This window comes from Typopeltis vanoorti, chromosome 18, assembly GCF_054136105.1.
Source record: "Typopeltis vanoorti isolate ZY-2024b chromosome 18, IOZ_Tvanoo_1.0, whole genome shotgun sequence".
Lineage (NCBI taxonomy): Eukaryota > Metazoa > Arthropoda > Arachnida > Uropygi > Thelyphonidae > Typopeltis > Typopeltis vanoorti.
Genome location: NC_143566.1, coordinates 88498245 through 88570333, shown reverse-complemented (window position 1 = coordinate 88570333; position 72089 = coordinate 88498245). Strand labels below are relative to the sequence as shown.

The 72089-nt window shown below is 35.7% G+C and overlaps 1 protein-coding gene across 1 annotated transcript; it reads left to right on the top strand.

Moving 5' to 3' along the window:
- The first annotated feature begins 20010 nt into the window (after positions 1-20010).
- Positions 20011-71536, top strand: PheRS-m (Phenylalanyl-tRNA synthetase, mitochondrial). Its single transcript, XM_090408299.1, has 5 exons — positions 20011-20857; positions 26752-26911; positions 42967-43098; positions 50696-50856; positions 70398-71536. The coding sequence occupies exons 1-5, from the start codon at positions 20243-20245 to the stop codon at positions 70680-70682; spliced, it is 1353 nt and encodes a 450-aa protein (XP_090264425.1). The 5' UTR covers positions 20011-20242; the 3' UTR covers positions 70683-71536.
- Positions 71537-72089: the final 553 nt, after the last annotated feature.

Genomic DNA, 72089 nt, shown 5'->3' with positions numbered 1-72089 from the left:
TACCTCTTTAGTAAGTATGTGTCACGACCATCATCACAAAAGACCGGATGTCAGACATTAAAGAAAATACAATAGTGTGAAATTCTAAATGATTGAAAGTTTGTAACTGGAAGTTAACATAAACTCTAATACCAGAGCTAATATTCACTGAAATAATAATAATAATAATAATAATAATAATAATAATAATAATAATAATAATAATAATAATAATAATAATAATAATAATAATAAATAATTTATTTATGCTGGCAAAAGAAGTAATGTAAGAAGTATGTAGAAAAGAAATGAAAATCTGCAGTGGTGGTGATAATTTTACTATAGAAAATAACTTAGTCACTGTGGGAACTGAAAGAGGACCGAAAACTAAGACCAGAAATTAATGAGTCACAGTGAAACTTTACTCAGTTATTCTGATTAAAAATAGATACATAAATTCTTAACATTATACTTTAATGCAATTTCTGATTAATTATTGTAAAAAATCGCATTTCTATGGTTCTAGAGATGCGAAATTGTCGGTTGCTGTCAGATCTTAGTCAGGAAAAGACGTTAAATTAATGGAAAATTATTGCCTCTACTGAAAAACCATAGTTCAACTCATGTGAGTGCTAAAATCACTTAGTCACCGTGGGAACTGAAAGATGAACTAAAACTAAGACTGGAAATTAATGACTAATCTTCAAGAAAAAAATAAATAAAAAATCAGCTAACAACTTTTTATTCCCGTATAGGGAGTAGGCTAAACCGTTTAGCCCTATCTAACTTTTGAAGACTGAGTGGGCAGTTCAATCTCCACTGGCAGCCAATCAGAGATAGTAATTAAGTGGCATGCAGTGAAGAGAGATGGCTCAACAAGTGCTGCCATCTCGTGGTCCCTAACCGTAATACAATATATTTTAATTTCTGAAATAATGTGGGTTCTATGGTCGATTTTCTTGAGATTATGGGACGAAAAACCCGAGTTTCCAGCTGTAAAAAACTCGCTTGCCCATACCAGAGATCGACTAACTCGGGATCTGGTTGAAAAAAGGCTTAGAAAAATTTCCTCTAGTCAACGATTAGATTCGAAACAAAGTCTTCCTTTGTGCAGTCAAGTGCCATGGTGTATAAACGCCACATCCACTGAGCTACACAGGCTATAAACCACTGTGGGGAGAAAAAAAATTCACGCACTGTTTATTTATTTATTTATTGCTCAGTCATTCTGATTAGAAAAATGTAGTGAACTGATTTTTAAAGTAAAATAGAGAAAAAAAAATTACGAGTCTTAATAACAAATCTACCACAATTCCAAAAACAGGAAGTCACTAGTAGGTTCAACACTATGATGTGATTGGGGATAGATAGGTTGGGAAAAACATGGCATGAGAACCGTGCGAAGGAATTAACGAACAGAACCAAATGGATGGAAATCTAAAGGATGTAGTCAACTAGATTTTCTGGTTATATACGGAAATAATGTTCTTTCAACTCATGTGTGAGTGTGTGTTGTGCTGTGGATGTAAAATTCAACTATTTTTGAATATTCACATTTAGAAGAGCCATTCTGGAAAGACTATAAGTAATTTAAATTAGCATTAGAATTTCTAGACTACATACAAAAGGTGTAGTAATCCATTTAACTGCCCGTTTATTTTAATTTATTTGTTAAATACCGTTTAGTTTTTCTCTTGATTTTTTAAGTAAAAAATACCAATAGCCAAACATTTTGTAAAAAAGATAACGTTAATTAGAAAAGTAATGAAGTTTAAGTTCTTAAATGTAGACAAATCAAAATATTCTGATGAGTTATGTATATGAGAAAAAAAGTCCGTGTTTGAAGGGACACTAGTATATAATTAAATTATTCTGAAAAGCTCGAAACGTTGCCGCCAGTTGGACTCTACTCTACACTAAGAATTCCCATAGCCTTTAACCACCTTACTGGCCATTATGGATCAAATACGCATCCTCATACGCTTCGAATCCATCACATATTTCAATTTAATATCAATGGTATTAAAATTTTAATATGGACTTCGTATCCATGATAATTTTGACGTCTATAGACTTCTTGGCCGGTAACTTGGTTTTAACAGGAAAGAAATACCCAAACTATATTAGAAAATTAGTACCGACATGTATAGACATCCAAAGACAAAACTTGATGACAATGATGGATGTTTGTCACGCTGGGAATATTTCAAGATATCTTATCTCAAAAACATTGCCCACAATTCCATAGGCAAATCGAAACAGCATGTGATATCACAGTGACATATGCTCCCCAGAAATTTCCAAACACATAACGTAACGATTCCTTATGTCTAAACATCATCCATAATGCTTTTCGCGAACCAAACACACCACGTGATGTCCCTGACAGATGAGGGGCCCACAGCGAAATTCCAAACTCTATGTTATCACTAGCCATCACCCATAATGCCATACGTAAACCATTTACTTATCTACAACTCATAACAACACACATCCACGACACGGACGTCGCTTCCCCTATTCACCCTACTCCTATTTTGTTCATAGTGTTGCACTAATCACGCCACGAATCCTTATCCACTAATATATATTCTTTTTCCATTCAAAACAATAACGTCACTTACTTATAACTAACAAATTACGTCACTTATCTTCATCTGATAATAACACACATCCACATCACGATTCCTTATCTTATCTTGATCTGGTTAAAAAGTATCCCACCAATCATGTCACGAATCCTAATCCACTAATATATCTTCCTTTTCCATTGTAACAATAACGTCACTTATTTACCACTAACAAATTACATCACTTATTTACAACTAACAAACGACGTCACTTATCTACATCTGATAACAACACACACCCATGACACGATTCCTTATCTTATCTTGATCTTGATCTGGTCAGAAGTATCCCACCAATCACGAATCCTTATCTCTACCATCACCCATAATTCCATATGTGAACCAAAACACAAGAACTGACGTCGATGACACATATTCCCCCAGGGAAATTCCAAACATTCCAAACTCATGACGTCACACACACAAAGATGTCATCTTCTCAACAACCAATCACGTCACGATTCTTTATCTTATCTTGATCTTGATATAGTCAGAAGTGACAGAAGTTAAAGAAAAAGGATGTGGCGTTTGCATACCACGGCGCTTGGCCGCACGAAGGAAGACTTAATTTCGAGTCTAGTCGGCGACTAGAGGAAATTTTTCTAAGCCTTTTTTAGACCGGTTCCCGAGTTAGTCGATCTCTGGCACGGGCAAGCGGGTTTTTCATCTCGGAAACTCTGGTTTTTCGTCCTGTAAACTCAAGAAAATCGAACGTAGATCCCACATTATGTCAGATATTAAATATATTGTGTTAGGGTTAGGGACCACGGGCAGCACATTTGAGCCATCTCTCTTCACTATGTACCGCTTAATTAGTGATAGCCTTGGGCCATCTATCTCTGATTGGTACCAGTGGAGATTGAACTGCCCACTCAGTCTCCAAACATTAGATAGGGCTAAATGGCCTAGCCTACTCCCTGTATACGGGAATAAAAAGGCGTTAGCTGATTTTTTTTTTATTTTTATTTTAAAAAAAGAGGGCAGCCTAAACATAAAACACGAGATATTTGGCCTTGTATGTGAAACCGATGCATCAATGTCTGGTTCTTTGGAAGTGATTGCAATTCGTAATGAGCCCTTAAAGCTTTTGTCAGAAATTTTTGAGCTAACTTTACTTTTCATATGCTTCGTTCTTGCAAATAGTTGTTCACAAATGTACATACTACTAAAAAGCGATGACATGAATAAAGCGTGATTGTTAAGCGAAGGATATTTATCTCTGGGAAGATAGGTCTTATAAAAATCTAGCAAAGAGACATGATAGAATTTTTCTTTCAGTTGAATATTTGATTGCAACCCTATAAAGAGAGATTCATGGCCATGGCTCCAAATCAGGAAAATGTCGTCAATATATCTTTTCCAAATTCTTGGATTTAAAGGATAGGAGGAAATGGCTTTAATTCCAGATCTAGATAGATGTTAGCAAGTACAGGAGAAAACGATTAAATTGCAAGACCATGTATATACAGTATATATATATATTGTATATTCGCTACTCCATTTTCAGTCTACATAAATACATTACCTTCGAATATTCAAATGGAATGTATAGGGTTGCAATTTGAAAATTCGAAGGTAATGTATTTATGTAGACTGAAAATGGAGTAGCGAATATACAATATATATATATATATATATATATATATATACATACATGGTCTTGCAATGTAATCCGTTTTCTTCTGAACTTGCTAACATCTATCTAGAAGATGTGGAAATAAAGCCATCTCCTCCTATCCTTTAAAACTAAGAATTTGGAAAAGATATATTGACGACATTTTCCTGATTTGGAGCCATGGCCATGAATCTCTCTTGAACTTCCTTGAACCAACCTTTGCCAGCAAAGGTTGGTCGATTGGTAAAGCCTCTGATACTAATGGCTCGCAACAAGTTAAGCAAGCTTGAGCACGGTTAGCAGTTGGAAGGAGAAATCATTCGATGCTGTTGGCAAACTCTCCCTCGATGAGCCTTTGGACTCCCTGGAGGTGTCACATAATAATAATAAAATAATAATAATAAATCTAAATAGTCAACACCAAAACATACAATTTACGGCTGAGATTGAAGCTAATGGTTCTCTTCCTTTTTTGGATGTCAAACTGACCCGTTCCTCAGAAAAACTTAAAATCTCGATTTACAGAAAACCTACACACACACACTAACAGATATTTACACGGTCATTCCCATCATTATCCTCCTCAGAAGTTTGGAATCATTTTTACTCTAGGACATCATGCTCGCTGTCTTCTTGATAATGAGATAGAATTTAATAAAGAATTCAATTTTCTCAAGTCTACTTTTCAATTAAATGGTTATTCTCAAATAACTGCTGATAAATTCCTATTTAATCAACCTGGTCGCCATAATGAAGAGACCAATAGTGTAAAAGGTAATATTTATACTCCATACATAAGCTTGTTCTCACCGAAATTAGCCAAGGTTCTTAGAAAATACAATATAAGAACTTCATTTACTCCTCATCCTAAAACCGCTCCCTAGTGAGCCATCAGAAACCTAAAAATCATAATCTTAACTATCCTGGTATTTACCAGATCTGGTGTAACAGTGACATACCCTGCTTTGGCCAAACAGAGAAGTCAATCGAGTTACGCATTGAATAGCACAAGAGAGACGTCACTTACAAGAGAACGCGAGCCAGTGCTTTGTCTAGTTATGTTCTATTCTCGGTCAATTCTAATGAAGAAAACCCAGCCATACAGTCGTATGGGACCAGTCTAATAACATTTTTCGTTGCCATGAAGAAGTAGAAAGGAAGATAATAGAATCAAAGGAAATCATTCTCATCCCCCTACATCTCAACAGCAACTTGAGCTACACCCTTTCAGACTGTCAACAAATACTAGCGTTCACGAGATGCTATACGCATGCATACGCCCAACAATGAAATCCAACCAGGGAACAATTTTGAGTGGACAGAATTCAACATTTCAACGTTGAAATATATATACACTAATGTGATTTTATTTTCTTGACTACTTGTATAATAAACTATAACTTTTTTTATGAATGTTAGTCAAGTGAGTTTTAATTTATCATTCTACTAGTCTCAACGAATTTTGCTATCGTCATCTTCAGGGATACAATTGGTAAGCGATATGAAGATAACAGACTAGGTTTCAACTGACAGTTCTAATTCATACAAAATTAGTATTGTGCAAGACAATGCACGTGTCTGGGGAACATGATTTATTTGTTACGAGACATAATGTAATTGGCGTGAAAGTTCATTCCTTTGATGTTTAGCGACCTAATTAAAGTTTTCCAAATTTCCGGTAGGATTGGACCTTGATTCTTATTTAGGTTTCCTGTTGAATGGGCGACCATATCAGCCTCCTTGAAGGTTCTGGAATGGTGGTTCTCTTCTATATAGGGCTTATGACTCTTATCCCACTCAATAAGATGGTTGGTAGAGGCAAAGTGGGAAGAAAGGTCGGAAATATCTTGTCTGTTGTTTCTGACATAGCATATGTGCTCCGTCTGTCTCGTTTTGAAGCTCCTAGAGGTCTGACCAACGTAACTAACACCACAGGAGCAAGATATATTATATACTCCAGAGTACTTGTAGAAAGGATGAGGGTCTTTTGGTGATCTTAAACATTTCTGAATAGTATTGACCGGCTTGAATGCTACTCTAATATTGTGTGGTTTAGAAGGGTAGCCAATTTTTTGGAAATGCTGCTGACAGATGGAATAGTTATAGTACTTATGTATTTGGTGTCCTCCCATTGTCTTTGTGGTATATCCGAAAAGAGAATCTTGTTGCAGAGTCTTTTAGGATAACCATTTAAGGATAGCTCTCTGGATATTGTAGTTAATTCTTTTTGTAAATCATCCTGGTCTGTGGTTTACTGTATAGCTCTTTTCTTAAGCATATGGAGAATGCTAAGTTTCTGGGATATGTGACAAGTTAAAATGGAGGTAACGTCCAGTATCCGTAAGTTTTCTATACACAGAGAGGTTGATACTGTTATTGGTTTGTTTCTTTATTAGGATGTCTAGGAATGAAAGTTTTTCATCTTTTTCAATTTCTAATGTGAATTTGATGGTATGGTGGAAACTATTGATTTGGTTGAGATAATCCATTAGTTCTTCTTTCGTATGACTCCAAATGATAAAGATGTCATCTGCATATCTGTACCAAGTTTTCAGTTTTGGGATAATTTGAGATAAGATTTTATCCGCTAGGTCTTCCATAAATAAGTCAGCCTAAGAAGGAGAGAGAGGGCTACCCATGGATCACAACATTTTATTGAAAAATTAAAAAACATCCCTATCTCTGAAGATGATATACTAGCAAGCCTTGATGTCACATCTCTCTTTACAAACCTTCCAGTTGTGGAATCATCAACATCTTAGACAATTTGTTCCCAAGAAACATCACTACTTTGTTCAATCATTGTTTAACTTCGAATTATTTCGTTTGGCAAAAAAGGTCTACAAACAACTTACTGGATTAGCCATGGGTAGCCTCGTCTATTCTTCTTGTGCTGACTTATTAATGGAAGACCTAAAGGATAAAATCTTATCTCAAATTACCCCAAAACTGAAAACTTGGTACAGATATGTAGATGACATCTTTATCATTTGGAATCATACGAAAGAAGAACTAATGGATTATCTCAACCAAATCAATAGTTTTCACCATACCATCAAATTCACATTAGAAATTGAAAAAGATGAAAAACTTTCATTCGTAGACATCCTAATAAAGAAACAAACCAATAACAACATCAACCTGTCTGTGTATAGAAAACTTACGAATACTGGACGTTACCTCCATTTCAACTCGTCACATCATCAACTCGTCACATCCATATGCTTAAGGAAAGAGCTATACAGTACACCGCAGACCAGGATGACTTATAAAAAGAATTAACTACAATATCCAGAGAGCTATCCTTAAATGGTTATCCTAAAAGACTCTGCAACAAGATTCTCTTTTCAGATATACCACAAAGACAACGTGATGACACCCAATACATCAGTACTATAACTATTCCATTTGTAAGCAGCATTTTCAAAAAAGTGGCTACCCTTCAATAGTTCGCCCACCGATTAGAGGTTCCTCGACACTTCTGCTCATGTCAGAAATAGAATATTCCATTCCGATACTAGCGTAATCAATCTGTCTTCTGGGATGTGTTTGTTTATTATTACAGGTCGGAAAATTTAGCATTTCTTTTACGAACATTGTAGTTTTTAAAGTGTAACTATTTTGCTTGTATAACAGTTAGAAAAATGTACGTAGAGTATTAACAAAATTAATAAAAGGTATAGCATAAAACAAAAATTTAACTAAGTTTATTTTTAAGAAAGTTTCCTATAAAATAAAAATAATTATAATGAAAAACAGAAATTTTTTCAAATGAACTTAGATATTCTAAACTTACAGTTGAGAGAACTGAGACACTTTAATGTCCTAAACCGATTAATTATTTATGACTTGTTGTGACTCTTTTAACAAACCCATGCAAAAAAAGGTTGGAAAAAATACCATTATCAAATCCTTTTAATCTTCATAGTCATCTGAATCTGTGTCCGAATCGCCATCACTTTCACTTAAACTGATCACCAAAGGTTCGCATAATTCTTCGATAATTCTGTCTCTGTCCCAATACATATTTTCCAATGAGGTGACATGAAAGATATTTTCCCAATTTTGAACTGTAATACTTTCAGTCGCCTGTTCTGAAAGCTTAAAAAGTTTCGACATGTCAATATCTCCGGTTACGTTGCGATGACAAATGAACCATTTCACTTCTGCCCAAACATACTCAATAACATTAATATCGCAATGATATGGTGGTAGCCTTAAAGCTAGAAATCCATGCTCATTGAGCATCGTGTCGAATTTAAATAGTTTAGTTGTGGGCGTGTTTCTTTTGACCAAATTAAGCAATTCAACTATTCGCATATCTGGCGAATGAGAAATGTTATTTGCAGAGAGCCAATCCATAAGAACTTGCTTCTTATTAGACCAATTTAGAAATTTGTTTAATCGAATTAAAGTGATATGAAGCGTTATCAATTATAACAACAGCATTTTTAGGAAGGTTTGGAATCAGTTTTTCTTCTGCCCACTTTTCGAAGATCGTAGAATTCATTTGCCTATAGTAATTGGCTTTGTATAGTAAGTTTGAATTCGGTAAAAAAAAAAAAAAAACCATTTCTCCACCAGCACACAAAATTATTATGCGCCGCGAGGCATTTCCGGTTTGTAGCACTCCACATTCCTCTTTAGACTGCAAAAATTTTCCATAAGTTAAATTACTATCAATCCAAGTTTCATCGAGATACACAATCGGTCTTTACTCCTCCCTGAAACGTCTTATTGGTCTCAAATAATGCGTTCTAGATAAAACAATGTCACTTCGCTCCATGATAAGTTTCCTTTTATTCTGGGACTTTTTAAAACAAAATCCGATTTCATGAAGTATTTTCCTTAAAGTTTCTCTTTTCCAAGGAAAATTAATTTTTTCTTTAAGCACAGGAATCAATTTCGAAACAGTTGGCACTCTTTTCTCGACCACGTAAAATTCGTGAATAGTTCTTCTTATAACGTCTACATCAAAATCATTCAAACCTACGGTTTCGATGGTTTTCTTCACTCTGGCGCTTTTTTTAGGAGATTTAAATTTTGGCTTACCTTCACCTTTTGATTCCCTACGAATTCTTTTATCAGTCGACCCCGATTCGCACGCAAATACACTTGCACGTTTTATGACTTGAGAAAGGGGAACAAGGAGAGGATTCTTTTTCGCAGAATGTCAGCACATTATTCAATATTCTTTTGCAAGAGCTACTGAAACTACAGTCAACAAGTTCTGTTGTTAAACAACAACAGAAATTGTTGATTGTACTGGATCCATCATACAAATTAATAATTAAAAAAATAATGCAAAAAAGCGACAACAAAAATCAAGCTAGTACTAGTACAGCGACAGACAAGAAAGCACGTGATTTCGCATGTTGGCGACCAATTCGTACATCCTTTATTTCTTTCTCCCCTTCAGCATGAATCGACTATTCTTGGCAAATTGCCAAGGAGAGATCTACAAACGGCGGGCGAACTATAAAACCACACAATATTAGAGTAGCATTCAAGCCGGTCAATACTATTCGGAAATTTTTAAGATCACCAAAAGACCCTCATCCTTTTTACAAGTACTGTGGAGTATATAATATACCTTGCTCCTGTGGTGTTAGTTACGTTGGTCAGACCTCTAGAAGCTTCGAAACGAGACAGAAGGAGCACATAGGCTATGTTAGAAACAACAGACAAGATATTTCAGCCCTTTCTTCCCACTTTGCCTTTACCAACCATTTTATTGAGTGGGATAAGAGTCATAAGCCCTATATAGAAGAGAACTACCATTCCAGAACCTTCAAGGAGGTTGCTATGGTCGCCCGTTCAACAGGAAACCTAAATAAGAATCAAACTCTAATCCTAACGGAAATTTGGAAAACTTTAATTAGATTTTTTTTTTAATTAGATCACTAAACATCAAAGAAATGAACTTTCACGCCAATTACATTATGTCTCGTAACAAATAAATCATGTTCCCGAGACACGCACATTGTCTCGCACAATACTAATTTTGTATGAATTAGAACTGTCAGTTAAAACCTAGTCTGTTACCTTTATATCGCTTACCAATTGTATCCCTGAAGATGCCGATAGCAAAATTCGGTGAGACTGGTAGAATGATAAATTAAAACTCACTTCACTAACATTCATAAAAAGTGTTATAGTTTATTATATATACACTAATTTTCCGTGTTGTTTACAGTTATTTCCTTCATGATTTTACTGGTTATTTCTTCTTTTTTTTAATGTGCACCTGACGAAAGCTGATACAAGCTGAAACTAGTTGCGTGGTACTAATAAACTTTGTTTTCATTTCTCTCGGTGTCAGTCATTCAATCTTTATATATATATATATATATATATATATATATATATATATATATGTGTGTGTGTGTGTGTGTGTGTGTGTGTGTGTGTTTAATATTTTTTTTTTCTGAAATCTTGAAACCTATTCTCAAATTCTTGTATCAAAACGGAAAGAAACACAATCGCTGTTCACAGGATCGTGTTTCTTCAGCGTATCGAAATGCATAAAATTATTTGCCACAATTTGAGCTTGCAATAATTTAAGTTTCATTTCAAACTGTTATCGTTTGAAACGTAGCACAGATAAGTTGATTTTCACCTTGAAAATTGTTTAACTCGTTTAAATTAATTGTAAAATCTACCAAAAATGCTAAATCTGCGAGCCATTCTTTATCTTGATGGTTATTCTCATGAATAACCATTCTCATGGTTATTCTCAAGTTCTGGTGCAAATTTTTTCTTTTGATTCCATAAATGATTTCATTTCATTTCTCAAATCATAAAAGCTCTTCAGCATTTTACCAAGACTTAGCCACCTTACTTCAGAAAAATTAATTATGTCCCCATAATCAGCTTCCATACCCGCTCTTGGAATTGACGATGATTCAATCCCTTGGACCTTATGAAATTCACAACTTTGATTATATGCATGACATTATTCATTTTTAAGGCTTTAGCGCATAAATTTTCTTTATGTACGATGCAGTGATATTTCATCAAATGTGAGTTTGGTGGCACTTGCATCATTTTCTATTAACTTTATAAGTCCAGATTTTTTACCAACAGTCGCCGGGACGCCATCAGTAGTTGTACCAATGATGTTGACAAAGGTTAATGACAACCGCTTCAATGTAATTTTTACTGCTTCAAACAAATCAAGAGATTTAGTTGTGTCTTTTAATGGCAACAAAGAAACCATTTCTTTAGTAACATTATATTCGCTATCAATACCTCTAATGAAAATGGCAATTGAGCAGTATCTGTAGCATCAGCACCTTCATCTATCGCCAAAGCATAAAATTTGAAATTGACAGCTTTACTCTTCAAATCTCTTTCGATAGATTTCCCTATTTCTTCAACTCTCAAAAAACGGATTTTCACATGTGTTTAAGAAGTGGGGACATTCTTATTTGGTATGAATTGAATGCATTCATGTTCGAGTACTCACCTTCACTGCAAGACATTCCACTAAATCACTACCCGCCAAGCAAAAAAAATCTACTTTTCACTTCATTATTCATATGATCTTCTTACAAATTTCAGAAATAACCTCTCGAATCATCCCTTATCTTATACAATAATTCTCTTGTGTCTATTTGATAAGCTCCTCTGACTATATACGTCACAATTATGCCACCTCTCATCTTCCTGTCAGCCAATCCCTGAAGATCACCCTCTTTAATCTGTCACCATACTCAATATTCTGGAGTCCTGAAATACGTTATTTCCTAACTCCAGTCAATGCTTCCATAGTCGATAGTTAGTCATTAATACTCCATAATTAGTTACGATTCGCCCTGGCTCGCAATTCATCCGAGTGTGTTCGATGGGGGGTTCAGAACAGGACTCTGTGAAGAAAAGTCATTCAACTCCCATCTCATCAAGCAATTCGTGCCCAGAATTCATTCATGAAAGTGCATATTTTCGTGTTAATACATGAAAGGGCATTTAACGATCTGTTGCCATGAAGTCGGAAGGATCGAATTGTCTAGAATGCCATTACACTTCGGAGTATCAAGAATCCCCGTCGCTGGAACTAGAGGGGGGAAGGGTAATCTTGAACCACAAAATCAGCCCCACCAATATGCCTTATCCAATAAAATTAAGAGTTACGCAACACACAGCACTTTTCCAGCATTCTCCAAACCCAGTCTCATCAGTCAGCCTACCAGATAGTGATACATGATTAATCATTACAGTGAACACGTTTCCACTGTTCCGGAGTGCAATGGCAAGTAGTTGAATGCTACTCCATCCACACTTGGCGTTTCGCTTATAATTGTGTGCAGCTGCGCAACCATGGAAACCAATGTTCTTCTGCTCGTGACGAAGGATTGTGGTACTGGCGTTATTTCCAAAGGCATTTCGGAACTTGATGGAGAGTATTTGAACAACAGACAGGCGAGGTTTTTTGCGCCGCATGCATCAGTACTCAATAGTCCCACGCTATGGTTTTATGTGATCTACTAGATGCAAGAGATCGCGATTGTGCTGTTGTTGCTCCTAGGAGTTTTCACTTCACAATAATATTACTTACAGTTATTTGAGGCAGTTGCAGCAGTGTACATATTTCCCCAAATGCGATACATTGGTGGTTTACTGTGACAGTGACGCATCCAATGTCACTGAAGATTTCTTGATAGGTAATTTCACTGTTAATGTTTGTTTATGAAGCATATTAAGACCATGTGCTTCCTTTAAATCTCTATGAGCTTTCTTTGTTATGTTTATACTGTCCGACCACAGATGCGAGAACCCTGCTGGCACAGTGCCAAGAAGAGTCAATTCCTGTTGAAGGGAGAAAGGAATAAGGCGATGTACGAACTCGCTACCAACATGCGAAATGAAGTATTTTATGTGTAAAATTTTCGAACTGTTGTGCAAGCAAAATAGTTACTACTTTAAAAACTATAATTTTCATAAAACAAAAGCTAATTTTCCGATGTATAATAATAAACACCCATTGATTATCCTATTATCGGAATGGATTCACCTTCTGCTATGCACAGAAGTGTCGAGGGGTTTCGCATCTATATCTGAGTGAGGCTATATCCACTACTGCGAATGGATTTCCAGATGTTTTTGATCAGATATTCTGTATAGAAACTATTACAACTTTTCCAAGCAACAAAACCAAAAAGGCAATTAATTAATGGTTCAATTACCACGACAGTTACTTATGGGAAATGAAGACTTGAAAATGAAGAAGATAAAGGAATGGACTTTATTACCATCGGCAAAACTATGCATGGCATATGAGGTTTAGCAAGAGAAGGGTGTTTACGTATATAAAGAGCTTTAATGTAAGTAAGCAGCATATGAACACCCCAGTATTAATAAAAAATCAGGAAGAAATCATTCACTATGATTCATAATGAATGGAGACGAGACTGGCTATCCATTTACAAAGAATCAAAAGTAGAAAAAAAGTGACAGTTTCTCTATGTTTTGGGATAAAGCCAAAAATATTGGCTACGAGGCCACTATAATTCGAGAGTCGCGAAAACAATCAAGTTCTCGCTGATTAATTGGTGGCCTCCAGATTGTTAGGCGATTGTTGATGAAACCAGGACGTCTTCTTAAACGATTCAACGATGACTTCTAAGGCCGGAACAGGCCATGCTAGGCCTAAATCCTTGATACGTATGATGATGATGATGAATCTCCATAACGTAGAAGAGAATTTCACTGAAGAGAATTGGAAATTAATTTAATGATCAAAATCTATTCTATTCCCATATCAGATATTTTATTATCAAAGGCGATTTGTGTTGTTCACGCACTCTAGAATTCGACAAACGAAGATGCAGGAGATCAGACTTATTAGGTTGATTTTCTGTGGATATTTGCTTCCACCTCTATCATTTCCAGGTGCTACCACCAGGAGATAAGGAAAGGCTGAAAGAAAATAGAGAGGAGAACACGCATGCGACTATGATCTAATTTACCAAGATGAAAACTATCAATCACAGTATTTTGAGTCGATTACTCAACTTATTCAGGAGTAGATTAAACATGCACGAAGAAAGAAGAGGGTTATCTAGTATTGTTATCGGTAGGGGAATCCGATTTTAAGTGACATCTAACAGTGTCTTAGTGTCTTTTCCAGCTTGAGTAGTGGAAATGGAAAGGAAAGGATAGTTTGAGTTTTGTGCATTGAAGTTCCAGAAGGAGAACGATCTTACTAATGTTTTGAAAAAAAGAAATTAGCTTTTAAGTTCAATGGCATTATTATTATTATTATTATTATATAACTATTATTATTAAACGTAATCTCCATGGAGTCCAGAGACTCATCGCGGGAGACCCAAATCAACCATCATACAATCAAATCCTGTCATACCTGTCCTTGAATCCAATAACCGTCAGGAACTCACAACGATTTCTGGCAATCCATTACACTCACTCACCACTCTCCACGCAAAAAATCTGGTCCGTACATCCCTACTAACCACCCTCTTACACAACGTCCATGGATGGCCACTAGTTTTCTGACTATTTGTCATATATTGCATCAATTTTATAAAACCCCATTAATATCTTAAAACTTTCCATCATGTCTTCTCTTTTCCGACAATCAACTGAACTTTGCAACCCACAAACTTTCAAACTATCCTCGTAGGGAGTTATCCACATGCCTGTCACCATCTTAGTCATTCGTCTGAGAATCCTTTTGACCACCTCCTAGTCTCCAAGACCCTTCCCCTAAGTGACCAAATCTGTGCGCAGTAGTCAAGATGTGGCCGAATCTTAGCCTTATAAAGCAGGGATAATAACTTCCTTATCTTTACTTGTTAGCATGTTTTCCAACATCCAACTAACTTTTGAAATATGCCCTTTGAACTTTAACTCTGTGTCCGCCATTGTTCCCAAGTCCCTAGCCTTATCAGGTTCCGCAAACCAATACCATCAATATGATATGCAATACACATGCAATCTTTTCAACCCAAAGATACACCACATGCAATCTTTTCAACCCAAAGTGCATAACCTTACAGTTTGCAACATTAAATTGACAATCTCTATCCTTTGCCCACAATAGCAATTTATTTAAATCATCCCACAGGATATCTACATCACCTTTATCAACTATTGCTCTTCCCAGTTTTGCATCATCAGCAAACAACTGAATGTCCCCCTCTTAAATCTTTCTGTTATTGATATACAGATTAAAGAGTAGTGACCCTGGTATCAAACCCTTAGGCACTCCACTAGCACCATCATTCTCCTAGACTCCACTCCATATACTACTCTCTATGGTCTGTCTGTCAGCCACCCCTCTGTCCATGCTACTAACCTAACGCCCAGTCCCATCCACTCCAGTTTTTGAAATAGTTTTCCATGTGGTATTCTGTTAAATGCCTTGGCAAAGTCGAGCAGTATCATGGTGTAGCTATTACCCCTATCCGATTCTGCTGTCACTTTATTATAAGATGTGAATAAATTACTAAGACAAAACCTACCCTTTACAAAGTCATGCTGTCCACTATAGAGTATCTCATCCCTGTCCACCCACTGTTGTATTTAACTTTCACCAACTTTTCCAATACTTTTGCAACCACTGCCGATATATTACTTAGTGTGTAGTTTGCTACCTCTGTCTTGGAACCACCTTTATACAATGGTATTATCTCACCCTCTTTCCATCCCCTTAGAATCCTGCCAGATATGAGACTTAGATTGAACAACTTCTCCCTGATTTGGAAAAGATAGTTATAATGAATATGGAGTTCCTAAAGGGAATTCCCATTTAAGGTGTGGAGCTTAAAAAGGCATTTTAACATTTATTTTATAGTAAAAATGTATCAAACTAAAATCATTGGAAACGGAAATTTAATAAAAGTCCAAAACAATAAGAATCCATTAAAAATCATTTCCCAATCGGTCTTTTCCAACATTCCCAACGATGGGGCAAGGTCTTTTTATTTTAGTAAATATTAGCAATTGTTAAATAAATGTAGATAAATAAATCTGCTATAGGCCTGTGTAGCTCAGTGGAAGTGACGCTTTCATCCACTTTCATCCACTAGGCCGCACGAAGATAGACATATTTTTTGAGTCTAGTCGCCGACTGGAGGAACTTTTTCTAAATATTTCTTCCACCGGTTCCCGATTTAGTCAATCTATGGCATGGGAAGAGGGTTTTATCTCCTGGAAACTCGGGTTTTTCATCCAGTAAACTCAAGAAAATCGACCGTAGAACTCACATTATTCAGACAGTAACATATCCTGTTAGGGTTAGCTACCAAGAGATGGCAGCACTTGTTTTCCGGGCTCTTCATCGGTGGCTGTCTATAATTAGTTATAGACACGGGCCAGCTATCTCTGATTGGCCACTTTTAGAGATTAAACTGCTCAGTCGATCCCCAAAAGTTAGATAGGGTTTACCTACCTCCTATAAGGGAATAAAAGGCGTTAGCTTGTTATTATTTTATTATAAATCTGCTGACCTATACACAGTAGGTGAAACCATTTCAGTCGAATCTAAGTTTTAGAGACTGAGGGGCTTTTTAATTCCACCAATATCTAATCAGAGATAGCTGGCTGAACTCTATCACTCTGCTGAAGAAAGGCAGACAAACATCTCATGGTCCATAACCCTAATCAAGTATATTAACGTCTGAAATAGTGCAGGTTCTAAAATGCTGGCCTGGTTGGCCGAGTAGTTGGTATATCTGCTCTCCAGCCAAGCGACTGCAGGTTGAAATCCCGCCTAGGGCATCGATGTTTGTGATTGTCTTTAACCTTCATACATTCATCAAACTAATATGGATACACTCTCCCAAGATGGAGTGGGTCACCATAGGAGAAGCAGATCCAACCCTCCTGCAATAGGAGAGGTCTTTACCCAGCAGTGGGGAAGTTACAGGCTAAAAGCAGACAGACAACAGGTTCTACAATCGACTTTCTTGTCTTTTACAGGACAAAAATCAGAGTTTGCGGTAGAAAAAACCTTATTTCACTGCTAGAGATAGACACATATCCTGGTCAAAGAATGGCTTATTAAAAGTTCCTCTAATCGACAACTAGAATCGACCTTAGTTTAATCCTCCTCTGGGAGGACTAGCGCTATGAATGCAAACGTCATTTCCACAAAAAAAAAAAAAAGGTACATAGATATATATTATTGGTAGTATTTTATTTATTTTAGATTGTATAGCGCTACCGGTAAGCGACATCGTTTAAAAAGCGTTTTACATGGCATCGATGTGAGGGATTTTGAACGCCCATTCAAAACACACTTACAGATGTGTATTTTGAATGGCGTTAAGAAGTAACATCTCACTATGTTTCCACGATACTTGAGGTGACTGGACTTAAAATACGATTTCGTTGAGAAAATGGTGCCTAGAAAGTCAGAAGCTTACTGATATATGTATTACCGTCAGAAAATATCTGTTGGCGAGAGCCAAGCTGACCATTTTTCTGAAACCTTCGAATGGGGAGGTGGGGTGATCATTTTTTGTCTTTGTTTGGCATATTAAGGATTCACCTGTCTTTTTGCACATACAGGGCTCAATTCGAATCTTCTAGAAGGTCAGGAATGTTTGATGAGAACTTTTTAGTTGAAGGTGTGTTATGCAAATAGGCATAATTAGTGGCGGCCGGTGAAAATTTTAAGTGGGGGTGCTGCATATACAAAAAAAAAAAAAACTTTTTTTCCTAATCAGTAACAAATTTATTAATAAATAAATTTACATATTAAAAATTGCTTTATTAAAAATATTTCATCCTCACCACGAACAAACACCAATAATAAAAGTTTCGTATCAATAGCAATGACAAGTGCAAACGAATATCGGCATTAGATTGCAGTGCATTTGTTTCGTGTAACGATAATTGAAAAAATATAATTATTTTCATATTTTCAACAGTGACACTCGTCATAATTCAGCCTTGTAGCTATAATAAATAAATAATTATATGTTATTTGAACAAAATAAAATAAGATTTACAAAAAAATAGTTCACCACGAACGACGTAACGTGCAACGACAGCTAACGAATATCGGCGTTATATCACAGTGCATTTGTTTCGTGTAACGAAAATTGAAAAAATATTATTCTTTTCATATTTTCAACAGTAACACTCGTCACAATTCAGTCTTGAATCTATAATAAATAAATAATTATATGTTATTTTAACAAAATAAAATCAGCAGTTACAAAAAAATAGTTCGCCACGAACACGCACCAATAATAAACGTTTCATATCTCATAGAAATAAGGCGCATAAGCATACTAAAAATACATTGCCGTTTATCTCAGACGTCCTAAGCACAGCATCAACCACCATGGCTTTCTATGCAGATGATATGGCGATACTGACCAGATCACTCAGACCATACCTAGCCACACAACGACTACAAAAAGCAGCAACGAATCTTGAAAATTGGTTTCAGAAATGGAGAATTGATGTCAATGCAGACAAAAGACGGCCATACTATTTACAAGGAAGAAAACAGACCATCATGGAGCAGTCACGATGTTCAATACTGATATCCCATGGCAAAAAGAAGTAAAATACATGGGAATCAAACTAGATAACCATCTCAGCTTCAACTCCCACATCTCTCATGCCTGCAACAAAGCAAACTCAGCAATAGCTCAACTCTGCCCTCTACTCAACCGTAGAAGTAAAGTCAGTCCAGAAAACAAACAAAGAATATACAAAGCAGTCATCAGACCCATACTAACTTATGGTTCACCAGCGTGGAGCCACACCTCCCCTAGTAACATCAAAATATTACAAATAATCCAAACCAAATGCCTCCGAATGATCTTCAATGCCCCGTGGTTTGTGAGGAACACTATCCTCCACCAAGACGGAAACCTGCCAGACATACCCACGTTTCTATTCCAGATAGCAACCAAGTACTTTGCTCAAGCATCACTCCATCCCAACCTACTCATTCGTGAGTCATAAAATTACAATGAAAAAGACAGATGGAAACATAAACGCCCAAAGGCAGGCCTGATCACAGATTGAAATATTTCTACACAGCCCAAATTAGGGCGAGCCAAGTGCTCAAAACTTTCTTTCTTTAAACAATTAAAAAATACCGATTACGGGATAAAAATCCAAGGGGTTGATGTCCATCCAGCCATGCAATGACAAGGGCAAACGAATATCGGCGTTAGATCGCAGTGCATTTGTTTCGTAATCTAAAGCGTTAATCGAACAATTCCAATTATTAACTATTCAATCAATGTCAAAACATAAGCTGTAACCTTTAACATGTTGTACTGCATTTATATAATGTTATAAGCATTGTATTAAGGGCAAGGGGCCACTACCCAGACAGGTTTCGACATTTATTGAAGTCTCGTCAGTGGGAGCTAGGCTAGAAATACCAAGATTTAGTAATTCAGAGCTTATAAGTATTTTACCAGAACAAGTTGCCATAAGGTGTTTTAACCTTATTAAATAAAAATCTCTGGAGGAGATATAAATGTAGAAGGTATTTTACCTTGGGTAGAATAAATGTTAAAAATACCAAGCAATTTTAAACCTGGTTTTACTCCATTTCCCAAGTAAGCAAACAGACAAATAAGTCAAGTTTGCGCCTGCAAGTGATGCAAGTGTAGCTGATCCTACAGGTTGTGCAAGACCAAGGCTGTAAGCATTGTTATTATTTATAAACACAAACAAAATTTAATTTTTTCCTTGGGGGTGCTGCAGTGTCGCAGTGCTTATGTACGGGCCGCCACTGGACCTTATACTGGTCTCATTATTTTAGTTGATTAGGACATTACTCCAGTTACTCCTCTCTTTTATCTGCTGCCCTCAATATGATCAATGATGGAAACTTGATGGATCACTGACAGAAACTTGATATGTTAGTGCCATCTATCGGGATTAATTCAATTTTCTACAGAATTGTGAAAATCGTTTGTTGTGGTTGTCCTGCATAATAAAATTCATGTGCGTTAGGAAGCACGTGGTATTCTGCGAGTAAAGTGGCAAATGTGATTTAATTTTGTGCTTTCCAGTGATAATGACCAGCTGTACTTTTCTTTCGCCTTTTGCAAACCAAATAACACGTGTCTACCGGTATGGTTCCCGTAAAATCAGACTACGAGTTAAACTCTTAAGACATTTTTCTGAAATAGGTGATCACGTTACACCTGTTGAAAACCATAATAATAATATAATAGTGCAAAATGTTGAGTACAAGCGAGATGACATATCTAATGTTACACCTCGTATTTTATCTTTCATCGGTCGTAACCTACATTTGCAAAAATACCATCCTCTTTGTTTAGTTAAGCAAAGAATTGTAAATTATATATACTCGAAGTACGTCAATAGGAGAGGTAATCCGTTGTTTTCCGTGTACGAACGTTTAGGACCCATTGTAACGCTGGAGCAAAATTTTGAGAGCCTTCTTGTACCACAAGATCATCCTAGTCGTAAACAGAGCGATACTTACTATCTTAACAGGCAGTTTATGCTTCGAGCCCATACATCAGCTCATCAGCACGAACTTATTTTGAGTGGTTTAGATAACTTTCTAGTTATTGGTGATGTATACCGGCGTGATGCTATAGATTCTACTCACTATCCTGTATTTCATCAGTTGGAAGGAGTAAGACTGCTCACTTCACATCAGGTGAGAGGCCAACCAAATAATTCTCATCTTATTTGTGCAATCCTAGGGTAATATTCGGCAACACAGTATGCTCATTTAGTGTGCCATGTATCATCATAATAAATTTGGCCAAAGGCATGCAGTCAATTCAGAATTTGAAAGCACAGCTTCAAGCAAGAAAAAAAAAAACCAACTTTGTGTCATTATTAAAACTGATAAGGAGAAAATTACTCATGTTTTTTTTTTTTTATTATTTAAGAAGGTAACATTCGTTTAAGAAATATTTAAATTAAATTTACTTTTAATATTCTTTAATCTCTGCTGACTCTAACTGTATCTCATTCATTTTGTGGAAGCAGATGATGAAATACTGCTAGAAGCTATCCTAAGTAGGAAGGCTACATCAGTATACCCTGCTAACATAGAGGCATAACCTGGTTGAGTTTGAAAGCTTGATTGGCTTTATCAGAATTGAACATGAATGGAGTAAATAAAATGCAATTCAAAAGTGAAATACTGAGAATCCAAGGTGACTGCCAGGTAAAGAATTAATTGGGAAGAAAAAAAAAAATTTAATTTGTACAGTATTAGAGAGAGAGAAAAAAAAAGGCAAAAGAATAATGCAAATTGGCATGTAAGATATAGTGGTTAAAATAAAAAAATGTGAAAGAGTACCTATATGTGTGTGTGTGTAGTCTAATGGAAGGAAAACTTGACATACATTAATGAGTGGCTAACTGACAGGTATCAGAAAGTAATGTGTGGAGATTGAGTCTGACAGACAGTGATCACTGGAGTACTACAGGGTTCTGTACTTGGGTTATTGTTGTTCATTAGTATAGTAGTGATATTAAGATTCATTTAGAGGTGATATCCAGTTATTTGTTAATAATGCTAAGTTGGGAGGGTGATAAGACACAGCTGAAATGGAATCACTGCAGGGTGATTTAAATAGGCTGGTTCTGTGATAATGAGTGTCAGTTCAATTCCTTGTTGCCAGTTGTCAAGTTATTAGCATTTTGGATTAAGGCCATTACAGGTAGAATATTATATTAATGAGAATTTTCTATAAGTGATCAGTGAATCCAGAGATGTGGGAGTGACAGAGTTTAAACTTAAGAGCCACATTGCTGAAATGACTACTTCATCACATTATGTAACTGCAATGTTGAAAAGAACATTAACTTGTAGGAATAAGAAGGTTTGCATTAAAAAAAAAAATATATATATATATATATATATATATACACAGCGGAAGACTTATGTTAGGAGATTTGCATTATAAAAATGACATTTTTGCATATGTTATTAAAAAAAAAGTTTTTTTTGGGGGGGGGGTAACAGGATAGGGCTATGTGAAGAAGAATTTCTCATAAAGGGAATAATTTAAGCTATTATATCTATTCAGTTTCACAAACTTTTTTTTTTATCCAGCTGCTCTATATGAACTGTATAAGACTAGTATTTTCTTTCTCCACAGAATTCTGTGTTTGGAGGAGATGGCCAGATCATTCAAGTTAGGTTAAGTTAATAAGATATTTGACTGTGGAATGCATGGAATCTAATATTATCTAGATGCTTGTGATGGACAGCTGCAGATCTGTTGCTTTGGCTAAAGAATGATAAACTAGAGATGAAGAGAATTGGATAGACTAGGCTAGGTCAAAGGAGATGGCAATATGATTGAAAATTTCTTGAGAGACTGGTGACAGAAAAACTCCATAACTGCTAATTGACCTTGTTTACAAAAGACTGAATGAAGCCATTTTTTGTTAGACGAGATGTTTTTTTTTTGATAAAATGTTATTATTATTATTATTATTATAATATTACAACCAGGTTGGCAGGAAAACAACCCAGAGGAAGTCCAAGATATAGGTGGATTGATACGGTACAAAGTGCCTTAGACGATAGAAATATAAGATCTGATAATGTTGGAGTCTTGACAAGTAACAGACTGATTTGGAGGAAAATTATAGATAGGAAGTTAGTAACGATATAATTTTTTCATGTAGTACTATCATATCCTGTACACCCCTTGTGGGTACATGGCAGGAATTTGATGATGATGACCTCCAGGGAGTCCAAAGACTCATCGAGGGAGAGCACCCACTCTACAACTCTGTCTCTACCCACTACAACGAACTGCAACTACACCAATGTATTGCACAGATAATCACAAACATCCATGCCCATGGTGAGATTCGAACCTGCAGCCTTTTGGCTGGAGAGTAGATACGCTAACCACTCGGCCAACCAAATTCTCCAAAACGGAAGAGTAGAATGAAAGATGCCCCTGGAAGACCTAGAAGGAAATAAATAGAAACATCAATGAGTATAAGCAGTCTATAGAAATTTGAATAACTTGGCTGCAAATAGATTGGACTAGAAAGCTATTGTTCATAGTAGCTTCAACCTGCCTTAGGCAAATGGGGTGAATGATGATGATTTCTGTTGTTAGTAACATTGCAGTCGAGTACAGTAAGTAAGCTCGACAAATAAGAGATTTAATGGTGCCTCTTTTTTTGACTGTGTTGTGACCAAGCATAGATATGAATTTTCTTTCTAAAACTAGAAAACTGATGTTGTCGTACAGAAGATGAAGCATAAACAGATCAAGGAAGGAAACACATTGAACCTTTTCAGTTTTGAGAGCAAATTGTATGCGACTTCTGCATTACTTCAACCTTGGTATCACCTCTGGGTCTGATTCCCAATGAGATCTCAAAGTCAGACCTCACTGTGTCTGACTTTATGAGACCTCAATAAAGGTCAAAACCAGTCTGGGTAGTGACCCTTTCCATAATGCATAGCATTATACATGTCCATAAGGATATGTGCGTTGCATTATGGGATACTAAGGCAAATGATGTGAAGCCATTAGCCTCTATATACGAGTTGCCCTGTCCTGAAGAAACTTTGTTTTCTTACACTTGGATAAAGGATTAAACCAAGAATTTATCACTCCATGCTATAGCCTCAAGCTGTCCCCTAAGAATTTCATAATCACCAGCCCTGTCATTCCACATGTATCCTTTCCTCAAAGAAGTTTTCATATGGCTAGCCACAACTTAGCTGGTCACTTCATGATCACTCTCACCAACTAGACGGAAGTGCTAAACCCCACTTACAATCACATCCTCTGATGAAATTATCTGATCTAAACTCTCGATCATTGTGTGCCCTCTTTCACATACTTGCTGAGATAGTTGTCTCTCGAATGCAAGAAATTCATTTTCCTTATTTCCAAATGCTATCGCTTCATTCTAAATTATACTGCTATAATTAAAATCACCCATAATAATCACCCTTTCTTTGTTCACTAACCCAATTTGCGTGTGTGTGTGTGTGTATATATATATATACACATTTCTTCATCATCACCCTTCACATTCCCTGCCTATTGCAGCATCCGACTAAATATGTCTTCTTGTCATCCTTCACATCACATCATGCTGACTCAAAACCTTTGCCAATATTTGCAGCACCCCTCCCTCCCCTCCCTTCTTGTCTTTTCTAACTTTGTGGAGAACATCATACCTTTCTATTGCCAGCCTAATTCCAAGTGGTTAGTGTATCTGCTCTTCAGCTGAAAGGCTGCGGGTTTGAATCCCACTGTGGGCATGGATGTTTATGATTGTCTGTGAAAATACTGGTGGTGGTCGGTGGTAGATGGCAGTGGTGTAGATGATGAAAGTAGTTGCGGTTGGTGGAGAAGGAGAGCTGTAGAGTAGGTGCCCTCCCTCGATGAGTCTTTGGACTCCACGGTGGTGTTGCATAATAATAATAATAATTTCTATTTCCATCAGGATATCATCCTTATCCAACCATGTTTTGTCTATTCCAACAATTTTCCAGGCGAATGAACTCAATTGACAAAACCATTTCATCCCTCTTATTTCTGATGCTTCTGGCATTTGTAAATAAACATAGCAGTTCACTTTTCGATCAATAAATGGTCCGAGCCATTCCACTTGTAGGTTGTGATTTCTCCATACCTAACCATTTGCAGTTGCCTTTATCATCACTTAACCTGTCTCTTCAGACTCTGCTACATCCCATTCCCTTAATAACCATCCCCGTATATACATTCACCACTACTTCAATGTCCTCTCTCATTATACTGTCACCCTGTTTCCCTGTCCATCTTGCATTCTATCATTATCACTCACATTACTACTATTTTCATTTACTATAATTTCAGTCTCCTCAGCTCCACTCTCCTGATTTCTTGCTTCACTTCTTACTTCTTCCGCTCTCTTGATAATATAATAGCTCTCTATATATCTCTCTCTTTTAATGTTTTGATGTTACCCTGGTTTTGCTGGGTGGTGGTGAGAAATAGTATGGAGATACTAACCTGTATTGAACATTTTTTTTCTGAATACTTCAAATGTAAGATTACTGTGATTTTCAATTGAGATAAGAGTATTCAAGAAGAAAATGGATGTATCTTTTTCTACCTGTGATGTAAATTGGATTTTTTTGATTTAAACCATTAAGGAAGTAGCAAAGTTTTGAAAAAATTCTGAGCTTGGCCAAATGATAAAAATATTGCGAACTTATTTCACCCATAATCTCGATTTTGTATAGTATTTATCAGTGCTGATTGTTCAAACTTTTCCATATATAAGTTCCTTATATTTGTGCTTAATTGTATCAATCTGAAGAAGTACACAATAATGTAGTATGAAACTATTCGTTGATTTATTAAATTATCTTACATGTTTACAGGTTTTTTTTTTTCCCCCATATTAATTTGATAATGAACTCTTTTACTTCCCTGAATAAAAAAAAAAAAAAAGTTTCCTTCATTTGGATTCAGACTACCAACCTTTTAGCTAACATCCAAACACACTAGCCATTTGTGCCATCTATATAATAGTACAATCAATTGGGTGACTATATAATGTTAAATCGGATAGGTAATCATATAATGGTTAGTCTGTACTGGAGATATCAATTTACTATTACATAGTTACCATATATCACTTATTCACTCCAAATTGGGATTTTTAGGTAAACTGTTGATTATACGTAAGGCTTAAGCAGTGGGAGGTTTAATGGAATATTTACAACACTAGGAAAGGATTAAAAACTAATTTTAATGCTTCCAATATTTCATCTCAGTCACTGAGATATCGTCAAGGATTACAAATAATTCTTGTAACACACACACACACACACACAACACAATACTAAATGAAACATGTGGGTGACTCTAAAGTCCTATCTATGGATGTTTGTAGGTGAGCTAGGATGTAAAGTGGGACCTTTGACAATTATTGTTTCCGAAATTTTGGGAAGTTTTATGCATCTGTATTTATTTAAGTTAGGTTGATTTTTGAGTGCTGCTGTGGATTCTAAAAATAGTCTTTCAGTTTTAAATTTACTGTGGTGGAGCATGGTGATTTTCTTCCAGGAGACCCTATGGATTGTGTCCAATACATGGTCTGCAAGGCCAGATTGACCATAGTCATTATTGCAGTTGTATAATTTGTGTTCTTCTAAATGGATAGTCACTGATCTGCCTGTCTGTCTGAAGCAAGTCGCCTTGTAGGAACAGGGTACTTTATAAACTCCAGCCAGTGAAAGAGGAGGGAGCTGATTCTTGGTTGAGCGGATAAGGATAGCAAAATTAGTTTTTAATCTTTTCCTAGTGCTGTAAATATACCCTTAAACCTCCAACATGTTGATTATACCCTAAGGTGAATGCCTTGTTAATGGATTAGATTTGTTGATAATGAATGTCCAATATATTTACCTCATGAAGATTGTTGAACAGTTTATTAACAGTCTCCATGTGGTAAGTATTCCAGGCATTAACTTCTTACATATTCCCCATCCATAAAAGTTTGATAGATAGAATAAATAGAATACATTATTTATTATTTTCTGTATTTTTGTATTTACAGTTATTTCAAGGTAATGAAGAAGGAGAAACTCTGAATCTATTTGAGTGTGGTGTTGGCGATTCTGATAAACAAAATTGTCACAGTCTTGAAGCAACAAAATTAGTAGAGTGGGATTTGAAAACATGCTTGGAAGAAATTGCTCAGTTACTGTTTGGAAAAAGTGAGTTTCAGTTTTAAAATGCAGTTCATAATATATTGTATTGTGTATCCTGTTCAAATTAGTTATTGTTCCTCTCTCTTTCTCCTGTGAATTCCATTCACAGAAGATTGAAAACATATTTTAATTTAGGACTGTAGGTAAGATGGCGGTCAGATAATCTGGAAACCCTGTTGTAGCAACTAAACCTGGAATTTTTTTTCAAGCTACTTCAGGCCTCCAATAAGCTCCAGTTAGTGGCAGTCTCACACTGGGCAACAAAAATCATCTCCCATATGAAGACTCATAAACATCCATACCACATTAGGATTCAAACTCCAACTCTTTGTTGGTGAGTACAAATACTACCTTCAGCCAGCCAGGCTGGCTTTATTTATTCTTTGCAATAATAAAGGTAATAGTATAAAATACTACACAGAAAGTAATGGCTAATCTGGAATCATATAAAAATTACAGTGTAGGGTTGAAATGGGATGCTTAAGGGTCAAAGCTGGATAAATGGTAGGCCTTCATATAGTCTTTTAAGGAATGCGCAGAGAACTGACCAGGGGTTTTGATCTAATGTCCAGTCCTCACCTTCTTGTGGTGCTCCCTGTTAGGTATATACCCAGGTAATGAATAAATGAGGATGAACTGAAAATTTAGGATTTAGCCAACCAAATTGCATTCTTCTAACTGATAAGCTTAGGCGTTGATGGTTATTCATGACTTATTTTTCATGGTATTAACAACACCACAAACACTTTTATCCACAAGGATGTTTTATTAACGCTAATATTTCTTCCGCCAGCAATGGCCAATAACATGCGACTAGACATAGCAAGTATTATAAACAAAGCTAAGCCTCCAAAAAGTAATATACCACATAAGCAAATAACTGCCCTAAAAAAGTTATATAATAATAAAAATATTATTATTACAAAAGCTGATAAAGGAAATGCAACAGTTATCATGAATAAAGAAGAATATAACAAAAAAATGCAAGATCTCATATGTGACAGTTCCACGTATCAAAGTATACATCGAGACCCTACAATGTCGCAAAAGAAAAAAGTCCGAAAATTACTGAAAAAAGTGACATCATGGCCCAAAGAAATCATCAGGAAAATAAAACCAATTCATGTTAAAACACCCCGTATTTATGGATTACCAAAAATCCACAAAACTAATGTTCCCCTACGCCCCATAGTTGATAGCATAGATAGTCCCACATATAAACTGGCCCGGCATTTAGCTAAGTCGCTTGCCCCTCTTACTGGCAACTCCTCTACTTTTGTAAAAAATTCAATCCATTTCAAAACACTGGTTAAAAATCTAATCCTAAAAAATTCAGACATAATGGTTAGTTTCGATGTCACCTCCCTATTTACCAGTGTACCACTTATAGACACTCTTGATTTAATCAAGTCTAAATTTCCCCCAGATATTTTTGAATTATTTCAATTTACCATGAATGCAGGTTACTTTACATGGGGGGGGGGGGAAATTCTACAAACAGATTAATGGTACTGCTATGGGTTCCCCCCTCTCCCCCCCGTTAGCAAATTTTTACATGGAACACTTTGAAAACAAAGTACTTACCACAGCTACATACAAGCCACAAGTTTGGTTGTGCTATGTAGATGATGTGTTTGCCATCTGGCCCCATGGACAAGACACTTTGGACGCTTTTGTCACCTACCTAAACAGCCAACACCCCAAAATTCACTTCACAGTAGAAAAAGAATCAAATAACTGTCTACCATTTCTTGACACATTAGTCACCCGCCTTTCAGATGGATCACTATCCTTTTCTATTTACAGGAAGCCTACACACACAGGAAGATACCTACATAAACAATCACATCATCATCCAGTCCAACAGTACGGCATTTTAAAAACACTTACACACAGAGCCAGAGCCATTTGTTCTAACGATACAGCTCTGACCACTGAACTCCAGTACCTGCGCCATACGTTCTTAGCCAACGGCTACAATCCCTACAAAATAGAAAAAATACTACATAGGCCCATTACTCTGCCCCCCTCTAATACACAAGAATACAACATGACCATTTCCATTCCCTATATCAGAGGTACATCGGAAAAGATAGCCAAAGTATTGTTGAAACATGGCCTTCACACCACCTTCAAGCCTCATGTCAAGCTGGCAACTCTGATCCACTCGCCAAAGGATAAACTTCACCCTTTAGCACACCCAGGAGTGTATGAAGTTCCATGTGACTGTGACTTGGCCTATTATGGGCAAACAGGAAGATCAGTGAACATCTGCCGGAAAGAACATGAAAGATACATTCGCTACTATTACTATGGCAAGTCGGGACTGGCAGACCACGCTTTGGACACTCCCTCACACAGGATTAGATGGAGGAAAACGAATGTGCTATTTAGGAGTCGTTAGAGATCTGAAAGATTATTTTTTGAGTCAGCAATGGCTTTGAAGAATTCTCCCAGCCTTAACAAATATGGTTGCATTAATTTGCCAAAAATTTGGGAGACGGTTATCCTAAGAAAAACTCCTGGATAACTGCTGCTTGTTTTTTTCTCTTTAGAGGGCGCCAAAAATAGGACTTTAGATCTTTTGTCTTTTGCAATTACATTGTTTCACTCACTCACTGTCGCGTTTACATGTGTGTTGTGCTCTGATGATGCTGAGTTGAAAATCAGCGAAATATTAGCGTTAATAAAACATCCTTGTGGATAAAAGTGTTTGTGGTGTTGTTAATACCGTGAAAAATAAGTCACAAATTGCATTCTTATCTACTGAAACTCATCCCAACTCAACATTGGCAGAGTTCAACATGTGCACCTTCAACATAAGAAGCATCAATGGAAAAGAAATGGAACTAGCAAAAGAACTGGATAAATACCAGATTGACATAATAGGTGTTACCAAAACAAGAAGACAAAAACAGGCGATATGTTCAAAGTGACAAATACAAGATGTTATATTCAGGCAATACCAATCAGGGAAAAGAAAGAGTAGCTATAGTATTCAACATTAAATATGAGGATAATTTTGAATGGCAGACAATATCAAATAGAGTGATGTGGGAAATAGCTGAATGGTGAACTGGACAATGAGACTTATTTGTGCCTATGGTTCTACAAAAGGTTCTGCTGAAGAAAAAGTTGGGAAAATTTTCAAGGCATTGTAGAAGATAGCTGACACAACAAAAAAAAGAAAAGTTGCTGTTTGTTGAAGACACCTAAACAGCACAGTGGGAATTGATTTACTATACTTGTAAAAATGTTCTGGGAAAGAGAAAAGAACAAAACTAATAATGGTAAGTAGTTGCTGGATTCCTGTTCAGGGCATACTAGTTATACTACAAGAAATAAAATAAAAAAAAATCATTGACTATGTTATTGTTCATAACAATATTCTCCTGCTGGTTCACAACACAAGAGTATACAGAGGATTTAAAATTGGAAGTAATCGCCATTTAGTGTTCAGCACAATGAAATTGAATTTCATATTGAAAAGAAAAGTGTGAAAGAAAGTTTTAAAATGAATCAAAATTGAGTAGCTTTCAGGGTAAACTATAGACTCAAATACACAAACAGCATTCAATAAAAAATGAAAGAGATTGAAAAAAAAAATCAAGCTTTGGAGATTCGGTGACAAACCCTGAAGAAAATATTGATTCAGTCAGAGAGGCATGTGGTGAGGTTGTCTGCAAGGACAAAGAAATCGGAACGCCATAATAAAGAGGAAGTCGAGGAAAATAAGAAGGCATATTGGAAGTTTCTGGCAAGTAAGTCAGCTTGTGATCTTAGAAAATACAGACAAAAATGTAAGAAAGCAGACTACTGTACAGAAACGTCATGGGAAAACTTTGGTAAGAAGATAGAAAATGAATATCAGAAAAGTGGCAAAATATTCTGGAGACTATTGGATTAGCTTAGAAATGGAGGAAAGAGTATTGTAAAAGGAATCAGATATGATAAAGGTGACACAAAAACTGCAGATAAAGATATTCTAGATGTCTGGAGTAAGTACTTTGAAAGACTGCTAAATGCAGTGCTTTTCTTGGGATGGTTTCCAGTACAGTGTATAGTTGCGCCTTTATTGACATGTGACATAGTGAAATGTAGATGTCACATTTAATCAGAAATGCTCAAATATTGAAGTATAAATTTTAATAATGGCCACAATGCATAATTCAAAAAGCCTTGTCAGAGGGTTGAATTCAAGATGATTGGAATAGAACTCTCATAGTACCAATCTATAACAGGGGAATTAAAACTGAATGTGAGAATAAGAGGAATTACTCTACTGATTGTTCCTAGTAAGATGTATGCAAGTGTACTTGAAAAATGGCTACTAAAAGTTGTGGAAGGCAAACTTGTAGAAGAATAATTTGGATTGCCCAAATAGTAATTGTTTGGATCAGAATTTTACTTTAAGAGAAATAGGGAAGAAGGCATGGGAATATAACAAGAATCTGTATTTAAGTTTTATAGATATAGAAAGTGAAAGTGCATATGAGATGCCAAGAAAAAAAAAAAAAGCTGTTCAAAATGCTGCAGTTAAATGATGTAAATTGGACATTATATCAATCAATACTTAGTCTATATTTGAGTAGTAAATCAGTAGTAAGAATTGAAGGCAGTAAAGGATGTTGGTTTCATGTTAAATCAGGAGACATGAGAGTACACTACCTCTACTGTCATTCATTATTTATAGGGATAAAATTATAAAGGCCAGTGGTATTAAACCTGATATCAGAATTGGGGATTTTATCCTCAGCTCTTTACTTTATGCAGATGATGTTATACTTTTAAATAATTCTGTACATGTCTGCAGGATTATGTGACTAAATTGAATAACCGTTGTGATAAATTTGGTACGAAAATCAGCAATAAAAAGACTAAAATAAGGAAAACTGGTAGAAACATTGAAAACATTAACTGCATTCTGAATGGAGAACCTATGAGATATTTCAGTTATTTAGGGACAATTTTTGGTGAAGATGGCAAATTAATATGGAAAATAGACAACAGAATTTGCAAAGCTGGTATGGTAGGAAGTCAATTGAATAAATTTATATGGAATAAGAGAGAAATGAGTCAAAACACTAAACTAGCTTTTCAAGACAGTGTTCAAACCATTTTTAACTTATGGATCGGAGAACTGGGTTAGAAATAGGACCCTTGATCAAAGACTGGAGACCACAGATATGAGAGTTCATATGGCATTAGCAGCAGTATTATAATAAAAATAAGGATATTAGGAAAGAACTTAATGTTGTTAGCATTCAGGAATGTGTTAGTAGATCTAATCTCAAGCAGTATGGTCATTTAAACAAAATGAGAGAGAAAAAGTTAGCAAATCAAGTTTGCTTTGCAAGGATGATAGATTCAGAGGAACACCAAGATCTAGGTGGTTGATACAGTAAAAATTGCCTTAGAGGAGAGAAATATAAGCTCTGATAATATTGGAGTCTTGACAGACAATAGGTTATTGAAAGTTTTTCACTTGGTTATATTATAAATTAAAGATACCAAGAAATTATATACTTGGTTTAATCCATTATCCAAGCATAAGCAAACAAAGTTTGCACCTGAAGTATCTTTCAGGACTGGGACAACTCATGACAAATGTGGTATAAGTTCTCATCACTTGCCTCAGTATCCCATAATGCAAAGCACATCTTGTGGACATGTATAATACTATGCATTAAGGGAAGGGTCACTACCCAGACCTTTTCGACCTTCATTGAGGTCTCATCAGTGGGAGCCAGACCCAGAAGTGGTAATCCTTAATTCAGAGTATTTTTAATAATAAGGTGTGACACCTTTTGGCAAATGATATATGGAAATATCACTTCTCCACTACTCTCAGTATCACCACTTCTGGGTCTAGTTCCCACTAATGAGACCTCAATAAAGGTCGAAATCAGTTTGGGTAGTGATCTTCCCTTAATGCATAGCATTATACATGTCCGCAAGGAGATATGCTTTGCATTATGGGATACTGAGGCAAGTGATGAGAACTTATACCACCTTTGCCACGAGTTGCCCCAGTCCTGAAAGATACTTCAGGTGCAAACTTTGTTTGCTTAGACTTGGATAATGGATTAACACGTTCATTGCCAATCACACGATATCGCGTGATGCGAGTTCTCACCAAACGGCCGATCATGCGTTATCGTGTGAGCATCACTATCAAGTAAAAAAAATTTGGCCACCACACGAAATTCCAATTTTCAGCTTGGCAATGAACGTGTTAAACCAAGTATATAATTTCTTGGTATCTTTAATTTATAATATAACCAAGTGAAAAACTTTCAACAATTATTTATCTCTAATCCAGAGTATTTTTAATAATAAGGTGTGACACCTTTTGGCAACTTGTATATGGAAATATGACTTCTCCATTACTTCCACCTCAGTATTACCACTTCTGGGTCTGGCTCCCACTAATGAGACCCCTAAGGGTTGAAACCGTTTGGAAGCTTGGGTAATGGATGGCAATGCTGTGGCCCATGAAGTTAACTGAGTCACGGCTGTTGCTGTTACCCCTCAGATGAAATATGAGTAGTTCTGCTCGGTGGTGGGATGAACCTGCCACTGGGTAGAGCCTAACGCTGAGAGTTCTCAGTGACAAGGTGAGCCTGTTACTGAGGGGAACAACACTGAGTTTTTGATTCTTTGGGTCACTCATTGATGGGTGATCTGGGGGAATCTCACGAGTTTTTAGAGAGGTAACCTCGCACTTAATACAGGGAAACTGGTCTGGGTAGTGACCTACCCTTAATGCATAGCATTATACATGTCCACAAGGGGATGTGCTTTGTATTATGGGATACTGAGGCAAGTGATGAGAACTTATACCACCTTTGCCAAGAGTTTCCCCAGTCCTGAAAGATACTTCAGGTGCAAACTTTGTTTGCTTACACTTGGATAATGGATTAAACCAAGCATATAATTTCTTGGTATCTTTAATTTAGACAATAAGTTAATTTAGAGGAAAATTTTCAATAGGAAGTTAGTAGTGATGTAACTTTTTCATGTAGTAGTATCATAATATCCTGTACACCCTCCTGAGGATATGTCAGGAATTTGATGATGGCGATATATGTTTAAGCCATTTAGATTACATTTGATGTTTTTTTAGTACAAATTAAAGATGTCAAACTTAGCTCTTTGCTTTATGCAGGTGATGTTGTAATTCTAAATTCATCTAATGCAAGTCTCTGGGATTCTCTGACTAAATTGAATAACAGCTGTAACAAATTTGGCAAATGTGGGTAGCTAGCTGAATAAATTTATATGGAATAAAGAGAGAAATTAGCCAAAACACCAAACTAGCAATATACAAGACAGTGTTCAAACCAGTTTTAAGTTATGGATCTGAGAGTTTGGTTAGAAATAAAACAGTTGATCAAAGACTAGAGACCACAGATATGAGGGTTGTGAGAAAAATTAGGGGAGTGAACAGATGGCATCAATGGCAGAATCATATTAAGAATAAAGATATTAGAAAAGAACTTGACATTATTAGCATTCAAGAATGTGTCAGCAGAGCTAATCTAAAGTGGTATGGTCACATAAATAGAATGAGTGAGGAAAAGTTAGCAAAACAGATGTTTGATGGCAAGATAGCAGGAAAGAGACCTAGAGGAAGACCAAGGTCTAGGTGGATTGATTCAGTCAGAAGTGCCTTAGAAGCACAAAATGTTAGATATGACAATATTGGAATGCCTACAAGTAATAGATTTATTTGGACGAAAATTGTTGATAGGAGAATAATAATGTAAACTTAATCATGTAGTGTTGTCATAGTAACCCAAACATCCCTTGGTGATATATATATCAGAAAATCGATGATGATTGATTTTGATGAAATATGTTTCAAGAAGATAATTTCCAAATTTTAGGAAAATTGCTCATGTACCTATTTAGCATTAAAAAGTAATGCCAGTATTACACAATAATATTTTTATTTTTGCCCGTTATTTTTTAGTACACAACAAAAATACTAGAATATTTTGATGTATTTTTGATGCATTCATTTATATTATTATTTTTATTATTAACATAGTTTCATGGAGTCAAAAAACTCAGTATGTGTGGTTCACCCTTATTTCCATACAGCTTGGCAATACAGTGTTTCCACCACTCTCCATGTAACAAAAATCTCTCTTTCATACTCTTACTTCACTTTTATACAATTTTTTTCAGGGATAGCCTGTCATTCTTTCCCCTCCCATCTTTGAAAACTCCAACTGATATTTATCTCATAAGCTCTTCTCCATAACTTGTAAATCTCAATTGTATCATCCTTTCTCTTATTTACCAAGCTTTGTAATTTCATCATCATCAACTAATCTTAATCCACTACTGGATGAAGGTCTTTTCCTGATTTCTCCACTTTGTCTTGTCCTAGACTGCTTGTTGCCAGGCCACTGCAATGTGTTTCCTAATTTCATCCATTTCCTGACTAAATGGTCCTTCTTTAGTCTTTTATGAGTTCTTGGACTCCAGTTCATTACCTATGTAGTCGAATGTTGGTCTGTTCTTCTAACAGTGTGGCCTACCCACTGCCATTTTAGGATTTTCACATGGATAGTGACATCTTCCACTTTGGCAATTCATGTTATCCATGATTCCATTTTCCATTTTGTTTGTTGTTAGTTTTTTTTCCTCCTCCATTAGTTTGTAATTCCCATAATACATCTCAAGAAGATAATTTGCAAATTTCTCATGCTACTCTTAGTGGTCTCCAGCCTTTGGATGTCTCTCTGAGTAAGTCTCTGATCTATAGGTAAGTATTACACCTCCAAATCAAAAAATTAGAATAATCAAAGAAAATGTGTTGAATGATTTGCAATTCTAATTTATTGCATAGAAAATAATTATTACCAAATATGAATTAGCATCATCTAAATCTATGGACTTTGTAGATTACATAAAACCATTTACATGGTTTTATGTAATCTACAAATACATAAAATTATAAGAAAACTGTTATTTGAAAACATTCACAAAATTAGAATAACTTTTAATGTAGTTCAAAATATTAGAATAATGCAAAAATAAATGCACAAAAATTAGTCAAAAGGAAACAACATGATAATTAGCACTTTGTTGCGTCCCCTATTAGCTTTTATGACCATTCATAAATGTTTGGACGTATTAATTTACTAGTTGTTCACAGTTTTTTTTTATCAAAACATGCATGTATGGTCTGTAGACTAGAAACAAATTCATTTGTGTCTCTTGGAGCAACTTCTTGAAGATGTTTCTTGATAATTCCCCACAAATTCTCAATGGGGTATAAATCTGGTAAGTTAGCCTTTCTTTGAGCCATCTAGTAGTGGTTTTGGAAGTGTGACAAGAATCTGAATCTTGCTAAAAAAGAAACTCATCATCACATGAATCTTGCCATGCTGGTAACATAAAGTACTCAAGAATTTCTTGGTACATTTTGAAATTGACTTTCATACACAGCCTACCTGGATCCTCTGCAGTCATACAAGCCCATACCATGAGAGAGGTTGCAGATTTCACCGAACATTTCTTGCATTTTTTGATCAAATTCTTTTTGCTTAAGATGCCAAACAAGTATCCCTTGATGACCATGGGACACACAAAACATGCTTTCATCACTAAAAAGTACCGTTTTCCAATCTTCTTGACCCCACAACAGTCTTTGCTTACACCATCGCACTCTAGCTGCCTTTTGCTTGGAAGTCATAAGCGGCTTCGTTTTAGGCACACATGATTTAAAACCCAATTTGTGAAGTCGTCTCAATGTCATAAATTTAGATATATTCACATGTAGTTCTTTCCATCTCCTGTGAAAATACTTTACACTTCGGAAGTGTTTTTTCTTCACGATATTCTTCAATTTCCTCTCATCTCTTGATGTAGTTGTTACCTTTTGACTGCTATTACAGTGATTATTTTGAAAACTCCAATTATTAGAATACTGTCTCAATACTTTACTCATGCTTGCTTGAGAACATTTCAGTTCCTTAGCTATAAACTGTTGAGTTAGGCCTTCTTTGTGTAGAGACACTGCATAAAACTTGTTAGCTTTCGATATGTCACCCGTTCAACCCATGTTTAGCAAATGATTAACTGAAATCAACCTGAAAGGACATCAAGGTGCATCTTACCACAAAGGGTAGTGGTGAGATTTCTTTTTCATTTCTTTACAAAATAAAACAAGTTATTGCAGTGAACTCTACCAGAAACCTAAACTTTCTTTGGTTACCTGATACATATTTTCAGTATATAGCGATTCTCAAAAATGCAACTCCTGCATATTAAAAGAGTTACTTGTACTGAGTGTAAAAAAAAAAAAAAGTGCCCCCTCCCCCAACTCTTCAAACAGATTGTGGTCCTCCTGGTTGTTCTGTTGAACTTCATCAAATGATGAAAATATCCATATAATGCAGCCATACTTTCGATTTTTGATGATACTTTTCCAGGGCTTTCTTTTCTAATCATTTCATAAATAAATTGGCTCAAAGCAAAGACAGAGGGTGAATCCATAGCATGATCCTCTTGTTTACTAAAATAAAGAGCCAAAGGACTTCATTTTGGCAATGCAAAATTATATATAGCTATATATGTATATATATATATAGATGAAAGAATGATCATTAACTCGGTTAACATACATATTTTTATGAAGAATTGAATGAATTTAATATAAAAACACTACTAGTTTTGGCCTGTAACAGCCTTCTTTAGGTGACATTATAAAAGAAAGAAAAAAGAAAAAACACTAAACAATGAAGGTTAAAAGACTATGAACAACATAGACAGGCTCTATACATAATTAGCATGAAAACGTTGTAGTTGTATTTAAAGCTGTTCTTTCGTTTGCTGCATTGTTGAGAGAGTGCTTGCAGCATCATGTGAACGCCAGTACAAGATTACAGCTGAATGACTATCTGGAAGGTTGTAGCTCAAGTTATTATTTAGATGAACAGGATCGAAGATGATTTCTCTAGATTCCACGATTTTTCTCTCTAGTTCATCATTGCAACGGAAGATGTTAGTAGTTTTTCCCAGCAGACTTTGTGACTTTGGTTTTCATCATTAGGATTAGCCGAGAAAAGGATATGATTTGATAATGCACTGGCTCGCTGTCTCTTGTAAGTAATGTCCCTCATGTGTTCTTCCATTATGCAATTCGACAGATTTGTCTGTCTGCCCAAAATAAGGAATATCACAATCACACAATATTTTATATACACCAGGGTATTTGAGTTGATGCTGACAAGGTTTTGGGTGGCTTATTAAGAAACGGATCTTTGTATCTTTGCCCACACATACCAACAGATATCTGCATAGTCAGTCCCATCATTTCTCTCCTCATAAGCTTGGAATAATTTCCACCTTGGGACATTTGGAGCCCGTTCTCTTTTTGATGACCCAAATGAACTTCTTACAGAAATAAATCATCTGAAAACTTCTTTCGATGGATATTCCAAGAGAATCATTGAAAAATTCCTTCTTAATCCTCCTAGACATCACTCATAAGAAACAAATAGATTCAAAGTCAATATATCTATTCCTTATATAAGTACGGTTTCACATAAATTAGCAAAAGTTCTAAGAAAATACAATATCAGAACCTTGTTCACTCCACTTCCAAAGATCCATTTCTTAATAAGTCACCCAAAACTTTGTCATCATCAACTCAAATACCCTGGTGTATATAAAATATTGTGTGATTGTGATATTCCTTATTTTGGGCAGACAGACAAATCTGTCGAATTGCGTATGGAAGAACACATGAGGGACATTACTTACAAGAGACAGCGAGCCAGTGCATTATCAAATCATATCCTTTTCTCGGCTAATCCTAATGATGAAAACCAAAGTCACAAAGTCTGCTGGGAAAAATCTACTAACATCTGCCGTTGCAATGATAAACTAGAGAGAAAAATCGTGGAATCTAGAGAAATCATCTTCAATCCTGTTCATCTAAATAATAACTTGAGCTACAACCTCCCAGATAGTCATTCAGCTGTAATCTTGTACTGGCGTTCACATGACTCCCAACAATGCAACAAGCGATTGTTGGGAGACTGTCTATGTTGTTCATAGTCTTTTAATCTTCAATGTTTAGTGTTTTTTTCTTTTTTCTTTCTTTTATAATGTCACCTGAAGAAGGCTGTTACAGGCCGAAACTAGTAGTGTTTTTATATTAAAACCTTAAATCTCAGTTCTAGTCATTCAATTCTTCATAAATATATATATATATATATATATATATACACAAAATTATATATCATGTTTTCTATAAAGTCCGTGCTAGAGCAACTCATAAATGCCAGTGAGTGTATTCTTGTAAGCTCTCTGGTCAAATTTCGCATGAAACTTTCATAGTTTCTGCATTCAGCTTTGAAATAATGCTGGATTTAATATCCACTTGATTTATATAAGATCCGCTTGTTTTTCAAAGTTATCTATCTTGAAACTGGGAAGTGTTTTGTATGCCATGTTTGAAAATATCTATAACAAAATTATGTTTTCTTTATACTAGAACACATGATCATGAATTGTCATATGCTTTATACTGTTTCTGAAATTTTTCATTAAGCTCTTCATTTATTGCTGATAAATATAATAGCATAGCTTATTGTGTTTAGAAACATCTCCTCTTTATCAAACTCATTTTGAATGTGGTTTCATTTTCAGAATACATGAAGATGCTCTCCTAACCAAAAAAAAGCTCACACAGTTTTTACAATAATTTTGTGACATCCATTTTATTATCTGTTTCAGGCCTGTGTAGCTCATTCACGTGTAGACATAAGTTTAGGTCTAGTGACTGATGGAGGAACTTTTTCTAAGCCTTTTTTCGACCAGTTCCCGAGTTAGTGGATCTCTTGCATGGTTAATCAGGTTTTTTTCCTCCCAGAAACTCTGGTTTTTCATCCCTTAAACACAAGAAAATCGACCATAGAGCCCACAGTATTTTTCAAACATTTTCTGTTAGGGTTACCAAGAGATGGCAGCACTTGTTTGCCCATCTCTTCATCAGTTGCCACTTATGATTAGTGATAGTCTTGGGCCAGCTATCTTTGATTGGCTACCAGTGGAGATGGAACTGCCCACTCAGTCTCCGAAAGCTAGATAGGGTTTAAAAGGTCTCACCTACTCCTATAAGGGAATAAAAGGTGTTAGCTGATTATTTCCTCTTTATGTTCTTATTCCATCTTTTATTCCACAGCAAAGTTTCCAGTCATGTAATCTTTCATGTTTTTAGTCATTCACAGGTTTTAATTCATACTTTACTTAGTCTTTTACATTGGTTGTTCATGTTCCTTTTTAAAATGTGCTTCTTTTATTTGCCTACTGCTTCAACATAGTTCGGTTCACTATCTGTACTACAAATTGTTAGTGAATGATAATTGAAGAACGAAGAATGTCCTAAGGTATATTTTGAATTCTAAAAATAAAATCTGGTCAATTTCTATTTTAATGTCTGGATTTATTTTTAGCATGAATTTTATTATTTTTATATTATAATATCTAAACTACAGGATTCAAGCAAATGAATTTCTTTATTGAAAAGAAAAATGGGTACTCCTAAACATAATAATCTATACCATAGTATATATGCACTTTCATTATCAGCTTCTGTTGTTACTTTGTTATAAAATATAACAAAATGACTAAAATATGACCATTCCTGCCCACAGTTGTGTATAAATGTGAGCTACACCAAAGCTATCACAATTCCATATATCTGAGGCAAATCTGAAAAATTATGAGAGGGGCTGGAAAGTTCTGATAAACACCTAGAACAAAAAAATACCTTCATAACTCTGGTACTAGTATGTTCTTTCTTGTGATTATACCAGCTGCTTTAGTATCATTTTTGTTCTAGATGTTTATCAGAACTTTCCAGCCCCCCCCCTCATAACAAAGATTCAAAAAAAAATTGAACTTTCCAACCACTTACAGACCATATAAAAAATTAGTATCCCTTATCCACTCCACCAAAGATGAAATAAGTCCCTAGCCCTGTCAGGTGTTTATCAGGTGTCTTTTGTAGTTGTAAACTGTCCTATTATGGCCAAACAGGCAGGACAGCCAACATTAAGGAAAAGTCTTTTATATTTATATTTGCTAAATTGGAGTAGAGTGCCCTTCTTAGAGTATATCCTATGGTTTTTGTCCAAAGCATGATTAGCAAGTCCTAAATGGTTGCAGTGGTGGAAACGGATATAGTCCTTATGTTCAGCCCCAAATTTGGGAAGCTCTCATCCTCCATATTTCAGCTCAACAGCTAGGAAGCCCAATTTAGCTGACGAGGACTCTATTTAATATTTTAGGCTTACTCTCGGTTGATTTGCTTCGGCCTCATTACTTAGTGTAGTGCCTGTGTGCACATCTTATTTATTTTGTTTCCTGATGATGTCAGTTTGACTTTGCCAAAATACTGGAAGTGTTAATGAAATTTATTTTAGTTAATATAATATATTTCTAGCCTTCCCCCTCATAACAAAGATTCAAAAAAAAAATTGAACTTTCCAGCTTGGGAACTTGGGCCAAAAATAGTCTTCGTTGTAATACAGTTATAAATAGCCAACATATAAGCCTTACCACCAGACGGACTATGCACTAATTACACAACCTCTGCAAAAATAAATAAATAATAATGATAATGATAAATTCCTAATTTCTTCAGAACTATTCTTAATTTCCTAATTTCTCCATAATGAACAGTCCAAAAATACAAATTAGTTCTATCATTCATTGTATCTGCATTTTACAGTTGTACAATGCCATTTTACAAATTAGACATTCTTTCTAATTTGCTCTAATTTTTTATATATGCTCTCAGGGAAGTGTACAGGATATTATGATTGTACTACATGAAAAGTTTACATTATTATTAACTTTCTGTTAATAGTTTTCCTCAAATTTAATTTGTTATCTGTCATAATGTTATATTTTGGCAATCCACCTAGATCTTGGTATTCTTCTGGTTCTTTTCCTGCCATTCTGGCAAAAACCTTTCCTCTACCATTCTGTTTAAGTGAGAGTACTCCTTAGATTAGCTCTATTTACATATTCCTAAATGCTAACCTTGAATTCTTTCATGAAGTCCTCATTTTTAACATAGTTTTGCCATTTCATCTGCTCAATCCCCTAAGTTTTCTAAGTACTGTCATATCCTTCGTCTAGTGTTTTATTTCTATCCATTTCTCAGATCCATAGGTTAAAATTGGTTTGAACACTGTCCTGTACATAGCTAGTTTAGTGACTTGATTAATTTCTCTCTTATTCCATATAAATTATGGAATAATTCTTGTTATATTCTCATGATTTCTCAACTGTTTGTCTTAAAGTAAAATCTGTTCCTGGAGAACCTCTGTTTGTCCTGAACCCAGCTCTCAGCTTTTTCTTCTCCAGTTTTCCCTTCTACAATTTTCTTCTTCTCAAGTATGCTTGCATAAATCAGAACTTCCCTACTGGAATATCAGTAGGGAAGTTCTGTAATAAGTTTAGGTGTCACATTACTAATATTATGAGAAGTTGCAATGGATTATGGCAATGATGAGGGAGACCTTGATGTGCAGATGGAAAGAGGTTCCCTTGTATACGGCCTTGATCAGACCACATGTGGATTATGCACAGATCTGGTCTCCTGGTTTTCAAGGGAATGAGGATATCAGTGACAAGTTTATGAAGACATTGAAGGAATGCAATTTGCAGAGTAAAGTGAACTACAAGTTGTACTTCAGTTTTCCAAAAAAAAAGTTGGCAGTTGTTACCAAATTAATATGGAGTAGGTTTTTTATAGAGTAGAGGGAGACAAGGGTAGAACAGGTTATCCCTGGAAGCCTTCCAATGAAGATGTGAGCAAGGAAGTGAGGATCAGGTTCTTTGCATGGAGAGTGGTTGGTGAGTGGAATGTTTTACCTAATAGTGTGAAAAGTGTGAATGGGGTTTAAAGCATTGATAATTTTTTGTATGAGAGTGTGGATCTTCCATAATGAGGATTTGATTGCTTGGAGGTCTGATGTTAATAATAATGATAGCCTCAACAAGTATATTTTCATCTCTTGATGCAGATGTTCAGTATAGATGGGTCAAAGCCTATTTTCCCTTCACTCATCCATCTTGGGAACTAGAAATTTATCTTAATAGTAGCTGGGTAGAGATACTTGGTTGTGGTGTTATGAAGCAGGATATTCTCAAAAATGGTAAGTTTTGTTCATATTAGTTTACTAGTTTCCATTGCTGGTTTTTTTTTATTTTATTTTTTTATTTATGATATTAGCATTGAAAGAGTTACTGTTCTGTGAAATTTCTTATGTAATTATTTTTAAATTAAGTTGAATAATGCAAAATAAAAAATATTCTTTTCCTGAACGGCAGTGATCTGTAAAGAGAGTGACAACAATAAATTTGATTTTTCAGTTAGTGTATCCCATTGATAGACTAGAATTTCCAAGATAAAGTTCTGGTAGCATGAACTCTGACAACCTGCTATGCAAATAGAATGCAAAATGTGAAGACATAAGCATCCCTTGGTAACTGGCACTTGTAGAATGAATGCATTATACATCTTGAATATCTTTTGTGAGATACATTCATCTCGCAGGAGTTATTCAAAATTACTTCTTGTCAGCCATGCAGCTATTGACACATCTCACCTTTGGCAGATCATGCTCTTAAAAATTCTTGGCTGGTGTCTGATGGCTGTGCATGCATATTCAGCACATTTCAGTTCATTAACATTCCCTACTGGGTTAGAGTACACCAGTGAATTAAATAGTCCTGCAAATAAAAATCCTCAAGATTTCAGTCAAGTGATGAAGAAGGCCATATAATTAGTTCACCTCAACCAATCCTTCAAGCCTCAACACTGAAGTATAGTGGAATTCTATGCATGAACCATGTTTCTCTTCCATGCCAAGGGAAGGTCATAGAGTCAATTCCTTTACTTTGTAAAAAAATTCAGTCTATTTCAAATCATTAGTTAAAAATCATATCCTTAAAAATTCAGACATGATGGTTAGTTTTGATGTCACTTCTTTATTTACCAATGTACCACTAATAGACACTTTTAAAGAGTGTAAATTTCTCCCTGATATCTTTTAATTATTCATTACAATGTATACAGGTTACTTTACATGGGGAGGAAAAATCTACAAACAGATTAATGGTATTGCTATGGGTTCTGCACTTTAGCTAACTTCTACATGGAACACTTTGAAAACAAAATGCTTACCACAGCTACATACAAGACCTTACTGTGGATATGCTTTGTTGATAATGTGTTTGCCATTTGGCCCCATGCACTTTGGATTCTTTTGTTACCTACCTAAACAACCAACCCCAAAATTCAATTCACAGTAGAAAAAGAATCTATAACTGTTTACCTTTGCCTGACACATTATTTACCTGCCTTTCAGATGGTTCATTATATTTTTCCATTTACAGAAAACAAACACACACATAGGAAGATATCTTTAACATAAACAATCACATCATCATCCAGCCCAACAGTATGGTATTCTAAAAACACTTACACAGAGAGCCAGAGCAATTTGTTTTAATGATACAGCTCTTTCCACAGAATTTAAATATTTGTGCCATACTTTCTTGACCAATGGCTACAATTCCTACAAAATAGATAAAATACTACACAGCCCCATTACTTCTCCTTCCTCTAATATACAAGAACAAAACATTCCTATTCTCTATGTCAGAGGTACATCAAAAAAGATTACCACAGTACTAATAAAACATGGCCTTTTCACCACATTCAAACCACATGTTTAAATGCAACTCTGATCTGCTGTCCTAAGTAAACAGTAAGGATCTGCTCTTCCTAGCATATCCTAGAGTGGATGAAGTTCCTTGGATTGTGACTTCACTTGCTTTGGGAAGACAGGAAGATCTATTAATATCTTTCTTGGAGAACATAAAAAAATACATTCGCTACCATTATTATGGCAAGTCAGGACTGGCAGACAATGCTTTGGACAATCCTTCACATAGGATTAGATGGAAGAAAATCAGTGTGCTATTTAGAAGTCATTATAGGTCAGAAAGATTATTTTTAGAGTCAGCCATGGCTATGAAGAATTCTAACCTGAACAGGTATAGTGCATTAGTTTGCCAAAAATTTGGGAGACTGTTATCTTAAGACCAAACCACATTAGAGGATGCCAAATTAGGACTTTTAGACCTTTTGTCTGTTACAATTTGAATTGCTTCACTTACTCATTATCACGTCTATAATCTGCTACTTTGTGCTCTGAAGATGCTGGTTTGAAATCCAGTGAAATATAAGCTAGTTAATAAACACCATTTTTTTTATAAAATAGTTTGTTTGGTGTTAGAACTTTTATGAAGCACAAGAGCATATCTGCCAAGTCAGTAAACATGAACCCAGCCTCCATTGCAAAATACCAGTATGTATGACTTAGAAACATTGCAACAGATAGCAATTGCCATTTGCCTATTAGACTGAATGCATTCCAGGAATGTGTTGCATCTATCTGCATAGCATGTTTCAGCATTCATGTTGCAACTATAAAGAGCTATCTCTTAGAAATCCAATGTTTCCTGACTTTTTTGTTGAGCCCTTTCATTAGTTTTGAGGTGTAGAATTTAAAATTTAACAAGAGTGTACAATTACTATGTTATACACATGCTTTTATGATACTTTTACCTGTAGCACATATTATCATCTGTATTGGCTATGGATTAGATCATCCAGGAAGTCTGTTCCAGAGATTTAACCTGGAACTTTTCAAGCTTTTTTAAAGTTCCAATTAATAGAGTAATGGTGCCACACTAGATAATGAAAATCATCTGAAGACTTTTCAAGATCCATGCTGTATTTGCATGGATGTGTTCAACAACAACCTAATTGGCTAACTGAGACTAATGTACAATCAGTTTGCCTTTCATAACCAGAATTCCCATATAGCCATCTTATCAGATTTGTGGATGCTAGATAAAAAAAAAACATTCTTCTCTCTGCCATCATCATTAATGCCCATGGTCGATGTCCATTGGTTTCTAATATAATTTTCACTATTTTCTGCCATCCTTTGTCTATTGCTAGGTGGTTCAACCCTTGCATACTCTTTCCATATGACTCATTTACATCGTCTGCCCAAAGTTCATTTGTTATCTTTTACACCCATCCAATTTGTAGAAACTTTCTATAGTGTTCTTTTGAATGCCAATATTTGCCTTACAGTCTTTGACCATTACCCATGTCCATAGCAAACACTTATGAATATGCATGTTTCCAGAATTCCAGCATTGTGTCAGGATTCACTGTTTTACTTTTTCTATATCTTATCCATTGCCTGCAGGCTTACTTTCGCTTTGTTACACATTTCAATTTCCTTTTTATAATTTAAATTATGTATTATGTTGCTTCATGTGTAGACAAAGCTGCTAATCTTTTCCTGCTCATGTCCACTTATCTTATTTGCTTTTTCATCCTGTTCTTCCCGGCATCAACTCATATCTCTTTCCTTAAATTCAGCACTTCTTTATCTTCTTCAATAATGACTATCATTTGCAAATCTTAAAATATTGATTTTAAGGTACACTGTTACCTTAAACTTATTTTTCTTTAAACATTTATTGTTCTTTCCAAAAGCACACTAAAGATGCCTGGAGATATTCGTGTGTCCTTGTCTAGTGCCTCTGATCTGGAACCATCTTCCTGTTTTTTCCCAATTTTTCACATCAGCCTCTGCAATATGGTTGATATTCTGTAATAGATATTAGTTTCATGTCCACTCTGTAAGGTTCGAGTACATCCCATGTCACTTTCGGATCTATGCTGTTGAATATTTTCTGATAGTTAACAAAGCAAGTAAGAATATTTATATTTTTATGTACAGCTTTCTCAACAATTAATCTTAACAATAATATCTGATGCACAGCACTCCTGTTTCTTCTGAATCTTGTTTATTAATGTCATCTTCTATGTTTTCTTCCATTAGTTTTTTTATTCTTTCTATTAATGTCATCATAAGTACTGTACGCCCACAGATGTGAGACCCTTCGACACTTCTGCACACGTCAAAAGAAGGAGAATCCATTCCGATAATAGGATAATCAATACAAAATTAATAACGGAAAAAAGAAAACCCTAGAAAGTTGGAGTTGTCAAAGCTTTAATTAACATAATATTTGTTCTTCACCTTTTGCAACAGGAGCTTTTCACAATCAAAACATTAATGGAATTGAATTTACAACCTTGTCATTATTATTATTCCTGTGACACCTCTAAGGAGTCCAATTACTCATTGTTGGAGGGCACCCTACTCCACTCTGTAACACACATCTAACTATATCCCTACTACTTAATTCTTCTACTAGAAACAGTAGTAGGAGAATTTTCTCCAAGTTTCTGGAGAAAAATCCTGCTACCTCCATATGAGATCAGCTAACTCATCATCAAATGAAAAAGCCCATATAAAGATTCTTCTCATACCAACGAGAATTGAACTCAGGCCTTTTCCAAACGAAGGCACAATGTGTCATTGGTCTTTCAATTGTGCTGTGGAGGCAGTTGTCTTTCTTCAGGCTCTTATGTTTCTACATCCAAGGATACTGCAATAGAAAACAGAGTTGTAACCCTTACATTTCAGGCATTTCTGAACCTGTCAGCAGAACTTTTAACAAATTACACCCAATACTTACATATTTTCTGAACAACAGAATTTTTAATCTCTTAACTACAAAAGACAAACTTTGGTAGTTTTGTCTGTCCAAAATATGTTGAATTGCACTCAAAGAATCCAGTACTAGATTAATTGTGAGTGTAATTTAGGGAAAAATCATTATGAAAGTAAAGCACACTGTAAAAAGTTTTTTTTTTTTTTTTTTTTTAATGTTGCTTCCACCTACGAAAGGTTATTTATAAACTTATAGTACATTTGTACAGTGGGTGGGCTAAGGATTTTTATTTTTTTTCTGTTGTCAATTTTATATATTTTTTTGTTTATTTTTACATAGTCCAGAGACCCTACTATGTAGACCAAACACTGAACTTTTTCAAGCCACTTCAGATCTCCAATAAGTAGGGAGGTAGTCTCACACTGAGTGATGTCATCTCCCACTTGAAGACAATCACAAACATCCATGCTCATGGTAGGATTCAAATCTGCAACCTGTTGATTGGAGAGTGAGTAGGCTAACCACTAGGCCAATCAGGCTGGTGATTTGGTCATTGTATACAAATGAGTGGTCTGTCAGCAGTATATGCAAATATGTCATGGCATAAAAGTGAGTGTTTTGGAGTTGTTATCCATTTCATGTTTGGAGTGATAAGATATTTCATAATAGCAAAATTCTTGGATATAGCTGCAAAACATCATTTAACACAATTCAGGTGGAGCCATCATAAAACTAGATGCTGGCCAAAGTCAGGTGAAGGTAGTCGTATAGTTTTTGTGATTTGCAGACTGTGGAACTAATTCTAGCAGCCACTGGAGCTACAGTAAAGGAAGGCCACAGGTTACAGTTGGTGACCAATATCTTCAATTATCTGTTTTCGAAACAGGAGTGCTACCCTGAATCAACTATGATCTGACCTTCTGTCAGCTACAAGAATATTGGTATGTATGTATGTTAGGTGAGCAGTAGTCTGCATGCCTATCCCTATGCCACAGGAGAGAAAGTTTGAAATGGACCAAGCTCCATATTAGCTGAATGCAAGACCAATGGGGTCACTATTGTTTACAGATGCTTCCTGATTTGTTCTACAAAATGATACTAGGCATGGTCTGATCTGAAGAGAACCCAAGAAAACATCATAATTCCTCTAATATCAATGAAAGGGACACTTATGGTGGAGGTAGTGTGATGGTTTGGGGAAACATTTTGTTGGATGAGTGCTTCAACTTATAGAGACAAGGTTCTGGAGCCCTATGGTTGTTTGTATGCAGGGGAAACATTTATCCCACAAGTGATAAGGCTCGTCCTGATATAATAACTTTCTTCTTGAAGAAAGTTATTATATGTATGAACTGGTCAGCCAGGTTTCCTGACTGTAATCCTGTTGTGCATGTCTGAAGCTCTAGGTGGATGTGTTACCTCTCATTCACTCTCCTGAAAACCTTCAGGGACTTAGGAGAGCTTTGCAGGAGCAATGATTGTTATTACCAACTGATCTCCTGGACACCACTGTAGACGGTATAAAGCACCATTGTGACCACTTTACTTCTGTGAGGGGTATTCCTTATTGAGGTACTTTGACCTCTTACTTATATTTGATCATTGTCTTTATGTACCCATTTATTACTGAATTAAATGTTCTGTAAATTATGGTTGGCTGTATGCAGGGGAAACATTTATCCTACAAGTGATACGGCTCGTCCTGATATAATAACTTTCCTCTTGAAGAAAGTTATGTATGAACTGGTCAGCCAGGTTTCCTGACTGTAATTCTGTTGTGCATGTTTGAAGCTCTAGGTGGATGTGTTACTGCTCTCATTCACTCTCCTGAAAACTTTCAGGGACTTAGGAGAGTTTTGCAGGAGCAATGATTGTTATTACCAACTGATCTCCCGGACGCCATTATAGACAGTATAAAACACCATTGTGACCACTTTACTACTGTGAGGGGTATTCCTTATTGAGGTACTTTGACCTCTTATATTTGATCATTGTCTTTATGTACCCATTTATTACTGAATGAAATGTATTTATAATTTTTGTGGGTATTTCTTTCACATCTCATATCATACAGTTTTGAGTTATCATAATTTTTCTTGTTGCTCCTTAATTTATGGAAACTAGTGTATTTTGGACAGGCATATAGCTGGTCTATGAACAAAGGATTAGTGAGCATCAGTACTACATTGAATACTCAAAAGTTGGGTCTTGCACAACACAGTATTCACCACTTAAAGGAGTCATCCTTTAAGTACTACACTACTTAAAGGATGACTCCTTTAAGTGGTGCTTCTAGCTGCTACCCAGAAGTCCATATAATCTTCTTTGCATTTGCTATTATCAATTTTTCGTATTTACCCAGTAAACTTAAAAAAAAAAAAAATCCTTGGAGAGTGGCAAAGTACCTGGATACCGAATGAACAAGAATGGACTTGCAGTTTTGGATTTAGCTTAACCTGCTATTAGTAAGGTGGGAAAATGTAACAAAAGTGGTAAGGTGGAGTCCCACACTAAACTTGCTTGCACCAACAGCCTGTCGTCTATGGCATCGAGTAGCAGTTTATGGGAGGGGAAGCTATATTGAGGCATGACTCACTGCCACGCATTGTTAAAAAGTTAGTCAATTTAAAATCTTTGGGGTCTGTGACACCTCCACCGTACTAACTAAACGTTATGCTGGCTGGGACATTATTCAGTTAAACAAAGCACCTTTGTTTACCTGAATAATGGACAAATACTGAAAAGTAATCTAGTGGAACAAACTCCAGCTCAGCATTAGCAGGATTCAAGATTAAGTATGAAAAATATCAACAGAAAAGAAGCAGAATTTGCATAACAATTAGAGAAGTACACATTGACATAATAGATGTTAATGAAACAAAAAACAACAACAGGTGAGATTTTTCTACATAACAAATACAAGATGTTATATTCATGATCAATGAACCAAAGGACTATTTATACTTTACTATTTATCAATAATCATCAGTTGTGTATATGTATACACAACATCAGTATTTAATGTTGAGTATACAGACACATGAGAAGTATAAGTACCACAGCAGACAATTGTGTGTCTTTTGTTTCCAAGTGAGATTTAATTTAAATATATTTAATCTATTATTTTGTGATATTATTTAGGGGGTGCAAATGACAAAATTGGTTGGGCTTTTGGTCTTGGACTGGAAAGAATTGCAATGAAGCTGTATGGTATACCTGACATTCGATTATTTTGGAGCTCAGATACTGGCTTTCTCCACCAGTTTCATACTGACAATCCAGAACTCAGCATTACTTATAAGGTAAACATCTCTTAATTTTAAACAAAATTCCAGTTTTTTAATTTTTTTTTTTTAGTTATTTAATTTAGTGTATAAAAAGAATTGGAAGTGTATTCATGTGGAGGGATGTTTAAGGATCAAAGCTGTATAACTGAGAGGAGACCTCCACATAGCTTTTAAAGGAATGCGGAGAACTGACCAGTACTTTTGACCTAATGTCCAGTCCTCACTTTCTTGTGGTGCACCCTGTTTGGTATCTACCTGATACTGAACAAACAAGAATGGGCTGTCAGTTTGGGATTTAGCCAACCAAATTGTATTCTTATTGGCTTAAACTAAAATATAAAATGATGGTACAACATGACAGATTTTCATGCCGGCTGGGGTTTGCCCAGTTAAACAAGCCCCCCCCCCCCCATTGTTTTCGTCAAGGAACCAGGTTGAACAGCGAAAAGTCAGCTACTTCTGAACAAATCCTGAAACACACTCCAACTCAACATCACCAGAGTTCAATGTTGGTACTATCAACCTAAGAAGCCTGAATGGCAAAGAAATGGAGCTAGCTGATGAATTAGATAAGTTCCAGATCAACATAATAGGGGCCACTGAAACAAAAAAGACAAAATCTGGTGAGATTTTTCTGAGCAATAAATACAAAATGTTATATTCAGACAATGACAATCAGAGAAAAGAAGATGTAGCTGTAGTACTGAACACAAAATATGAGACTAATCTTCTTGAATGGCAAGTAATATCAAGTAGAGTGATGTGTGGCAAATATCAGAATGGGGAACTGGACAATGAGACTTATCTGTGCCTATGGTCCCACAGAAGGTTCTACTAAGGAAGAAGTGGAGGAATTTTTTGAGGCTTTAGAGAAAGCTACTGACACAATGAAAAAGGAAAAGTTGGTCCTTGTTGGGAATCTAAATAGTAGAGTAGGAATTGATTGTCAGACATACAAAAATATTTTGGGAAAATTTGGAGAAAAGAGCTAAGCTAATAATAATGGCAAATACCGGGTGGATTTCTGCTCAGGACATGGACTAGTTATTACTAACACCATGTTCCAACATAAAAATGTGCACAAATTCACATGGAGAGAAGAGGCAAGGAATAAGAAAAGTCTCATTGAGTATGTTATTGTTGATAGTGATGTTTTCTCACTGATTGAGGACACTAAAGTGTACAGAGAATTCGAAATTGGAAGTGATCACCATTTAGTCTTGAGCAGGATAAAATTGCATTTCATATTGAGAAGAATAACATGTAAGAAAGTTTTAAAGCAAATAAAAGTTGAGCAGCTCTCAGATTTGAACTATAGACTAAAATACAAAAACATTATTCATGAAAAAATGAAAAAGTTTGAGTACAGGAACCAACCCTTGGAGATTCAGTGGCAAGTCCTAAAGAAAACACTGATTGATTCAGCCAGAGAGGCATGTGGTGAGGTTGTCTGCAAGGATAGAAAAATCAGAACTCCATGGTGGACACAGGAAGTTAAAGAGGCAGTGAAGGAAAAGAAAGCATAACAAAAGTTCCTGACAAATAAATCAGCTTGTGCTCTTAGAGAATACAGAGACAAATGTAAGAAAGCTAAACATTGTGTAAAACTAAACAAAAGTCATGGGAGGACTTTGGTAAGAACATAGAAAATAAATATCAAGAAAGTTGGCAAGATATTCTGGAGGCTGTTGCAAAAGCTCAGAAATGTAGGAAAGAGTACTGTAAAGGGAATTAGAGATGATAAAGATGACAAGAGAACTGGTGAAAAAGATATTCTTGATGTATGGAGTAATTACTTCAAAAAATTGCTAAATGAAACAATCAGTGACAGCACAGTAGTAAAAAACACTGACCAGGCATGCAGTCAGGAATACATATCCATACTTGAAGTAGAAAAAGCCATCAAAAGCTTGAAATGTGGAAAGGCAATGGGAGTAGATGATATTCGACCAGAAATGATCAAGTATGGAGGTATAAAAGTCTTACAGTGGCTGCACTACATAGTTCAGAAGGCTTGGACAGAGGGACGAATTCCAGATGATTGGAGTAGAGCTTCCATAGTACCCATATATAAAACGGGAAATAAAATTAAGTGTGAGAATTACAGATGTATTTCCCTACTCGTGTTCCTGGTAAGATTTATACAAGTATACTTGAGAAGGATTGTGGAAGGGAAGCGTGGTGAAGAACAACCTGGATTCAGGCCAAATAGAGGCTGTCAGCACTACATAGTTCAGAAGGCCTGGTCCAGATGATTGGAGTAGAGCTTCCATAGTACCCATATATAAAAAGGGAAATAAAACTGAATGTGAGAATTACAGAAGTATTTCCCTACTGAGTGTTCTTCCTGGTAAGATATACACAAGTATACATGAGAAGGGTTGTGGAAGGGTGACGAACAAGCAGGATTCAGGCCAAACAGAGCCTGTCTGGATCAGATTTTCACTTTATTACAAATAGTTGAGAAATCATGGGAATATAACAGAGATTTGTATTTAAGTTTTGTAGATCTGGAAGAGGCATATGACATGGTGCCAAGAGAAAAGCTATTCAAAATACTACAGTTGTATGGTGTCAGTGGAGCATTATATCAAGCAATACTTTGTCTTTATTTGAGTTGTAAGTCAGCAGCTAGAATTGAAGGAAGTACAGGAAGATGGTTTAATGTTAAATCTGGTGTCAGACAAGGATGTACATTATCCCCTCTGTTATTCATTATCTATATGGATCATATTATGAAGGAAAGTGGTATTAAACCAGATATCAAAATTTGAGATGTTAATGTCAGCTCTTTGCTTTATGCAGATGATGTTATACTTCTAAATAAATCTGCTGGAAGTATGCAAGATTCCCTAACTAAATAGAATAACTGTTGTAATAGATTTGGTATGAAGGTCAGCATTAAAAAGACAATCATCATCATCATCAAATTCCTGCCATGTACCCTCAAGGGGTGTACAGGATATGATAGTACTACATGAAAAAAATTACATCATTATTAATTTCCTATCTACAATTTTCCTCCAAATCAGTCTGTTACTTGTCAAGACTCCAACATTATCAGATCTTATATTTCTATCGTCTAAGGCACTTTGTACCGTATCAATCCACCTATATCTTGGTCTTCCTCTGGGTCGTTTTGCTGCCAACCTGACAGAGAACACTTGTTTTGCTAATCTTTCCTCGCCCATTCTGTTTAAGTGACCATACCACCTGAGATTAGCTCTGCTAACGCATTCCTGGATGCTGACAATGTCAAGTTCATTCCTAATATCCTCGTTTTTAATATGATATTGCCATTGATGCCATCTGTTCATGCCTATAATCTTTCTCAGGACTCTCATATCTGTGGTCTCTAGTCTTTGATCAAGTGTTTTACTTCTGACCCAGCTCTCAGATCCATAAGTTAAAACTGGTTTGAACACTGTCTTGTATACAGCTAATTTATTGTTCTGACTAATTTCTCTCTTATTCCATATGAATTTATTCAATTGACTTCCCACCATACCAGCTTTGCTGATTCTGTTGTCTATTTCTATATTTAATTTACCATCTTCAGTAAAAATCGTGCCTAAATAGCTGAAATGTTTTACATGTTCCACAGGTTCTCCATTCACAACACAGTAGACATTTTCAATGATTCTGCCTATTTTCATTGTCTTTGTCTTTTTATTGCTGACCTTCATACCATATCTATTATAACAGCTATTCAATTTAGTCAGAGAATCTTGCAGACTTGTAGCAGATTTATTTAGAAGTATAACATCATCCGCATAAAGCAAAGAGCTGACATTAACATCTCCAATTTTGATATCATGTTTAATACCACTTTCCTTCATAATGTGATCCATATAGATAATGAATAACAGAGGTGATAATGTACATCCTTGTCTCACACCAGATTTAACATTAAACCATCTTCCTGTATTTCCTTCAATTCTAACTGCTGACTTACAACTCAAATAAAGACTAAGTATTGCTTGATATAATGCCCCATTGACACCATATAACTGCAGCGTATTGAATAGCTTCTCTCTTGGCACGTTGTCATATGCCTTTTCCAAATCGACAAAACTTAAATACAGATCTTTGTTATATTCCCATGCTTTCTCGACTATTTGTCGTAAAGTGAAGATCTGATCCTGACAGCCTCTATTTGGCCTGAATCCAGCTTGTTCTTCACCAAGCTTTTCTTCCACAATTCTTCTCAACCGTTTCTCAAGTATACTTGCATAGATCTTGCCAGGAACACTCAGTAGGGAAATACCTCTGTAATTCTCACATGCAGTTTTATTTCCCTTTTTATATATGGGTACTATGAGAGCTCTACTCCAGTCATCGGGAAATTGTCCCTCTGTCCAGGCTTTCTGAACTATGCAGTGCAGCCACTATAAGACTCTTATACCACCATACTTCAGCATTTCTGGTCGAATATCATCTACTCCTGCTGCCTTTCCACATTTCAAGCCTTTGATGGCTTTTTCTACTTCAAGTATGGATATGTATTCCTGACTGCATGCCTGGTCAGTGTTTTTTACCACTGTGCTGTCATCACTGCTTGTTTCATTTAGCAGTTTTTCAAAGTAATTACTCTATACTTCAAGGATATCTTTTTCTCCCGTTTTCATGTCACCTTTATCATCTCTAACTCCTTTTACAGCACTCTTTCCTCCATTCTTAAGCTTCTTCAACAACCTCCAGAATATTTTGCCACCTTCTTGATATTTATTTTCTATATTCTTGCCAAAGTCCTCCCATGACTTTTGTTTAGCTAGTTTTACACAGTGTTTAGCATTCTTGCATTTGTCTCTATATTCTCTAAGAGCACAAGCTGACTTATTTTACAGGAACTTTTGGTATGCTTTCTTCTTTTCCTTCACTGCCTCTTTAACTTCCTGTGTCCACCAGGGAGTTCTGATTTTTTTATCCTTACAGACAACCTCACCACATGCCTCTCTAGCAGAATCAATCAATGTTTTCTTCAGAGTTTGCCACTGAATCTCCAAGGTTTGATTCCTGTTCTCAAACTCTTTCATTTTTTCTTCAATCATGTTTGTGTATTTTAGTCTACAGTTAACATCTGAGAGCTGCTCAACTTTTATTCGCTTTAAAACTTTCTTACATGTTATTCTTTTCAATGTGAAATTCAATTTTATCCTGCTCAAGACTAAATAGTGATCACTTCTAATTTCAAATCCTCTGTACACTCTGGTGTCCTGCACCAGGGAGAAAACATCACTATCAACAATAACATAGTCAATGAGACTTTTCTTATTCCTAGCCACTTCTCTCCATGTGAATTTGTGCACATTTTTATGTTGGAACATGGTGTTAGTAATAACCAGTCCATGTCCTGAGCAGAAATCCAACAGATATTTTCCATTATTATTAGCTTTGCTCTTTTTTCCAAATTTTCCCAAAATATTTTTGTATGTCTCACAATCATTTCCTACTCTGCTATTTAGATCCCCAACAAGGACCAACTTTTGATTTTTTTTTGTGTCAGTTGCTTTTTCTAAAGCCTCAAAAAATTCCTCCACTTCTACCTTAGTAGAATCTTCTGTGGGGCCATAGGCACAAATAAGTCTCATTGTCCAGTTCCCCATTCTGAGATTTGCCCACATCTACTTGAGACTGACTGCCATTCAAGAAGATTAGCCTCGTATTTTGTGTTGAATACTATGGCTACTCCTTCTTTTCCTTGATTGTCATTGCCTGAATATAACATTTTGTATTTATTGCTTAGAACGATCTCACCAGTTTTGGTCTTTCTTGTTTCAGTCACCCCAATTATGTCGATCTGGTACTTATCTAATTCCTCAGCTAGCTCCATTTCTTTGCCATTCAGGCTTCTTACGTTGATAGTACCGATCTTTAACTCTGGTGATGTTGAGTTGGGGTTTATTTTCAGATTTGTTCCAGTAGCTGACTTTTCACTGTTCGTCCTGGTTCCCTGGCGAAAACAACGGGACCTTGTTTAACCAGGCGACGCCCCAGCCGGCATGAAATTTTGTCACGTTGTACCATTATTCTATATTTTGGTTTAACCAATAAGAATACAATTTGTTCGGCTAAATAACAAATTGCCAGCCCATCCTCGTCCGTTCAGTATCCAAGTAGATACCCAACAGGGTGCACCACGAGAAGGTGAGGATTGGACATTAGGTCAGAAGCCCTGGTCGGTTCTCCACATTCCTTTAAAGGCCATGTGGAGGTCTCCTCTCAGTTATACAGCTTTGACCCTTAAGCACCCCTTTAAAAAGACAAAGACAATGAAAATAGGCAGAAACATTGAAAATATCAACTGCATTGTGAATGGAGAACCTATAGAACAAGTAAAACATTTCAGCTACTTTGGCACGATTTTAGTGAAGATGGTAAATTAAATATGGAAATAAACAACAGAATCAACAAAGGCAGTATGGCAGGAGGTCAACTAAATAAATTTATATGGAATAAGAGAGAAATTAGTCAAAACACTAAATTAGCTGTATACATGATAGTGTTTAAACCAATCTGAGAGCGGGGTTCAGAAGTAAAACACTTGACCAAAGACTAGAGACTGCAGATATTAGAGTCCTGAGAAAGATTAGAGGCATCAACAGTTGACATCAGTGGCAATATCATATTAAAAACAAGGATATTAGGAAAGAACTTAACATTGTTAGCATCCAGGAATGTGTTAGCAGTGCTAATCTCAAGTGGTGTAGTTTCTTAAACAGAATAGGTGAGGAAAGATTAGAAAAACAAGTGTTCTCTACCAGGTTGGCAGGAAAAAGACCCAGAGGAAGACCAAGATATAGGTTGATTGATACAGTAAAAAGTGCCTTAGAAGATAGAAATATGAGATCTGATAATGTTGGAGTCTTGACAGGTAACAGATTGATTTGGAGGAAAATTGTATGGAAGTTAGTAATGATGTAAGTTTTTCATGCAGTACTGTCATATCCTGTACACCCTTTGAGGGTACATATCTTTAATTTAATAATCATCATTATCATCAGTAACTTATAGCATGTGGAAGGGTGGAGGATTCAAAATTTATATGAACAGATAGGATTAGAAAGGCATTAACATTCTCAAAATTTTTCAGTGGAAAGTAGTGTCCGAAAGTATGAATATTTTTTAAATAAATTTTTTTTATTGGACTGAAATTGCTCATTTTGTGCGGTCAATGAAAAAAAAAAAGTAGATATTTACTTTTTTTTTTTTTTTTATTTCTGTCTTTCAATCTCCTTTTTATCTTTCTGCTTTTTTGGATTGCAGTCTATCATTTTTATTAATACATTATTTGTGATTCAATATGCTTATTTCATTCTTTTGTTATTAGTATATTTTTCTGTTCATTTTTATATTGCATTTGACTCTAATTCTAGCAAACTATAATATGATGAAACTGACATTCGATTATTTTGTAACTCAGATACTGGCTTTCTCCACAGTTTCATATCATCATCATCATAGAGTTATATAGAGGAGAAAGTTGTCTTGTAATTATATAAAGGAGAAAGCAGCTATAATTTCTTCTCAGTTCTTATCATGAGATTTCTCTTCCAATCAGTGTTTGGATAATTTTAGTCACCCATAATGATTGCTCATTTAATACCCATCAGGGTAGTTTGGCATTACATTTCATCATCTCCAGCAGCTCAACCACGAGGTCTGTAGCAATACCTCACCACGTATTTCATCCTGTTAGCCCTCAACTTTATTGTTATTATTATTACCTGAGACCTCCAGGATGGCCATACATCAGCCAAATCAGCTGTTATACCATCTCTTAAATTCATTCACATTACATTCGCTCACTACTGCTGAAGATAAACTATTCAACTCATTCACTGCTCTGTGAGAGAAGAACCTAGCTCTTACCCCTTTCTTGACTGCAAACAAACTTAACTTCCATGAATGCCCCAGTGTTCTCTCCCAACTTTCCATATAACGAAAAATTTCATCAGACGATATCCTATAACATCCATTCAGAAGTTTTAGACATCTGACTGGATCATTCAGATGTCTAAAAACCTCTTTTTCCTGTTAACCAGAGTCTGTAATCCACATACTCACAGTCTGTCCTCATAATCTAGATATAATCTTTTTAGTTCTTCTTTACACCCTTTCCACAGCTTCTTTATCCCCTTGGAACCCAGGAGACAAATCTGCATACAAAAATCGAGGGGCACAGTCTCATCAAAGCCTAATAAAGAGGCAAAATGACTTCCTTATCCTTACATGTCAAGGTTTGCTTCAACATTGCAATTATTCTCTGAGTTGTATTTGCAACTTTTGTTATATCACCTTTTAACTTCAAATTCCTATTCACCATTATGCAAAGATCGTTTTATCATTCCCAGCAGCTCAACCATGAGGTTCATGGTTGTAACACCTGTACATGTAGAGGTACATGTAGTAACACCTCACCATATATTTCATCCTATTAGTCCTTGGCTTTATTATTATTGTTGTCATTATTATCTGAGACTGGAATCTAACCTAACTTAGCCACATCAGTTTCCTGTAGCATAACTGTGCTAATATAATATGCTGCTGGAAATCTCATCATGCCAAAGTGTTTAATTTTACCCTTACTCGCATTAAACTGACATCCATTTTCTTTCACGACACAGTCATTCACGGCTTCACAACAGATAACCCCAAACTTGCTGCTGCGTTGGGCATCATTACCATTATTGCTGTCCTGAGTTTCTACTCTTAACTGGACACAAATCATCTGATATCATTAGTAGTAGTACCCCACACACACACACACCATCCTATGCTATCTCTTCTATTCTTCCTAAAAATACTATAGCCATTACAATTGATTCCACCACTACAACTGATTGTGATAGCCAGGTTTTACTAATGCCAATAACTTAGGCCAAAATATATTCACCAATGCAGTGAACTTTCCCCATTTGTGATTATCCTGGTATTTATATATAGACATAACAGATTACTTCCTATCTCTTTTATATAATTTACATTTATGGTCTGCTTTATCCGGTTGGGCAACAGTCTCTTTTCTGTCCACAGACACAATCAGAGTCTGAGCCCAAAGTATAAATGTTTATCCTTTCACCAGATTCATAACCATACTCAATGACATTCATATCATTATCACTTTTGCGTACCACAGATGAACTTACACATACACATTGTTGCCGTTCCTCGCAAGGTTATCTAGTTTTCCTTACTCTCTGCATTAGGTCTCAACCTTAATAATTTTTTTTAGGCCCTTGATTCCAAACTATTTCTTCTACGCATTGCATTGAATCATTTAGATGACAATGAGTAGGTAGATGAATACCAATCATTCATTTACCTACGTAAATTCCTGACAACCCTCTTCACTCACCCAGTACTTTGTATCTTTTTTAACCAATTCTTCCTCCAAATACACTGAAGAAGTCATCTTCCCCCTCTCAACAATTCCTCACCTCACATCCTCTGGCACTACAAAGGCACCAGATGGGATAACTTCCAGAACTTCTACCCCTCTCTTTGGTCTGACTATTTCTTCAGCTCATCTAACAATAGCACCTGCACTGAATGAGTCACTGAAAATTATACTCGCCAGCATAAGTCTTCATCCCTCATTCTACCCAGAATCCTCATCAGCTTTCTAAACCCTGGTTCAGCAAAAGATGTATAGAGCAGTTAAAGAAAATTTTTTAAAAAAATTAAAAATTAATCTAAATTTAATTTTCAGTTTTAATTTAAAATTTAAATTTAAGAAAATTAAAAATAAAATAAAGACATAGGAAGCCAGGAGGTCAGCTTCCTATTTCCTATTTTTAGGTGGGACAGAAGTGATAGTATACGAGAGGAGGCATACTAATGATATTAGACAATTTCATTATGGACGCAGCCCTTTAGTCGGAAAGACCTGGGTTCGATTCCCGTCTATGATGTGAGGAACCTTTATTTGGTATCTTTCGACTAAAGGTGAGTTAGCCAGTCTCATGGAGGTAGAGGGTTTTTTCACCTGGAAACTTGGGTTTTTCGTCCCTCCAAACAGCCAAACCGGCCCATGAACACACACACACAAATTTACAGTCATAAAATACATACTTAATCCCCTTAGGAGGGCTCAACCAGTCCTAAGGAATGGGGGGAACTCCATATGAATAAATAAAAAATTATAATTACTTAGAGTCCTCAAGTCAGGTTTTTTTCCAGCAAACCCTGAATGAAGGAAAGAATATCAGATGATTTGTTTCCAGTTTGGGTAGAAACGCATGAAAGCAATAATAGTAATAATATCCAATGTAGTAGTGAGGTTGAGGCTGTCTGGTGTGAAGCAGGGCTAATTGGATGAAATATATGATAGGGCATTGCTATAAACCTGGGGTTTAGCTGCTGGGAATAGTGAAATGCATTGCCAAATTATCCTGATGGGTAATAAGTGGATAATCATTATGGATAATTTAAATTATCTCAAATCATTGATTGGGTAGAAGAGAAATCTCATGATAAGAAGTGTGGAAAATTTAATGAGCCATTGCGAGACAACTTTCTCAAGCAGTTTGCGAAAGAATGAACTCGACGTCAAAGAGATCATAGCATCAGAAGAGGGGGGGGTCTCAGAATATGGCTGTCTTTAGTCCAATGGCATCAGTTACTGAATGAGAAGGATATCAGCACTATGTGGGAAGCTTTGAAAAGGTGCTTAACTGAGACATCTGAATGTGTCACTAGAGTTTGAATAACAAATGGTGTAGAAGTAGAATAAATGTGCAACCTTATTAAGCAAGAGATCCACAGGTTGAAGTTGGTGTGGAAAGAATATCTTGAGAATAAGAGTGTGTGGGAGTTATGTATAAAGCAAAGGCCAGAAAAGTTATAAGTGTTGTACAGAAAGCTAAATCAGAGTATGAAAACAAATTGGCTGTACAGTTTAAAGGCAGCCTAATAGAATTAAACTGCTATGCTATAAGTTATAGAAAAAGTAAATGTGGAAAATAACTTTAGTGAATGCAGACAGTACCATTGTGTCAAAAGCAGTTGAAATTGTTCAAGTAATGAGTGCCCACTTTGCTAAGATCTATCAATCAGGTGTATTACATACACCTAATTGATAGATCTTAGCAAATAGATGTGCTACCATTACATTGGATGAAGAAATTGAGGTGGATGAGAATGAGGTTCAAGAGCTGTTAGATAACCTAGATATCAGTTCAACAATACAGCCAGTTGAGATATCAGCATATATATGCTAAAAGAATGTTCAGATGATCCTTTCCTTCATGGGAAAGGATCATCTGTCTGTGTTTCCATCTCTCTCATTCAGATGTTCCTATTGCATCATTGCCTAAAGATTGTCCTCTTCCATCATTCTTCTCATTGAACTCTTGCATAGATAACCAAGGTAACTCACCTCCAACTATATCTGGAACTTCATATCCCCTGTAGCCTTCTGCCAGAAAGACATCAGAGAAATCTTGAATAACCTTGATATCAGAAAGGCTTCTGATCCAGATAGTATTCCACTAATTGTGCTCAAGAAATGTGCTCCTTTATTAATATCTGTTGTTTATCATATCTACACCATATTATATTCAACTAGCATTCACCCCACAGCATACAAGCAAGCTCATATTCATTTGATTCCAAATAATGAAGATGAGTATCAAACTATCAACCTATTGCTTTCACTTCAGTACCGTCCAAAATAATGGAGAAGGTCACCAACAGTCAGTTTCTTCAACACATGAAGAACTGTCAACTAATTGATAACCACCAATATGGATTCTGCCAGTCAAGATCTACAGTCGATTTTCTTACTTCACACACTTCTGGACACATACCATGGAAAGGTTTGGAGAAACCTGTGCTGTTGCACCCTGACATTTCCAAGGCATGACAGAATCTGGCATAGAGGGGGCTAAGTGTAATGATAGAGCAATTTCTTTTTATGTTTCTCTTCTAATATGTAGGCAGTTCTCAGGGTTATCATCCATCATCTTCCTCACTGACTTAAAACTCTATTCATAGTTTTTTGTCAGTGAGGGTGCTTTTTATTCTTGCTCTTATGAAATGCTCAAGTGCCCTAAACACTGATCTCTATACATCCTGCAGCAGGATGATGAATTCTCTGAAACAATTCCCCCCCCCCTTCCCACACACACTCACATTCACATAAAGCACCATGGGTTTTCCCTTATCTCTGATAACATTCAGTCTAGATCAGATCTTCTTGGAATGACACTTGTCTTTAGCCTTTCTTGGCACTAAACTAAACACATCTTCCTGAGTGTTATAAAAAAAAAATATACTTTTTCACTGAAGACAATATCTTTCAGCTGACCAGCTGTTAATTCCAAATAAATCCCAACTCCACACTAACTTCTTGTGTATATGGAGGATATGAAAGAAAAATAATAAATAAAATAATGAAACAGCTTTTCTATAGGATTTTTGTATATTTTACTGTTTTGCTAAAGAAAATTGCAGTTATAAGTGATGGAAGTTGATCTACAAGACCAGAACAGTGTCCTGAACTTTATGGTATTTAATTTAATGTAATATTTAATGTTTTTTTCAAAACACACAGCTTTAAATAGCTAATTTAATTTGATCAAAGTAAGATGGGCCTTATGTAAAAAGCATCTGATAATCACTAGAGAAGACCATTAGAGAAAGTTCGTGCTTTGCAAAAGCCAAAAACATGGAAATCTTGCAGTAGGGTAGAAACCCACTTGAAGACCAATCATCTAGAAGTGTCTTTGATATAGGGAATGGCAACACAGTTGACTTAATCTTCAGAAACTGAAGGAGGCAATCCTATAGTTCTTTATGGCTTTATTAATAATAGACTTGCTACAATCATTTATTAAGAAAATTGATTTGATGTATTTCGTCTTTCAGTTTGTGGAGCAAAGGGAGTAAGCTGTATGGAATGCTAGTTCCTGTGATGGCAAATTTTTGACATGGAAATATGACTTCTGCATTACTTCAACCTTGGTATCGCTTCTGTGCCAGACTCCCCTGATGAGACCTCAATAAAGGTCAAAACTAGTCTGGATAGTGGCCTTTTCCATAATGCATAGCATAATATATGTCTGTAAGGATATGGACATTGCATTATTATTATTATTATTATTGTTCCGGGAAACTCCAAGGAGTCGACAGACTCATCGAGGGAGGCCCTAACATCATGTCAAGAACAACTATTCAACATTCACACAGTATCTATCATACCTTGCCTTGAACTCATTCACAGTCGTAGCACCCACAACAGACTCTGGAAGCTTATTCCACTCATTTACCACTCTCCAAGTAAAGAACCTAGCTCTAACACCCTTGTCAACCACGCTCTTGGATACTAAGATAATGATAATAAAGATAATAAGATAATGGGATACTAAGGCAATCGATGTTAAGTTGTAAGCCTCTGTATGCAAGTAGCCCAGTTGTGAAGTGACTTCACACACAAACTTTGTTTTGCTTACACTTAGATAAAGGATGAAACCAAGAATATAATTTCTTGGGATCTTTAATTTATAATTCTTCCAATATTTTGTCTCAGTCACTGAGATATCATTAGGGAGTATAATATTACACTTGTAACGCACGTACAAAGGCAGCACAAAACTAAGTGAAGCATGTGGACGAAAGATGAGTCCTAACCAGGTGGGACGCTCTCTGTGGGCACCTATTGTCATCCTAGGATGTAAACTGGGATCTTGAAGTATTAGTATTGCCCATATTTTGGAGGATTTAATGCAACCATATTTATTTAAATTAGGCTGATTTCTGAGAGCCAGCTGCAGATTCCCAAAATAGTGTTTCTCTTCTAAATTAACTGTGATGGAATATGATGGTCTTTTTCCAGTTGACCATAGTCATGGCTGCAGATGCTTTTGTGTGTGTTCTTCTATGTGAACATTGGCTGATCTTCATATACCCCAGACATAGAGAAAAGAGGGAGCTAATCTTTAGTAGAACATATATGAGTAGAGATTTTTGTAATAAATTTCATGGTTTGATATGAACACAGATGGATAAGAAAATAACTATTTATTAACTTAAAAGCTAATATTTCGCTGGTATTATATCCAGCATCTTCAAGCACACAACACAAAGTTTGTTACAAATGCACAACAGCCACAATCCGGTGTAACAGTGGGGCTAGTAAAAGTAATTGCAGCGTGCAACACAAGACTAGTCCTAATATGGTGCCATCTAGGTTTAAAAAAAAAAAAAAAAAAATCAAAGTTTTGAAATAGTAGTCCAAATGATAGTCTTAGAAAGTTTGAAGAAATGAAATAAAATAAAAGTAATAAATATTAATTTGGTCTTAAGATGACTGTCTCCCAAATCTTTGGTAGATTTATACAGCCATACTTGTTAAGGTTTGGAGTATGTTTTAAGGCTTCTGACCTGTATGATAATTGATAATAAAAGAGATCTGCTATATCCTATGCTTTAATATTTCAGTCTGCGAACCTACATCATTTCTTAATTCAATTAACAAATCAAATTTCATAGACTTGAAAATACGAGAGCTTTTAGTAATGCCATCATCATCCCAAATGTTTAAGTCACTTCAGAAAAAAAACAGCCAGTCTTAAAGAAATACAATCTCTGCACAGCTTCAAGCCCCACTGAAAACTTGCTACCCTTATGTTCTAATAAAGATCAGCTCCCTCCTCTCTCTCTCTGTGCCCAGAGTATAGAAAGTGCCCTGTTCCTGCAACTTTGCCTACTGTGAACAGACAGGAAGATCAGCCAACATCTGCATGGACGAACACAAAAAATACATCTGCAGTCATGACAATGGTCAATTAGGCCTTGTAGACTATGCTTTAGATATGGCCCATAAAATCAATTGAAAAAAGATTACAATGCTCCATTGCAGCAAATTTAGAAGAGAAAGACTATTTTGGGAATCTGCAGCTGCTCTCAGAAATCAGTCTAATTTAAACAAATATGGCTGCATTAAACTTCTCAAAATATGGGAAAAAAAACTAATACTTCCAGATCCCAGTTTACATCATAGGCTGCCAACAGATGTTGCCTGTGTATGTGTGTTACAAGTCTCATATTATGCTCCCTGACGATACCTCAGTGGCTGAGATGAAATATTGAAAGAATTAAATAATATTTTTAATCCCTTCTCAGTGCTGTTTCACTCCATTGAGCCTCTAACAGCCTTAAGCTTTAAGACATGGAGCACAAATAAATGTAACAAGTACACAGCACTCAAACTAAATCACTTTATCCAAGGGTTAGCAAACAAAGTTTATGCATGAAATTTCTTCACAAGCAGGCTAATGATATCAGTGAAGTTATTAGCTTCTATATACAAGTAGTCAAGCCATAAAGGAACTTCACACACAATCTTTGTTTGCTTACAGTTGGATATAGGATTAAACAAGAATATAATTTCTTAGCATTTTTAGTTTTATATGTAATCAAGCGAAAAATTTTCTACAAGCACAGAAATCATAGATATCTCTGTCTACAATTTCATTTGAGTTTTGAGGTTCTAGTTGCTGACTTTTAACTGTGTCCATTAGTTCTCTAGTGAAAATAGCAATGTCTTATTTAACTGCATGGCGTTTTATGTTGCACCATCATCTTCATATATTTTGTTTTGCTAGATCCTGAATCGTCATGCTATTCTTGTTTGTTCAGTACCCTGAATGCTTAGTGATAGAGTGCACCATGAGAAGAGAAACATTGGTCCAGAAACCACTGCCAGTTCTTATTTGTTAGTGACAATAATTGCAAGACAATCATTCATGTCTGATGAAGTTTTCACTTATTTAATATAAACAACATAGGAAAAGCACAAATTCACATGGAGAGAAGAGGCTAGGAATAAGAAAAGTCTCATTGACTATGTTATTGTTGATAGTGATGTTTTCTCCCTGGTGCAGGACACCAGAGTGTACAAAGGATTTGAAATTGGAAGTGATCACTATTTAGTGTTGAGCAGGATAAAATTGAATTTCATATTGAAAAGAATAACATATAAGAAAGTTTTAAAGCGAATAAAAGTTGAGCAGCTCTCAGATGTGAACTGTAGACTAAAATACAGAAAGATTATTGAAAAGAAAATGAAAGAGTTTGAGAACAGGAATCAAACCTTGGAGATTCAGTGGCAAACTCTGAAGAAAACATTGATTGATTCTGCCAGAGAGGCATGTGGTGAGGTTGTGTGCAAGGATAAAAAAATCAGAACTCCCTGGTGGACACAGGAAGTTAAAGAGGCAGTGAAGGAAAAGAAGAAAGCATATCAAAAGTTTCTGGCAAATAAGTCAGCTTTTACTCTTACAGAATACAGAGACAAATGTAAGAAAGCTAAAGAGTGTGTAAAACTAGCTAAACAAAAGTCATGGGAGGACTTTGGCAAGAATATAGAAAATAAATATCAAGAAGGTGGCAAAATATTCTGGAGGTTGTTGAAGAAGCTTAGGAATGGAGGAAAGAGTGCTGTAAAAGGAATTAGAGATGATAAAGGTGACATGAAAACAGGAGAAAGAGATATCCTTGAAGTATGGAGTAATTACTTTGAAAAACTGCTAAATGAAACAAGCAGTGATAAAAAACACTGACCAGGCATGCAGTCAGGAATACATATCCATACTTGAAGTAGAAAAAGCCATCAAAGGCTTGAAATGTGGAAAGGCAGCAGGAGTAGATGATATTCGACCAGAAATGCTGAAGTATGGTGGTATAAGAGTCTTACAGTGGCTGCACTGCATAGTTCAGAAAGCCTGGACAGAGGGATGAATTCCCGATGATTGGAGTAGAGCTCTCATAGTACCCATATATAAAAAGGGAAATAAAACTGAATGTGAGAATTACAGAGGTATTTCCCTACTGAGTGTTCCTGGCAAGATCTATGCAAGTATACTTGAGAAACGGTTGAGAAGAATTGTGGAAGAAAAGCTTGGTGAAGAACAAGCTGGATTCAGGCCAAATAGAGGCTGTCAGGATCAGATCTTCACTTTACGATAAATAGTCGAGAAAGCATGGGAATATAACAAAGATCTGTATTTAAGTTTTGTCAGTTTGGAAAAGGCATATGACAAGGTGCCAAGAGAGAAGCTATTCAATACGCTGCAGTTATATGGTGTCAATGGGGCATTATATCAAGCAATACTTAGTCTTTATTTGAGTTGTAAGTCAGCAGTTAGAATTGAAGGAAGTACAGGAATATGGTTTAATGTTAAATCTGGTGTGAGACAAGAATGTACATTATCCCCTCTGTTATTCATTATCTATATGGATCACATTATGAAGGAATGTGGTATTAAACCTGATATCAAAATTTGAGATGTTAATATCAGCTCTTTGCTTTATGCGGATGATGTTATACTTCTAAATAAATCCGCTACAAGTCTGCAAGATTCTCTGACTAAATTGAATAGCTGTTGTAATAGATATGGTATGAAGGTCAGCAATAAAAAGACAAACACAATGAAAATGTTAACTGTGTTGTGAATGGAGAACCTGTGGAACAAGTAAAACATTTCAGCTACTTAGGCAAGATTTTTACTGAAGATGGTAAATTAAATATAGAAATAGACAACAGAATCAACAAAGCTGGTATGGTGGGAAGTCAATTGAATAAATTCATATGGAATAAGAAAGAAATTAGTCAGAACACTAAATTAGCTGTATACAAGACAGTGTTCAAACCAGTTTTAACTTATGGATCTGAGAGCTGGGTCAGAAGTAAAACACTTGACCAAAGACTAGAGACCGTAGATATGAGAGTCCTGAGAAAGATTAGAGGCGTGAACGGATGGCATCAATGGCAATATCATATTAAAAATGAGGATATTAGGAAACAACTTGACATTGTCAGCATCGAGGAATGCATTAGCAGAGCTAATCTCAGGTGGTATGGTCACTTAAATAGAATGGGAGAGGAAAGATTAGCAAAACAGGTGTTCTCTGCCAGGTTGGCAGGAAAACGACCCAGAGGAAGACCAAGATATAGGTGGATTGATACAGTACAAAGTGTCTTAGACGATAGAAATATAAGATCTGATAATGTTGGAGTCTTGACAAGTAACAGACTGATTTGGAGGAAAATTGTAGATAGGAAGTTAGTAATGATGTAATTTTTTCATGTAGTACTGTCATATCCTGTACACCCCTTGAGGGTACATGGCAGGAATTTGATGATAATGATGACATAGGAAAATAAATTATGGTCACCAAAACTAATCTGTATACTGCAAAAGTTTTATGCATCCATAGTGGCATTTTGATTCGCAGTTTTTTTTTTTTCTTCTTATTTTCGGCGCTTTTATCATTCTTTATAAAATGAAATCGTGTGTGGGGGCAAGGGATTCAATAGAGTACTGTATTATATTATGTATGAGGACAGGTCTGGAAAGCTCTGATAAATACCTAGAACAAAAATTATATTAAAGCAACTAACCACAAGAAAGAACATACTAATAGCCAAGTTATGAAGGTAACTTATGTTCTTTCTTGTGGTTATGTAAGTTGCTTTAATATCATTTCTGTTCTAGGTGTTTATCAGAACTTTCCACACACCCACTTCCTCATATATCATCTGCATTTTACCTAATAACAGCTTGTTGTACCATAGAGGAAACATTACAGGCTATCCCCTTTTTAAATAATTGGCAACTTTGAACAAATTATTCCTTCTGTCTTGGAAAAGTTAATATTTATTTGTAAGGGAAAATCAAAAGCTATAAAACATCTGTGCTTATGTTTCCTATGCATTTTAAGATTAAAATAAAATACCTCCTGTCCCTTTGGCAGAACTCTTTTAGATTTAGGTATTATTAGCTGAAATAGTTTTTGTAAGTTGTATACTTGATTTATACTAAGTTGAGGGTTAAAATCCTGTCTATTTCCCTACTAGCATTGTTAAATAGGAAAGAAAACCTACTTGCCTGCACCAAAAATCATCTAACTTGGGAACAGACTGAAATAGTGCCTAGAAAAAATTTCTCTAGCCACAAACTAGAATAGAACTCATAAGAAACAGTTTTTCTTCTTTCAAATTCACATCACAGAAGGCTACAGCCAATTTCATATCTGGATACTATTTGTAATTCCAGATAACTGCAATATTATCCTTGGCATTTTAAATGATAAATTATGTTAAATTTTTCATAGACACGATCATTAGTCAACTTTTACTGTAGTAAAATTCTAGGGACCAAAAAATAGTTTGTTGAATATTCATAGCAGAAAGTTTGGTGCATTGAATTCGCTGTTGCATGACATTAACATTAGTGTTGTAACATAAGCACTATATGTAATAAGTAATTCAGGACTTTAGCTTTCAGCGGTTTGTTATGGAGAGTTCACCATCTAATAGTAATCAACATTCATTTCAATAAGTATATATTCACATTATGTATTAAGCTAATATGCTGGAAGTTTTTTTTTTTTGAATGCTATTCATTTGCATTGCAGTCTTATGGCTTAGTTAACAGCATATTTAAATCTGTTTACAGTTTTTTTACATTTGTGGCATATTTTTCTGTTCTTTTTCCAGAGTTATATAATAACTTTTCCTAGATTTTAATGCTTTTTTCTTTTTTTAATAGCCAATCAGTGTATTTCCTCAAGCAAGGAATGATATGTCATTTTGGATTCCAGAGTCATTTCAAGAGAACAACTTTTACGAACTTGTACGTAACATTGGAGGTGACATCGTAGAACAAGTCTCATTAATCGATACTTTTCGTCACCCTAAAACAGGACGACAGAGTCACTGTTACCGTATTATATACAGACACATGGAAAAAACACTTACCAAAGAAGAAGTAAATCATGTGCATAACTTAATAGCAAAAGCAGCAGTACACGAAATGAATGTTGAAATCCGATAGCATTTCAGCATTCATTCCTTTTTTCAGAAATTTAGACTGTATGATAATTGATAATAAAAGAGAGCTGCTATATCCTATGCTTTAATATTTCAGTCTGCAAACCTACATCCTTCTTAATTCAATTAATAAATCAAATTTCATAGACTTGGATTAATAACTGAAATTTAAATTGATTTAAACTTTATTCACCAAAAGCCAACTGGCTATTTCTCTTGCTTTCTCAATCCCCCCACCATCCCAAATACAGGGCTTTGATATGACCTCACTTGGACTATTGTGCACAGGTGTCTTGTTTCCGTGATAGAGTGCAAAGGAGGACATTAAAAATTATATCAGGATTATGGAATACTGATGAAGACAGATTGAGAATTTGTATGTTGCAGCCACCTAGCAAACATGAGAAAGAAGGGTGCTATGATTGAGATTAACAAACTTCTGAAAGGGTTGTACAGTATTTTAGTAGATGGAATTTTTAATTATATAAAGGATGGGAAAAGGACCAGAGGGCATCCTTGAAAGGTTGGGAATGAATGCCATTGGCTTTTGTGTGTGCAAGTAGTATGAATGAATTTAAGAAGCCAGGTCAGGTAATGTGTCACCTTCCTCAATGAGTCCCTGACTCCCTGGATGTCTCTGAATAATTGTAGATTCAGTTATGCTCAGTATATATATATATATATTTGCTATTTTGATAATGTCATTAAAGCAATCTTAGTGTATTCTCTATTATAAAAATTAATATCAAAGATTATTTCATGACGTTCAGTATCATCAGTTTCCTGATGTGGCATTTTGGACTACAACTACTAACATTTTGATTAAGTTTATGTATTTAGAATATTTATGTATTTAGAATATTCTGGAACATAAGTTTAATGTTTATCCCAATATAAGACAATAAATGAAAACAGAAGCTTTATAGGTAACAGCTTCCCACTGTTACCTAGTAACTAAGTAACGCGTTTAAGTTTATGAAATTGTTAGCTTCCTGCCACACCAACCTAGGGAAATGAAAACTAGCATCACTGTTTACCACAAGCCTATACATACATACCAGTTAATATATACATATATTGACCAATATATATACTCATATCACCACTATAAAGTTCTTCATGAAACTTCATCAAAAAATAATATAGATTACAATAAAACCATAGCTATCCCATACATTAAATGGTTATCAGAAAAAATTAATAGAATCCAACATCATTATAATCTTAATGCCACTTTTAAACTGCACCAGGCCACCCAACAAATTTAAGCCATTCGAATATTAAAATAACTTATTAGATGTGAAGAGCCAAAGGCTTCAATTCGGCGACATATAACTTGTTTAAGTTAAGGGATATTACATCCCATATAGTTTCTTAGCCGAATAAGAAACTCAAAGATTTTCATGCCGAA

Excerpts from the sequence above, each read along its gene's own strand:
- PheRS-m (XM_090408299.1), top strand. The coding sequence starts at position 20,243 with ATGACCAGCTGTACTTTTCTTTCGCCTTTTGCAAACCAAATAACACGT. Across the intron at positions 26,912-42,966 it reads TCAGTTACTGTTTGGAAAAA|ATGTTCAGTATAGATGGGTC; the intron begins GTGAGTTTCAGT and ends CTCTTGATGCAG. Across the intron at positions 50,857-70,397 it reads AACTCAGCATTACTTATAAG|CCAATCAGTGTATTTCCTCA; the intron begins GTAAACATCTCT and ends TTTTTTTAATAG.